This window comes from Xenopus tropicalis, chromosome 8 (assembly GCF_000004195.4).
Source record: "Xenopus tropicalis strain Nigerian chromosome 8, UCB_Xtro_10.0, whole genome shotgun sequence".
In the NCBI taxonomy this organism is placed as follows: domain Eukaryota; kingdom Metazoa; phylum Chordata; class Amphibia; order Anura; family Pipidae; genus Xenopus; species Xenopus tropicalis.
Genome location: NC_030684.2, coordinates 138,048,152 through 138,112,640, shown reverse-complemented (window position 1 = coordinate 138,112,640; position 64,489 = coordinate 138,048,152). Strand labels below are relative to the sequence as shown.

At 44.0% G+C, this 64,489-nt stretch overlaps 1 protein-coding gene across 1 annotated transcript; it reads right to left on the bottom strand.

Annotated features, from left to right (window-relative positions):
• Positions 1-3,777: 3,777 nt before the first annotated feature.
• Positions 3,778-55,369, bottom strand: casq1 (calsequestrin 1; the record flags this gene model as incomplete). Its single annotated transcript, NM_203563.1, is given in 9 exon segments — positions 3,778-3,824; positions 4,485-4,539; positions 7,551-7,596; positions 21,077-21,207; positions 22,652-22,725; positions 28,949-29,060; positions 31,293-31,393; positions 44,213-44,297; positions 54,954-55,369. Coding segments are annotated over 9 exon segments (894 nt in total), but the record flags the coding sequence as incomplete, so codon positions are not given.
• Positions 55,370-64,489: the final 9,120 nt, after the last annotated feature.

Genomic DNA, 64,489 nt, shown 5'->3' with positions numbered 1-64,489 from the left:
AAATCACTTATAGCTATCACTGATGGTTGCTATGGGTCACTGCCCATGGACGAGTTTGCCCAGTGTTGATAAATGAGCCCTATTACTTTAAGACAGGGGTCCCCAACCTTCCTTACTCGGGAGCCACAGTCAAATGTAAAAAGACTTGGAGAGCAACACAAGCACCATAAAAGTTCATGGAGGAGCCAAATAAGGGCTGTGATTGGCTATTAGGCAGCCTCTATGCACCCTATCAGCTTACAGGGGGCTTTATTTGGTAGGAAATCTTGTTTTTATTCAACCAAAACTTGCCCCCAAGTCAGGAATTCAAAAATAACTCCCTGGTTTGGGGGCACTGAGAGCAACGTCCAAGGGGTTGGGGAGCAACATGTTACCCCTGAGCCACTGGTTGGGGATCACTGCTTTAAGATATACTGTACATGGAGACAACCATTGTTGAATTTCCAATCTTTGAACGACTGACCTATATAAGCCCAAATCCATGGTGTCCTATCACTGTCTCTCCTTTCCAGAACTGGATGGCCAAATCAGGCCATTCACATATTTGGCAAAGAGTTAATACATAGAGCCACCATTGCACATTTGTGACCAAAGTGGAAATTCGCCTAAAGCCATGAGTTGATCATTGGCTTGACAACATTTATGGTAGGCCAAGGTATCCAATAACAACCTAGATCTGGTCTTTGGGCAGTTGACTGAATTACTAGGTCGGTGGTAGGGGGTGCATCCTCACTGGCCTCAGCCCCCTTGGGGAGACCCTAAGCCAATGGTTCTCAACCTCCCTAATGCCGCAACGCTTTAATACAGTTCCTCATGTTGTGGTGATCCCCAACCATAAAAGTATTCCTAAGACCGTAGGAAATATGTGTTTTCCCATGGTCTTAGGCGACCCCTGAGAAAGGGTCATTCGACCCCCAAAGGGGTCCTGACCCACAGGTTGAGAACCGCTGCCCTAAGCACTGTGGAAGAAAGTTTCTGGCATAGGAGACTCTGGAGCCCGCAACCCTCTATTTACACCACCATGCAGTCCAAACAATCATTAGTCTCCTCAGTAGAACTCCAGCATCACCACCTACTCTGGGTACGGTTGATAACTACTGATGGAATATTTTGATTTCATAGCCATGTTGGTTTCTCTTCCAGATATACTCACATCTGTGACATTCACAATGCCAATGTGGGGTCGGGACAGGTCAATGTCAAATGTCTCCTCCCAGTATGGAATCAGCTGAAAAGAATAAAGGTAGACAATGCTTAGCATTTGTATATTATATATATAATATTAACACATTTGCCCCTTAATAACCAAAAAATATTTTTTTTCATTCAAAATTCTAGGCAACCAAGAAAAAGAGACTTGATTTTCGATCAATCTGCCCCATGGTTACTCCCTCAAGCCAACATTTTTTTCCAACCCCCTCCAACCCATGCCAGGATCAACCAATTAAGGTCCCCATACACTGGCAGATCCGCTCGCTTGGTGATGTCGCCAAGTGAGCGGATCTTCTCCCGATATCTCCACCTACCGGTGGGCAATATCGGGAGAATCCAGGGTAATTCGATCGGATTACAACGACGGGCATAGGAGAAGTCGGTCCGGGGACCGCATCAACGAGCCGATGCGGTCCCCGATCCGACTAGATTTTCTAACCTGGCCGATCAATATCTGGCCAATTGTAGGCCAGATATCGGTCGGGCAGGCTCATCGGAAGTGCTCATACACGGGCCGATAAGCTGCTGAGTCGGTCCAAGGGACCCATATCAGCAGCTACAATCGGCCCGTGTATGGGGACCTTTAGAGCAGGGGAAATCTGTCAGGGACTCACAGCATGAGTGTGGTAATTACAAATGGAGGGGAAAGTTAGGTCGAGGAACACACATAAGCTGCTAAATGCATCAACAACCCGATATTGAAACAGGTCTATTAAACAATCACGCTGCCTGTTTCTAGCAACGGCAGTTTTATTAATACACGGTTTCCATTAAACCTAATACTCTTTGCTCGGAACACCGTGTTCTGCCCAACACTTGCATCATTCTGACACTCTGGATGGTCTCGGCTATTTTCCTAATGTTCATTATATATGTGCCTTGAACAATGGCAGCCATTATCTACTCTGTTGATGTAGCATAATAACCGAGCTGCTTCTAAAAGACAAAGTGCACGTGAAATAATGGAAGCTGGATTCTGTTGGTACTTTCTATGGTGGTGGGTGGGGGGGGAGATTGTTTTTCAGCTGTCGCTTTGACTTTCTTTGCCTTTTGTTCTTTTGTGTTTGGAGAAATGATCTACCCATCCGAGACGTAAGGGAAAACATATAATCTTTATATGGAGGCTTCTCCTGCATTATCCCTCTTAGTAAATAACACTGCATGCTCTTTCTTTTGTATATCTGTTTATACATGTAGTTGAAACCTGCATATATCGCCAGGGTTGGACTGGGCCGCCGGGAAAAGTCCCAGTGGGCCCCGGCGGCCCAGACCCGACCCTTACAGGTGCTCCCCCTGCCCAACCGCTCCTCCCCTGACACGTTCAATTTACGCACTCGAGGGAGGATGTCGGGTGGGGGGCCCTGTGAGGGGGGTTGGGGGGTGGGAGGTTTAGGGGACGTGGCCAGCGGGGGCACCTGCAGGGCCCTTGGGGCGGGAGCCCCGGTGGGCCCTTCACCGCCCAGTCCGACCCTGGGCATTGCATCCAGAAGTGGTTGTCAACTTGGTTTGTCCAACCGTGTCCAAATCTGATCTTAACTGACCCTCAAGTTAGGCTTTTAGATGTATATAGGAGAAAAAATAATCAACATTTTCCCTCAGTTCTCACCCTAACTGCCATTTAGACCAGTGCCATTGAGCCCCCAGGCCACCAAATCCGTTTGGGAAATACTGCAGTATATAATATGAGGCCATGGCTCACTGCATGCTCATAACATTGCTGCATTATGAGTGGTGGCCTCACTCTCCATAAAACCTATTCTTTTGGCCAAGTCCATGAATGGACTTGGATAGTGGATCCAAGTCCATTCATGGATAGTGGAATCTCCCACCTATATTTGGATGGATAGTGGTATCTCCCACCTATATTTGGATGGATAGTGGTATCTCCCGCCTATATTTGGATGGATAGTGGTATCTCCCGCCTATATTTGGATGGATAGTGGTATCTCCCGCCTATATTTGGATGGATAGTGGTATCTCCCGCCTATATTTGGATGGATAGTGGTATCTCCCGCCTATATTTGGATGAATAGTGGTATCTCCCGCCTATATTTGGATGGATAGTGGTATCTCCCACCTATATTTGGATGGATAGTGGTATCTCCCGCCTATATTTGGATGAATAGTGGTATCTCCCGCCTATATTTGGATGGATAGTGGTATCTCCCGCCTATATTTGGATGGATAGTGGTATCGCCCACCTATATTTGGATGGATAGTGGTATCTCCCGCCTATATTTGGATGGATAGTGGTATCTCCCGCCTATATTTGGATGGATAGGGGTATCTCCCGCTTATATTTGGATGGATAGTGGTATCTCCCGCCTATATTTGCATAGATAGTGGTATCTCCCACCTATATTTGGATGGATAGTGGTATCTCCCACCAATATTTCGATATTCCAATATGCAAAGGAGGGATGTAAGCTGTGACCTGCTGTGCTTCTATTGTGTCTTGATTTCAAGTCGCCTTTACATTCTGTTCATGGACAAATTCCTTAGCCTTCTTACCAATGGGAACTCCTCTGGGTCGATCCAGATGATGCTGAGGTCAGGGTTATCTGTGTTGTCTTCTGCAACTTCTTTGATGATTTCCAGGAACTCATAACCATCTGTATTTAGAAGAATGGGTGAATAACATCATACAAAATCATAAAGAATAGGTTAGTTCACTTCCACATCTGGCTAAGGGTAGAAGAACCTTGGTGATTCCTACAGGGAAGGCAAAGAGCTGCCCACCGGAGACATTACGCATTTCCTCTGTTCTAAGCTGAATGCTCTGCTTTCAATTTGTAGGAGGTGCTCTCTACCCTCACTGGAAGGATAATACCCTTGCTCCTCATTGGCCACTGGATGAATGAGCAAGTGTGAAGGGCAGTAGGTAAGTCCCCAGGTTTGAATAGCATAGGTTGGGCAGAATGGCTCAGATAACCCTTATGCATGGAATAATGCACAGAATCCATAATGTTGTGGGGACTCATCCAACCAGGGTTAGAGTTTTGCCATTAGACCAATGGTTTTGGTTGGTGGGATATGGTGGTTAATTGGGACTAAACTTGCTGACTTTGTTTTGTTTGGAAGCAGGTATTTAATTTGTATCAATGCTTGCTACACAAACAGAACAAGGAGGCTGCTTACTGGGATCAGAGGCTCTGGAATACTTCAGTCATATAAAACGAAATCCACCTAAATGCCTATTGTGCTACGCTGGGAGTTCATCGTGTTTAACGAATCAAAGCAAAACTGGAGGATAAAAGAAAAGGAATGATTACCGGGGTCATCCTCTTCAGCGAATGCAACAATGTGAATACCATCCAAATCATCTTCCTGTTAATGGACAGAGAGAACATTAATTAGACCTCATATCCTCACATAAAAACACAAAATAAGCTCGTTCAAAAGGGCAGAAATGCTAAAAGCTGCTTTTTTGGCAGGTTCTGGGCAGGACCCAGGATCCTCCGCATTCATGCTATTAATATTATCTCTGATACACTTCCCTGGCTTAATCCCTGCAGCCACATTATCATTTACATACTTGCCCCAGCCCCACAATGACTCTTCTGGAGACATCACAGATGGCCGGTTGGGGGTGGATATATAAGTAGGGATGCACCAAATCCATTATTTTTGGGTTCAGCCGAACCCTGAATCCTTTATGAAAGATTGAGCCAAATACCAAACTGAATCCAAATCCTTAATTGCATACGGAAATTAGGCTACGGAACGGTTACACATCAAACTTTGGATTAGTTTTGGCCAAATACTTGGATTAGGCCAAATCCTGCTGAAAAAGGCCGAATACCGAACTGATTTCTGGATTCGATACATCCCTATATATAAGTAATTGCATCGCTACTAGGGAAAGGTATAGAAATGTTACTGTTTGACCAGTCAAACCAGGACCGGTAACCATGGGGAACCATACCACTAACTTAGCAGGGCCCTACAAATAAGTACATGGGGCTCCAGTAGAAGAGAAAAAAATGGCCATGTCTAAGAGTCACTATGGCCATTCAAACCCCACCCACACCTCAGACCCTCAAATTGCATTTTTCCACCTTGGACCCCATTTACCCTGAGTCAAACCCTTTACTACAATAGGGCGTTATTAGCAACCTTGGAGTTCTAACGCCCTACTGAAATGAATGTGTTTGACTGCTCATACCATGGACAGACACGCTGATTGGTTTTCAAAAATAAGTCAGTTAGTTACTGATAGGAAAACATTAATAGATGGGGAACATATCAAACGGCAAGCAGCCTCCACCATCCCATGGAGGCTACGAAGCAAATTGCAAAAAGGGACATTTAATTCATGTAGCAGCTAAACATCGTGTTGCCTTGGAAACCCGGCATTGAAAACAATATCCCTCCATCGCGGCTTGGTTTCTTAGCTCCTTCGTACACTCTCCAATGACTCTTTGCTCCTTCATATTCCCACTGCCAATTATACAATGAGAATTTGTCTCCCTGCTCTCTGTTAGAATTGCACTGACAAGTATAATGAGCTGGATGAGAGAGCTCCCAACTAGGGTGCTCTAGTGCCATTAGGAGGATATCCCTAATTGAATACAAGTGGGTTAGTCAGTACATCAGCCAAATCTAATGGACAGTTTTATATTCTCATCTAGCGAGGGCCTTTGAAGATTAGCGTGGAAAGCTTAATCAGTAAGAGCTGAGCTTCAAGTAATTGCGGTGGCCCTGGGAAAGTGTGGGTGTGGGTTGTTATGATCTGAGCAGACTAAAAGACTCGCTCTTCACAAATGGCCGTAGGCACAAGATGTCTTCTCGTCAAATGTTGCTCTGCCCCGAGAGGTCATCGGGACAAGTAGATAGAACACTCAAGAGAGGCCACTGCATACAGAGATATCTGCTAAATAACTTCTCATCAAATGGAGCTATAGATAGAGCTAAGTTTGAAGAGCTAGAACAGTGGGTGACCTGTCTATATGGAGTTGGATGAAACGGCAAGCTATATTCTTTATATCAAGCAACAGTACCTAGAAACCTAAATGGCTGGTCTATATATAGATGCATCTGCAAGCTACATTCTTCATATAAAATATCACACTTTCCTGGGAGGTCATTAGTAAAAGTACCTAGAACCCTAAGTGACTTGTCTATATATAGATGCATCTGCAAGCTACATTCTTCATATAAAATATCACACTTTCCTGTGAGGTCATTAGGAAAAGTACCTAGAACCCTAAGTGACCTGTCTACATAAAGATGTCTGCAGGCTATATTGTTCATATGAAAAATTACACTGGCCTGAGAGGTCATCAAAAAAAGTACCTAGAACTCTGAGTAACCTGTCTGCACAGAGATGTCAGCAAGCTATATTCTTCATATGAAATATCACACTGGCCTGCAAAGTCATCAAAAAAAGTACCTAGAACCCTGAGTAACCTGTCTATATAGAGATGGATCTGTGAGCTATATTCTTTATATTAATAGAGTTCATCAGAAAAAGAACAGGGAACCCTAAGAAACATGTCAATGTAGAGATGGATCTGCAAGCTATTTACTTCTTATCAAATATCACACTGACCCGTGAAATCATCAGAACAAATAGCTAGAACCCTAAGTGACCTGTCTATGTAGAGATGGATGGTTCCACAAGTCCTGTTCTTGTGAAATAGCATACTTGCCTGTATGGTGACTGGAACAAGTAGCTAGAACCCTAAGTGACCTGTCTATGTAGAGATGGATGGTTCCACAAGTCCTGTTCTTGTGAAATAGCATACTTGCCTGTATGGTGACTTGAACAAGTAGCTTCAACCCTAAGTGCCCTGTCTATGTAGAGATGGATGGAACTGCAAGATATATTCTAGGTTACTAGAACTAGTAGCTAGAACCCTAGGTGATCTATGTAGCGATGGAAGGACCTGTATAGTTACTGTATGTTCTGGAACCCTAAGAAATGATGGTTCTATATTGAGAACCATACATCTGCAAGATATCTTCTTCATTTCAAATGTCCTACTAACCTTTGACATCCTTTTATTTTCTAAATCAAAAACAGTGTTTTATATGCTCCATCCTGATCTCAGTGTAGGAAAAGTAATAAGTAGGAGTTTCATGTATGGACAAAGGAAGGTATGTTTTTCATACACATACATCTTTCATGCTCATGCCTCCTTGAGGAATTGAATTTTTGCTTGTACGGTGGAACTCTGTGATTTGATGTAGATATGTTGGATATCAGAAAGAAATGAGAGGATGAAAAAGTACTGCCATAGGCTTCCATTTCATTATTTGATAGGACATCAGCGTTTATCATTCATAGGAAGGTCAAGGCCACATCTAGTCAAGGGGTTGTATATGAATGTACTTACCCAAGTTTCATACATACTGTCAGGCTTCAGCTTCCTCAGTGTTGGTCTACAAGAAACGAGGAAGGGTACGGTTAATGTTGGGTGCAAAAAAACGTTCAATATAAATTGAATACAAATGCACAGAAGAGGCCACACTGAGACATAAGGGCAAAGGAAATGTAGCCCCAAGATGCTTTGTGAGAGCTGTAACTCAGAGAGCACCTTGAGAATGCCACTGTAGTCACCAAGCTTGAGAGTGTTCCGAGCCAAAGACTGAGATCCCAATGTCACAAATAACAGTTGCTGTTAGTGTACAGGGGTTTCCCAAGTTGCATCTGTGTTTTATATTCAGGACTTTCCCACCGGGGCTTTCACACATAGCCTTCACAGTGTTACCAAGAGGGGGTTTTAGGGTTTCCATTCAAGGTATTTTCCAAGAGGTTTCAAGGTTGCCCACAACTTTCCCAAGGTGATTTGGTCAATTAATTCTCAGAGGTTCATCGAACCATTAAAGAACTTTAGTGTTTTCTAGGGTTTATTGGTTCGATGGACCTCTTTGGGTTAGATTACCCTTCTCCTGAAGGGTTTACTATAGATTTAATTTATAGGATTTAGGTCTAGATTTCATAGTTTTTCCAAAACATTTTGGGATAGTTTACAAGGTTTTCACAAAAGGTTAGCATTTTCACTAATTGTTGCTGGGTTAGTGCAGGGGTGGCCAGACTTTTCGGGGCGGCGATCGACTTTGGCTCCTCCCTGCGTATGTACGCGATGCAGCCTACGTACACATACCCCATAAAAGAGATGCACTTCCGAATTTTAAAGCTTCAACGCGGTCCACCAGAAGTCCACGGGGGATCGACTGGTGGACCGCGATCAACGTTTTGGCCACCCCTGGGTTAGTGGTAAGAACTTTTAAGGATTTAGGGCACTAATTGAATCTATTCAATGGCTACTGGCAGGGGTGGATTAATAGTGGCTTCAGCCCTGGGTTGAACATTCCAGGTGGGCCTTTCTACCCCATCTACCCCCAGTTTCGATGGAACATTGTTGAAGTAGGGCACTGAGCCCCCTAGGGACTATGGGTCCTCGGCAATGGCTACTGGCAGGGGTGGATTAATAGTGGCTTCAGCCCTGGGTTGAACATTCCACATGGGCCTTTCTACCACATATACCCCCAGTTTCGATGGAACATTGTTGAAGTAGGGCACTGAGCCCCCTAGGGACTATGGGTCCTCGGCAATGGCTACTGGGAGGGGTGGATTAATAGTGGCTTCAGCCCTGGGTTGAACATTCCACATGGGCCTGTCTGCCCCATCTACCCCCAGTTTTGATGGAACATTGTTGAAGTAGGGCACTGAGCCCCCTAGGGACTATGGGTCCTCGGCCAATGGCTACTGGCAGGGGTGGATTAATAGTGGCTTCAGCCCTGGGTTGAACATTCCACATGGGCCTTTCTACCCCATATACCCCCAGTTTCGATGGAACATGGTCGAAGTAGGGCACTGAGCCCCCTATCGCCAATGGCTACTGGATTTAGGAGACAACATTACGAATTGCTACCGTACCACCCATCCAGTCGTTCTTCCAAGGATATGCAGCTCAGAAAATAAGTCTTGACCCCAGATCTCACCCAAATTAACCTTAGGGCTGGGGTTAAGGGGTATCTAGGAAGGCAAATTGGAATTCCTAGACAATCTCACCCAAATTAACCTTAAGGCTGGGGTCAAGGGGTAGCTAGGAAGGCAAATTGGAATTCTTAGCCAATCTCACCATGAGTGACCCCATGAGTCCCCATCTATATTTCTGGGCTTCCCAGTTCCACAGTCAGAGAACCATCGACTGAGAATCTATAGAGGAATTTGTTAAAGGGCAGGATCTTAGTAATACTAATACTACTCGAGCGGGTATTTGTAGGAGCATCTTGGTGTAGGGAATGTACACACACAGTGTAAACTAACACAGCGAGGAGAGGGGTGGGGGTATGAAAGGAAAAAAAAAAAGCAATATAACAAAACAATCATAATATATTTGCTCTGCGCTCGGCATAAAGGCCCCGTTGCCGTAGCAACCTAAGGCTCCTATCTGCCAATATTTAAAATGTACATCTAAGCAGACAAGCTTTCATCTCAGAAAAAAAGCACAGAGCAAGAAAGTGCTTCCCTTTAACCCCTCTAGCCCTCACAGGGGGGTTTATTCAGCTTCTGCAACACAGTGGGGCTTTAAAATGATCCCTGCCTGAATCCCAGCATGCAGTCTTCTGGTCCTTTTAATTATCTCGTCCAAGGAAAAAAGAAAAACATCCAACTCTCTGACCTGAGACCGCACAGTTGGGGGAACTGAAGAGTGCAAAGGAAATCGATCCAGTCTAGAGACGGCGTGCTGGCTTCCAATGGAAACCCCGCCAGAGGCGGCGGATTTACGGATCAGTTACAAGAGCCCGAGCTGGGATCGCGGCTTTAGAAACCACAAACGGAAATGTCCCCAAGTCAACATTTTTGTAGCTATGGACAACTGGCTGAAATCCACAAACTCTCTTTAAAGGCAAACTTTGCTGTGATGTAAACCAAAAACTGTCAAACTTGAGGCCCGTGGGCCAGATGTGGCCCTTCCGGGGATTGGTATGGACCCCTGGAATGCCCAGACTCCATAGATTTCTATGTTAGACTGGACTCCACCCAGTCCACCTCCTCAAGGTGGCCCCACCAGGAGCCATCTCCTCAAGGCTCACTTCTCCAGCCTTGGAGGCCCTGCAACCCCAACCATGAAGGGCTCCCACCCTTGTGGTGAAACCCTCACACCTGACCCACCATCTAGGGCCTCTTGGCCCATCTGACACTAGTTGGTGATGCCCAAAGACTCCATAGGTTTCTATGTTAGACTGGACTCCACTCAGTCAACCTCCTCAAGGTGGCCCCACCAGGAGCCATCTCCTCAAGGCTCACTTCTCCAGCCTTGGAGGCCCTGCAACCCCAACCATGAAAGGCCCCCACCCTTGTAGTGAAACCCTCCCCCCTGACCCACCATCTAGGGCCCCTTGGCCCCTCTGACACTAGTTGGTGATGCCCAAAGACTCCATAGATTTCTATGTTAGACTGGACTCCACCCAGTCCACCTCCTCAAGGTGGCCCCACCAGGAGCCATCTCCTCAAGGCTCACTTCTCCAGCCTTGGAGGCCCTGCAACCCCAACCATGAAAGGCCCCCACCCTTGTAGTGAAACCCTCCCCCCTGACCCACCATCTAGGGCCTCTTGGCCCCTCTGACACTAGTTGGTGATGCCCAAAGACTCCATAGATTTCTATGTTAGACTGGACTCCACCCAGTCCACCTCTTCAAGGTGGCCCCACCAGGAGCCATCTCCTCAAGGCTCACTTCTCCAGCCTTGGAGGCCCTGCAACCCCAACCATGAAAGGCCCCCACCCTTGTAGTGAAACCCTCCCCCCTGACCCACCATCTAGGGCCTCTTGGCCCCTCTGACACTAGTTGGTGATGCCCAAAGACTCCATAGATTTCTATGTTAGACTGGACTCCACCCAGTCCACCTCCTCAAGGTGGCCCCACCAGGAGCCATCTCCTCAAGGCTCACTTCTCCAGCCTTGGAGGCCCTGCAACCCCAACCATGAAAGGCCCCCACCCTTGTAGTGAAACCCTCCCCCCTGACCCACCATCTAGGGCCTCTTGGCCCCTCTGACACTAGTTGGTGAAACCCATCAGGGCCAGTGCCCACCAGGTTTGCTTCAGGTGCGGTGGGCCTGCTGCATCCTGCCAGTAGGCTTATACACTTACATAGAATTCTCCATAGAGAGTTGAATAGCAGACCTTGCTATGAGATTTGTAGTGAAGGAGAATGTAATGTTAAGTTCCCCTTTAAAAATGTGACATTGCAATATCTGTCTGTGCATCAAACAGGTTAAATAGGAGGAAAACAAGCTCATGATTCTGCATGAAAACAAGCCAAACCGTGTGCTAATGACAAAATAACAGGGGAAAGATTTCCCAGGAGTGAGACCATTGTTAGTGAAATAGAGAATAATCGCAGGGAAGTCAGTAAAAGAGAAAGACGCCGTTCTGCTGTTTCCCAGCCAAACCCCGCGTGCTTATTGGCTGGCTCATTCAGCTCTCCGCGTCATACCGTGAGTAAAGTCATATTCTACTGTCCCGGCCTTGGATGGGAAAAATAATCAATATTTCTAATTATCCGACCCAAGTGTATAGATGGAAGGAATGTTCTATGCATCAGACTGTTAGACATATGGCCGCTGTGGGCCGCTGTGGGCACAGCAAATAATTCCCTCTGCCATTTAACCTTTTATTCTTGAACCAACAAATGTATTTGTAGCTGTAATATTGGTGTGTAGGCGCCATCTCAGTGCCTTGTGCCTGAGTCTGAGCTTTCAGCCAGCGCTACACATTAGAACTGCTTTCAGCTAACCTATTGTTTCTCCTACTCCCATGTAACTGGAGGAGTCCCAAGCTGGACTTGGATTTCTTACTATTGAGTGCTATTCTGATACCTACTGGGAGCTGCTATCTTGCTCCCTTCCCATTGTTCTGCTGATCGGCTGCTGGGGGTGAGGGGGGGGGATATCACTCCAACTTGCAGCGCAGCAGTAAAGTGTGACTGAGTCTGAGCTTTCAGCCAGCGCTACACATTAGAACTGCTTTCAGCTAACCTATTGTTTCTCCTACTCCCATGTAACTGGAGGAGTCCCAAGCCGGACTTGGATTTCTTACTATTGAGTGCTATTCTGATACCTACTGGGAGCTGCTATCTTGCTATTTTTTTTTTCTTTTCAAGATTTGTAATTTTTTGCACAAAAATACAATTTTTTTCAGTAAACGTCATTCTTTTCACCATTTATTATATGTCAAAGCTTAATTCCGAAAGTAAAAATACGCCATTGAAAAGCTGCTGAGTTCATGTAGAAGTCAATGGCAGCTGTCTCTTTTCAATTGGCTTAAAAAAATGGTGTTTCTCTTATTTTTCCTGCATTTTCTTTTTAAAAAAAATAAACCTGTTTTAATAAATCACTTGGCATTCTTAGTGTTAAAATAAATTCATTTATTCGTGGTTTCAAAATAAGAATGTTGATAAATGGGTCTCCCCTTATATCAGAACTGATAGATTTTTTGGCCACAAACCCAGAATCTTCTAAGAACCCAGATGTTTCAGGGGAAAGTGTTAAAGCAGGTCTGGTAATCAGCCAAGTGATAATGAGACACTTTATATAATAATTACAGTAATGAGATTTGTTTTATAATATACAGGTATGGGACCTGTTATCCAGAATGCTCGGGACAGTACAGGTACTGTTTTATTATTAAAGAGAAAAGGGAATCATTTAACCATTAAATAAACCCAATAGGGCTGTTCTGCCCCAATAAGGGGTAATTATATCTTAGTTGGGATCAATTACAGGTACTGTTTTATTATTACAGAGAAAAGGGAATCATTTAACCATTAAATAAACCCAATAGGGCTGTTCTGCCCCCAATAAGGGGTAATTATATCTTAGTTGGGATCAAGTACAGGTACTGTTTTATTATTACAGAGAAAAGGGAATCATTTAACCATGAAATAAACCCAATAGGGCTGTTCTGCCCCCAATAAGGGGTAATTATATCTTAGTTGGGATCAAGTACAGGTACTGTTTTATTATTACAGAGAAAAGGGAATCATTTAACCATGAAATAAACCCAATAGGGCTGTTCTGCCCCAATAAGGGGTAATTATATCTTAGTTGGGATCAAGTACAGGTACTGTTTTATTATTACAGAGAAAAGGGAATCATTTAACCATTAATTAAACCCAATAGGGCTGTTCTGCCCCCAATAAGGGGTAATTATATCTTAGTTGGGATCAAGTACAGGTACTGTTTTATTATTACAGAGAAAAGGGAATCATTTAACCATTAAATAAACCCAATAGGGCTGTTCTGCCCCAATAAGGGGTAATTATATCTTAGTTGGGATCAAGTACAGGTACTGTTTTATTATTACAGAGAAAAGGGAATCATTTAACCATTAAATAAACCCAATAGGGCTGTTCTGCCCCCAATAAGGGGTAATTATATCTTAGTTGGGATCAAGTACAGGTACTGTTTTATTATTACAGAGAAAAGGGAATCAATTAACCATTAAATAAACCCAATAGGGCTGTTCTGCCCCAATAAGGGGTAATTATATCTTAGTTGGGATCAAGTACAGGTACTGTTTTATTATTACAGAGAAAAGGGAATCATTAACCATTAATTAAACCCAATAGGGCTGTTCTGCCCCCAATAAGGGGTAATTATATCTTAGTTGGGATCAAGTACAGGTACTGTTTTATTATTACAGAGAAAAGGGAATCATTTAACCATTAAATAAACCCAATAGGGCTGTTCTGCCCCCAATAAGGGGTAATTATATCTTAGTTGGGATCAAGTACAGGTACTGTTTTATTATTACAGAGAAAAGGGAATCATTTAACCATTAATTAAACCCAATAGGGCTGTTCTGCCCCCAATAAGGGGTAATTATATCTTAGTTGGGATCAAGTACAGGTACTGTTTTATTATTACAGAGAAAAGGGAATCATTTAACCATTAAATAAACCCAATAGGGCTGTTCTGCCCCAATAAGGGGTAATTATATCTTAGTTGGGATCAAGTACAGGTACTGTTTTATTATTACAGAGAAAAGGGAATCATTTAACCATTAAATAAACCCAATAGGGCTGTTCTGCCCCAATAAGGGGTAATTATATCTTAGTTGGGATCAAGTACAGGTACTGTTTTATTATTACAGAGAAAAGGGAATCAATTAACCATTAAATAAACCCAATAGGGCTGTTCTGCCCCAATAAGGGGTAATTATATCTTAGTTGGGATCAAGTACAGGTACTGTTTTATTATTACAGAGAAAAGGGAATCATTTAACCATTAAATAAACCCAATAGGGCTGTTCTGCCCCCAATAAGGGGTAATTATATCTTAGTTGGGATCAAGTACAGGTACTGTTTTATTATTACAGAGAAAAGGGAATCATTTAACCATGAAATAAACCCAATAGGGCTGTTCTGCCCCAATAAGGGGTAATTATATCTTAGTTGGGATCAAGTACAGGTACTGTTTTATTATTACAGAGAAAAGGGAATCATTTAACCATGAAATAAACCCAATAGGGCTGTTCTGCCCCAATAAGGGGTAATTATATCTTAGTTGGGATCAAGTACAGGTACTGTTTTATTATTACAGAGAAAAGGGAATCATTTAACCATTAAATAAACCCAATAGGGCTGTTCTGCCCCCAATAAGGGGTAATTATATCTTAGTTGGGATCAAGTACAGGTACTGTTTTATTATTACAGAGAAAAGGGAATCATTTAACCATGAAATAAACCCAATAGGGCTGTTCTGCCCCCAATAAGGGGTAATTATATCTTAGTTGGGATCAAGTACAGGTACTGTTTTATTATTACAGAGAAAAGGGAATCATTTAACCATTAAATAAACCCAATAGGGCTGTTCTGCCCCAATAAGGGGTAATTATATCTTAGTTGGGATCAAGTACAGGTACTGTTTTATTATTACAGAGAAAGGGAATCATTTAACCATGAAATAAACCCAATAGGGCTGTTCTGCCCCAATAAGGGGTAATTATATCTTAGTTGGGATCAAGTACAGGTACTGTTTTATTATTACAGAGAAAAGGGAATCATTTAACCATTAAATAAACCCAATAGGGCTGTTCTGCCCCAATAAGGGGTAATTATATCTTAGTTGGGATCAAGTACAGGTACTGTTTTATTATTACAGAGAAAAGGGAATCATTTAACCATGAAATAAACCCAATAGGGCTGTTCTGCCCCAATAAGGGGTAATTATATCTTAGTTGGGATCAAGTACAGGTACTGTTTTATTATTACAGAGAAAAGGGAATCATTTAACCATTAAATAAACCCAATAGGGCTGTTCTGCCCCCAATAAGGGGTAATTATATCTTAGTTGGGATCAAGTACAGGTACTGTTTTATTATTACAGAGAAAAGGGAATCATTTAACCATTAAATAAACCCAATAGGGCTGTTCTGCCCCAATAAGGGGTAATTATATCTTAGTTGGATCAAGTACAGGTACTGTTTTATTATTACAGAGAAAAGGGAATCATTTAACCATTAAATAAACCCAATAGGGCTGTTCTGCCCCAATAAGGGGTAATTATATCTTAGTTGGGATCAAGTACAGGTACTGTTTTATTATTACAGAGAAAAGGGAATCATTTAACCATGAAATAAACCCAATAGGGCTGTTCTGCCCCAATAAGGGGTAATTATATCTTAGTTGGGATCAAGTACAGGTACTGTTTTATTATTACAGAGAAAAGGGAATCATTTAACCATTAAATAAACCCAATAGGGCTGTTCTGCCCCAATAAGGGTAATTATATCTTAGTTGGGATCAAGTACAGGTACTGTTTTATTATTACAGAGAAAAGGGAATCATTTAACCATGAAATAAACCCAATAGGGCTGTTCTGCCCCAATAAGGGGTAATTATATCTTAGTTGGGATCAAGTACAGGTACTGTTTTATTATTACAGAGAAAAGGGAATCATTTAACCATTAAATAAACCCAATAGGGCTGTTCTGCCCCCAATAAGGGGTAATTATATCTTAGTTGGGATCAAGTACAGGTACTGTTTTATTATTACAGAGAAAAGGGAATCATTTAACCATGAAATAAACCCAATAGGGCTGTTCTGCCCCCAATAAGGGGTAATTATATCTTAGTTGGGATCAAGTACAGGTACTGTTTTATTATTACAGAGAAAAGGGAATCATTTAACCATGAAATAAACCCAATAGGGCTGTTCTGCCCCAATAAGGGGTAATTATATCTTAGTTGGGATCAAGTACAGGTACTGTTTTATTATTACAGAGAAAAGGGAATCATTTAACCATGAAATAAACCCAATAGGGCTGTTCTGCCCCAATAAGGGGTAATTATATCTTAGTTGGGATCAAGTACAGGTACTGTTTTATTATTATAGGGAAAGAAAAATCATTTTTAAAATTTAGAATTATTTGCTTATAATGGAGTCTATGGGAGATGGCCTTTCCGTAATTTGGAACTTTCTGGATAACAGTTTTCTGGATAAAGTATCCCTTCCCTGTATATATATAATTTTAGATTAGGGAAGATTAAAAAAAAAAAAAAAATTCTATTACCATGGTAATTAGAGAGATTCTAAAATCAAGAATTAGTGGCTTTTAAAGGAATGTTAAATACTGGAAAAAAATTCAAATATAATTTTTTTGTATTTATTATTTTTTTGTAATAAAAAAAAAAATCCGCCCTCCGGTTTTGGACAGTAAAACAGAAAAAAACGAACTTCTCAGTAAATCCTAAAATAATGTGTTATTTTAAAACTGGAAATGAGAGAGAGAAAATAAATTTGGCATTGGCTCCCGCAGTTCCCGATTCAGAGATTTAATTTCCCAGTTTTAAAGGGTAAGTTCACATTTCAATAACGTTATAGAGGTGCCTATTTTTTTAACCGTTCATCCAATCATCTTTTATGGTTTTTGAATGATTTGCCCTCCTATTCTGCCTTTATCCATGTTGCAGTTTAAGAACCCTATCTGGAGTGGGTGGGTCACTGACCCCGGCAACCACTGATGCTCTGTAAAGTGCTATTTTCATTTGATGTACAGGTATAGGACCCATTATCCAGAATGCTCGGGACCAAGGGTATTCCAGATAAGGGGTATTTCCATAATTTGGATCTCCATACCTTAAGTCTACGAAAAAATCAATAAAACATTAATTAAACCCAATACGATTGTTTTGCATCTAACAAGGGGTAATTATATCTTACTTGGAATCAATTACAAGGTTCTGTTTTATTATTACAGAGAAAAGGGAATCATTTAACCATGAAATAAACCCAATAGGGCTGTTCTGCCCCAATAAGGGGTAATTATATCTTAGTTGGGATCAAGTACAGGTACTGTTTTATTATTACAGAGAAAAGGGAATCATTTAACCATGAAATAAACCCAATAGGGCTGTTCTGCCCCAATAAGGGGTAATTATATCTTAGTTGGGATCAAGTACAGGTACTGTTTTATTATTACAGAGAAAAGGGAATCATTTAACCATTAAATAAACCCAATAGGGCTGTTCTGCCCCAATAAGGGGTAATTATATCTTAGTTGGGATCAAGTACAGGTACTGTTTTATTATTACAGAGAAAAGGGAATCATTTAACCATTAAATAAACCCAATAGGGCTGTTCTGCCCCCAATAAGGGGTAATTATATCTTAGTTGGGATCAAGTACAGGTACTGTTTTATTATTACAGAGAAAAGGGAATCATTTAACCATGAAATAAACCCAATAGGGCTGTTCTGCCCCCAATAAGGGGTAATTATATCTTAGTTGGGATCAATTACAAGGTTCTGTTTTGTTTCTACAGAGAAAAAGGAAATCAGTTTTAAAATTCTGAATTATTTGATTATAATGGAGTCTATGGGAGACGGGCTTTCCGTAATTCGGAGCTTTCTGGATAACGGGTTTCCGGATAAGGGGTCCGATACCTGTATTTATTATTTATTTCATGTGTTTGTTTATTGTTACTTGTATGCAATCTATATTTTTCAGTCACGTTGGTGCTGCGCCTTGCAAGCCATCAAGCAATTCCACTTCACAGCGTGCAAACAAACCAGGGAGGTACCAAGTGTGGAAACGGCTCATACAGCGATGGGCAGGTGTTAGAGCTTGATACGATGGGCAAACAAGGGGTTAAAGCAGCTGCATTTGAAAACACGGAGAAGAAAAAAAGGGTGAAAATTGTCCCGTTTTTTTCCCGACTGAATGTTTCTATGGCAGCTAAATTGTTTTTCTACGACTCCATGGCAACTAAGCCAATCAGGACTTGTGCCTTGTATAAAGCCGGCCTGATTTTTTTTTTTTATATAAATCTTCCAGCGCTCTCCGGCGTGTAATTAGAGCCAAAAACAAGAGGGAATAGGGGCTACTTTAAAAAGTTAGGACTAACGGCTTAACCCGTGTACCCCCAAATGTGTAATCCTTCCATTCAGTGCGCTGGGGGCACGTTAGTTGGCACAGCAGGTTGCGCAGAGCAGCGATAAAGGCGGCCAAATGAGCTGCGTAAGTAGCCACTTCATGTGCTTTGTGCCATAATCACCTGCATTTTCCTGTTTGGTTATTGTTGTATTTTATGGGGATGTTTGAGTTAACTTTTTGTATGATGTAGAGAGTAATATTCTCAGACAATATGCAGTTGGTCTTCGTTATTTGTAGTTTTTTAGTTATTTCATTCTCAGTGCAGCAGCTCTCCCGTTTGAAGTTTAAGCAGCTATTTTGTTGCTAAGGTCTAAGTTATCTTAGCAACCAGGGAGTGGTTTGGATATGGGATATGAATAGGAGAGGGGCTGAATAGAAAAGAAAGTTACAAAAAGTAACAATAACAATAGAACTGGAGCCTCACAGAGAAATAGTTGTTAGGCTGCCGGGGTCAGTTGGACAAAAAAGGCAAATAGTTGAAAAACTATAACAAGACCAATTGAAAAGTTGCTTAGAATTAGCCATTCTGTAACATACTAAAAGTTAACTTAAAAGGGAACTGCCCCTTTAACAATGAATATGTTGTTCTGAAGTGAAGTTTGAGATTGGGTTCAGTGCAGAGAGTAGCTTGGTTGGTGTTGGAGCTGTTCTACCCAACGCCGGATTTACAATTCAGTGCCCAGAGGCCGTCCCCATTTGCCGCCCCTAAAAATCCAGGCAGGGACCCGGATTGGGGGGTGCAGGATCCAGGCAGGGACCCGGATTGGGGGGTGCAGGATCCAGGCAGGGACCCGGATTGGGGGGTGCAGGATCCAGGCAGGGACCCGGATTGGGGGGTGCAGGGCCCACCCAGTGCACGGCCCACCAGGGATGCTTCCTCTGGGGCCCCGCACCCCCCAAGGTGCCCCTGCCTGCCGCATCCCCCACAGGGGCCCCCGACATGCCCCCCTAACCCCCTGCAGGGGCCCCCGTCCCACGTCTTTGCATCAGGAGAGGACATCGGCGGCAACAGGGATTCAGTCCAACCCTGTATCCGGGCCTGGTTCTACCTGGCAACTGGTTCAGAAAAGCAGCAAACAGCCTCTGGAGTTTTATTTTTCAACACTTGGGGGCAGATTTACTAAAACTCCATAATTCCATGGCCTAAATAAGGCCCCCGCTGACCCCCAAGTCCTGAAGGGCCCCACTGCTGGCATCATATGCTGAGCTAATATGAATGGTGGGGGCCCCACAAACTCTAGTTATGCCCCTGCCATCATTTCTCATGTTTTTTTTACTTTCAAATTCGGCTAAATTCATTTTCCCGAATGTCTAATATGTACTAAAAAAAAGTCGCAAGGAAAAGTCGCTGCAACAAAAGTCGTGACTTTTTCAAATTGTCAAAAAATCCGACTTTATCGAATGGACGTTGCGACAATTAAAAAAATGTCAAGTTTTTAGAAAAAAAAACAGTGAAATCTCTAAAGTTTTGAAACAAAAGAAAGAAGTTTAAGGAAAGGGAAGGGACCTCTGCCATTGGCTTCTACATGATCTCGGCAAGTTTAATCTGGCGAATTGTCGGATTCGGATTTTAGGCGTTTAGGGGCATGCTTACTAAGATTGGAGGTAAATATCACCAGTGATGTTGCCCGTAGCAACCAATCAGATCTTTCCTTTTGGTTTCTAACTAGTAGGTGACTGTTCAAATCTAATTACTGATTGGTTGCTATAAGCAACATCACCGGTGATATTTATCTCCAATCTTAGTAAACACCCTTAGACTTGCAGCGTTTTTTGCACAAAAAAAAATCCAAATCGAGTTTAAAATAAAAAAATCGATGGTTAGTAAATGAGCCCCTTGGTGTTTTTTTTTACCAAATGTTAGCGTTAGTTAACAATTTGTTGGACTGCTCAGAGTAAGTGAACACCCCCAGAGGTGCGGAGGAGTCATCAGCAGGTTGCTATGGGCAGTGGATAGGGCTTTGTGAATCATATACAGGGTATAATGAGCATAATGAGGAGTTGTAGGGGTGCATTAGGGGCATGACAATGTGTGTGTGGGGTGTTTTATTCTCATGGGCCCACCCCAGGGTGCACCAATTATTAGCCCCCTTGGAGGGGGAAGGCCCTATGGCAGTGATCCCCAACCAGTGGCTCAGGGGCAATATGTTCCTCACCAAACCCCTTAGATGTTGCTCCCAGTGAGCTCAGAACAGGGGCAAATCTTTGTGAACCTGGTATTATGCCAAACAGGACCTTCTATAGGCTGCCAGTCCACATAGGGACTAGCAAATAGCCAATTATAGCTCTTATTTGGCACCCCCATAACTTTTTATCATGCTTGTGTTGTTGCCCAACACTTTCATTATAGGGTGTGATAGTGCTCGGTGCTGCTCACCAGAAGCACTGAGCTCTATCACCCTTCCAAATCCCATCGGCCAGATGAGTTTCTGCGGCCCTTGTTACCCAATGTCTGAATGGAAATGGAGTGCTCACCTCTTGTGTAAGTGCATGAAGTCTACAATTTCTTCTTCACTGTTGGGCTTGTTGGGGATTGTGACGGGCTCATCATGGAAAGGTTCATAGTAGTCAATTTCATTGATCTTGAGGTCCAGTTTCTTAGCAACCTTAAATGAAAAAAAGTCAAAAATTGAACTTGATGGCCATGTCAGTTTATCAGCCTCGGCTACACGTAACTAGCAACCAATAGGTGCTGAGTGGGTGTATCCAAAACCCAACAGAAGTGCAGTTAGGGCACAAAGGAATAATGCTGTCATGGGTTTGGGCAAATGGTAGATAGTTTCTGCTATTGCAGGGGTGGGCAAACTACGGCCCGCGGGCCACATCCGGCCCGTTTACCTTTTTAATCCAGCCCGCCGACTCCTGATTGGTTGCGCCCCGTGCGTGCGTGTGACGTCAGAACGCATGGGGCGCAACCGTATAAAACTATAAAAGCCAAATGAAGCTGTAGGTCGCTGGGGGGGGGGGGGGGAGCTGGTTGGAGGAGGATGATGGGAAGAACGCTGGGGGGAGCTGCAGGATGCTGAGTAGGATGCTGAGGGGGGGAGCTGAAGGATGTTGGGGCGGAGCTGAAGGATGCTGGGGGGAACTGCAGGATGCTGGGGAGTGGAGCTTGAGGATGCTGGGTGGGATGCTGAGGGGTGAGCTGAAGGATGCTGGGGTGGGGAGCTGCAGGATGCTGGGTGGGAGCTGAGAGGCCCCGTGATTTCTAATGGCGGCCCTGGGCATAACGCTGGTCCGGCCCGGCCCGTCTGTAAGTCAATGTGGCCCCTGAGCCAAAAAGTTTGCCCACCCCTGCGCTATTGCTAGACCTGCCACCATTAACCTCTGGGTCTGCCCTTCACTAAAAATGTAGATTTCCATTTCTTGGCCCCAATGTTTACGAATAAGGATAATCTTTAACCATGGGACGTACAGAATGGCAAGTCTGACACATCAGCAAAGAGCACACTTCTTTGCATTATGTGGAATATATAGGGGCAGTAAAGCCGAAGACAAATCTTTCCCTAGCAAAGAGAATATCATTTTCGGCACCTTTGAAATATACAATCATCTGAAAAATGCTCTTCATTTTATAGTTATTTGTACACATTATTGCAACTGGCAGTTGTATCCGTGTCCCTTTATGTTCGGTAGAGCCCTGAAACAATGGGAATAGCTGGCATTGTTGCAGAAACTGAACCAACAGTGCGGAGAATAAAACAGACACTGCTTTCCACATTTACAATTCATTTTAAAACTGACTGAGGGTTTATTTCCCCTTTAATACAAGGAATGCATTTCTATACTCAGATAATTATCGTTTTGTTTTTAAACTGTCACGTTAGTCATCTTGCTATTCAGACAACTGCCTGGTTACTACGGCAACTGACCCCAGCCTCTAGATAGCAGTTTCCATCACCAACTCAAAGAGATGAAAAACAACAACAAAAAGCTTATTTCATAAAAAAAAGAAAACTGCCTTTTCTTTACAAGCCTTCTGTCCATGTCATATGAAAAGTTTCGCTGTCAAGTGACCAAAACTTTTTTCACTGGGCAGTCGGAACTCACCTTGCTGTCGAAAGTAGCGAAGAATGGGATGTAGGGGTGAAACTCCTCCGCTGCGTCTACGAAGGCCTTGTAATCTGAAAAAGCGAGAGGCAGAAGAGACATCTTATCATTCGTCCCCTCCTTTCTGGGCAGGAGCTTCCGTAAAGGATTACGTTCCTACAAATGAAATATTTATGGCGATGCCTCATTGTCCAAAGGCTTAATGGGCCGGAGGAACAAAGATGGTTCCACCAATTACACTGATGGAGAAGCCATTGAAGAGGTTCTGCTTAAAAACAAGTGACAGACAATAGACATCTACTGATATCAAATTAATGGCTGTTTGGTGAGCCTGGAGGCTTGGTTACAATCTCCATGACCCAATGTCCAGTCTCTTTATTACGTTCAAGCAAGGCCACCAAAGTGTCCCATGATGATGGAAGCAACAAACGTCAGTAAAGGATTGCGTTCCTCCAAATGAAATATTTATTGTGAGGCCTCATTGTCCAAAGGCTTAATGGGCTGGAGGAACAAAGATGGTTCCACCAATTACACTGATGGAGAAGCCATTGAAGAGGTTCTGCTTAAAAACAAGAGCTGGACAATAGACAGAGGTGGATCCAATGGTATCAATTAATGGTTTTTTGGTTACAGTCTCCATGACCCAATGTCCAGTTTGTTTATTACTCAAGTCCAAGTGACTAGCAAGGCCACCAAAGCTCCCCATGATGAAGCAAATGTCACTGGTAAAACATAGTTACATGCAAAGTTACGTTGAAAAATCCATTAAGTTCAACATTGTATGCTTGTATAACCTGCCTAACCGCTAGTTGATCCAGAGGAAGGCAAAACCCCATCTGAAGCCTCTCTAATTTGCCCCAGAGCAGAAAAAATTGCTTCCTGACTCCAAGATGGCATGGGACCAGTCCCTGGGGCAACTTGTACTAAGAGCTATCTCCCATAACCCTGTATTCCCCCACTTGCTAAATACCCACCCAGCCCCTTCTTGTACCTATATAATGTATCAGCCAGCACGACTGATTCGGGGAGGGAATTCCACAACTTCACAGCTCTCACAGTAACAAACCCTTTCCCAATATTTATATGGAACCTCCCTTCTTCTAAACGGAGTGGGTGCCCTCGTGCCCGTTGGAAGGACCTACTGGTAAATAAAGCATTAGAGAGGTCATTATATGATCCCCTTATATATTTATACATAGTTATCATATCCCCCCCTTAAGCGCCTCTTCCCCAGTGTAAACAGAGCCAACTGGGCCAGTCTTTCCCCATAACTGAGACTTCCCATACCCTTTACCAGCTTAGTTGCCCTTCTCTGGACCCTCTCTAACTCAATAATGTCCCGTTTGAGCACTGGAGACCAAAACTGAACAGCATATTCTAGATGGGGCCTTACCAGCGCTCTGTAAAGGGGAAGAATAACCCCCTCCTCCCGTGAATCTATACCCCTTTTAATACAAAACCTTGTTTGCCCTTGCAGCTGCTGCCTGGCATTGCTTGCTACAGCCAAGTTTATTATCTACAGGGACTCCAAGCTCCTTCTCCATTATGGATTTGCCTAGTGCAGTCCCATTAAGGGTATAAGTGACTGCATATTGTTACATCCCAGGTGCATGACCTTACATTTATCCACATTAAATCTCATCTGCCACTTAGCCGCCCAGATTGCCAGTTTGCCCAGACCCTGCTGCAAGGTGCCACATCCTGGATAGAATTGACTGGTCTGCAGAGTTTTGTGTCATCTGCAAACACTGATACATTGCTTGTAATACCCTCCCCTAAGTCATTTATGAACAACTAAGACCAATAGACCTTAGTTTAGAAAGTAGTCGATTGTGGGGCATGGTATCAAATGCTTTGGCTGAACTTAGCTCTCTCAATACCTGAGGGTGTATTCCATCTGGCCCTGGTGGCTTGGCTTCTAATATCTTGGCTTCTACATCACCACCTCTGCTGAACTACGACTCCAATGGACTAGAAATGGAGGTGTAAATGGGAGATGCCACCATCTCCCACAAAGACTGGGTCAACGCACTGGTTTTGAGGGTATTATACTATAATGACCCCCTTGCTTATGGGCTATAATCGATCTTTTAAAGTTGGACCTTTTCATTTACTGTTAGAAAAGAGAATGCTGATGTTAAGTTCTAGATGGATCGAGGTCTAATCTTTCATATTTTATGAAACTTGGCGTCTGATTTTGGGCAAGTCCCCAGCCAGCTCTCCACATTAACGTCACAGATAGTGCTGTTGTTGGTCGTCCAATTTTAGAACTGGACTATAAATTTAGCCGTGTGACATGGGGATTGCTGCATTATTAAAGGCCCTGAGAGCGTCGGCGCTGGCCCTCTTGCTCCTTATCGTTCAGCTGCACAAGTCGGAACATTACGACATATAATTTATATCTAGAGTCCTCAGACTCCCAGATAAAAGCTCTGTGTGTGTGTGTGGAATTACTCTCCTAACCAGGAGCTTCTGACAACACTGAAATGACTCCAAGGGTGGGGGGGCCTTTACTAACCAGGAGCTTCTGACAACACTGAAATGACTCCAAGGGTGGGGGGGGCTTTTACTAACCAGAAGCTTCTGAGAACACTGAAATGACTCCAAGTGTGGGGGGGCCTTTACTAACCAGGAGCTTCTGAGAACACTGAAATGACTCCAAGGGTGGGGGGGCCTTTACTAACCAGGAGCTTCTGCCAAAACTAAAATGACTCCAAGGGTGGGGGGGCTTTACTAACCAGGAGCTTCTGAGAACACTGAAATGACTCCAAGGGTGGGGGGGCCTTTACTAACCAGGAGCTTCTGCCAAAACTAAAATGACTCCAATTGTGGGGGGCCTTTACCAACCAGAAGCTTCTGAGAACACTGAAATGACTCCAAGGGTGGGGGGGGCTTTACTAACCAGGAGCTTCTGAGAACACTGAAATGACTCCAAGGGTGGGGGGGCTTTACTAACCAGGAGCTTCTGAGAACACTGAAATGACTCCAAGGGTGGGGGGGCCTTTACTAACCAGGAGCTTCTGCCAAAACTAAAATGACTCCAAGGGTGGGGGGGCCTTTACTAACCAGGAGCTTCTGCCAAAACTAAAATGACTCCAAGGGTGGGGGGGCCTTTACTAACCAGGAGCTTCTGCCAAAACTAAAATGACTCCAAGGGTGGGGGGGCCTTTACTAACCAGGAGCTTCTGCCAAAACTAAAATGACTCCAAGGGTGGGGGGGCCTTTACTAACCAGGAGCTTCTGCCAAAACTGAAATGACTCCAAGGGTGGGGGGGGCTTTACTTCTGAATGGAAATAGTTAAGGTAGCCAGATAGGCAAACAATTTTTTCCCATAATCCCTCATGGCTGTGTTAATTCCATATAAGATCTAAATATTGCTGTGTGCCATATTATCGATGAATCCCCCTCCCTGGCGTGGAATCTTTAAACCACATATCTGTGAATGTCACAACGTGGCCTTGTTTTTAGGAATTGCCTGCACAGGCCGGTGGTTACGAGCAGGACTAGCTGAAATGACGAGCATGATATTTATTCTGAAGGCCCCCTGGTTGGTGACATTTCTGCTCGTGCTGAGCTGGAGGTTGAAGCATCGGAGGAAGCCAATGAGAGGGAGTGATTTTGTCATGGTGCCAGTTTAGTCGTGCTGCGAGAAGCAGGTTTTTCCTCCCTGTATTTTTGCTAAAGTCTCTGTGTATCATGCAATACAAAAGGGAGCGGAAGGGCAGAGCTTGCTCACTCTGTTAGTATCTAGAACATGTGCTCGATCACTTAGCACTTTGCCCTGTGTTGCTTGTTCTACCACAATCCCATTTGTAGCTCCTATAAACCAGATCTGTTCAGTTACTCTTGGAGTAGGATGGAATGGTGAGAGTAACGGAACAGAACTGGTTTATAGGAGCTACAAATGGGATTCCAGTAGAGTAGGATGGAATGGTGGCAGGGTAGTGCCCTCAAACTTGGTGGAATAGGGTGGAATGGTGGCAGGGAAGTGTCCTCAGACTTGGTGGAGTAGGATGGAATGGTGGCAGGGTAGTGTCCTCAGACTTGGTGGAGTAGGATGGAATGGTGGCAGGGTAGTGTCCTCAAACTTAGTGGAGTATGATGGAATGGTGGCAGGGTAGTGTCCTCAGACTTGGTGGAGTAGGATGGAATGGTGGCAGGGTAGTGTCCTCAAACTTGGTGGAGTAGGATTGAATGGTGGCAGGGTAGTGTCCTCAGACTTAGTGGAGTAGGATGGAATGGTGGCAGGGTAGTGTCCTCAGACTTGGTGGAGTAGGATGGAATGGTGGCAGGGTAGTGTCCTCAGACTTGGTGGAGTAGGATGGAATGGTGGCAGGAAAGGGTCCTCAGACTTGGTGGAGTAGGATGGAATGGTGGCATGGTAGTGCTCTGAAACTTGGTGGAGTAGGATGGAATGGTGGCAGGGTAGTGCCCTCAAACTTGGTGGAATAGGGTGGAATGGTGGCAGGGAAGTATCCTCAGACTTGGTGGAGTAGGATGGAATGGTGGCAGGGTAGTTTCCTCAGACTTGGTGGAGTAGGATGGAATGGTGGCAGGGTAGTGTCCTCAGACTTGGTGGAGTAGGATGGAATGGTGGCAGGGTAGTGTCCTCAGACTTGGTGGAGTAGGATGGAATGGTGGCAGGAAAGGGTCCTCAAACTTGGTGGAGTAGGATGGAATGGTGGCAGGGTAGTGCTCTGAAACTTGGTGGAGTAGGATGGAATGGTGGCAGGGTAGTGCCCTCAAACTTGGTGGAATAGGGTGGAATGGTGGCAGGGAAGTGTCCTCAGACTTGGTGGAGTATGATGGAATGGTGGCAGGGTAGTGTCCTCAGACTTGGTGGAGTAGGATGGAATGGTGGCAGGGTAGTGTCCTCAGACTTGGTGGAGTAGGATGGAATGGTGGCAGGAAAGGGTCCTCAAACTTGGTGGAGTAGGATGGAATGGTGGCAGGAAAGGGTCCTCAAACTTGGTGGAGTAGGATGGAATGGTGGCAGGGAAGGGTCCTCAAACTTGGTGGAGTAGGATGGAATGGTGGCAGGAAAGGGTCCTCAAACTTGGTGGAGTAGGATGGAATGGTGGCAGGGAAGGGTCCTCAAACTTGGTGGAGTAGGATGGAATGGTGGCAGGAAAGGGTCCTCAAACTTGGTGGAGTAGGATGGAATGGTGGCAGGGAAGGGTCCTCAAACTTGGTGGAGTAGGATGGAATGGTGGCAGGAAAGGGTCCTCAAACTTGGTGGAGTAGGATGGAATGGTGGCAGGAAAGGGTCCTCAAACTTGGTGGAGTAGGATGGAGTGGTGGCAGGGTAGTGTCCTCAAACTTGGTGAAGTAGGGTGGAATGGTGGCAGGGAAGTGCCCTCAGACTTGGTGGAGTAGGATGGAATGGTGGCAGGGTAGTGCCCTCAAACTTGGTGGAGTAGGATGGAATGGTGGCAGGGTAGTGTCCTCAGACTTGGTGGAGTAGGATGGAATGGTGGCAGGGTAGTGCCCTCAAACTTGGTGAAGTAGGGTGGAATGGTGGCAGGGAAGTGCCCTCAGACTTGGTGGAGTAGGATGGAATGGTGGCAGGGTAGTGCCCTCAAACTTGGTGAAGTAGGGTGGAATGGTGGCAGGGAAGTGCCCTCAGACTTGGTGGAGTAGGATGGAATGGTGGCAGGGTAGTGCCCTCAATCTTAAGTCGGCTAGGTGTTTGGCCAGGTTGCTGACTGAAGAGATTTTTAACACGTGGTGGGCTGATCTGCATGTTAAGCTCTTGGGCCTGTTGGGACACTTATTCATCAGGTCCAACAGGCACGAAACGCATTAGGCTTCTCGTTGTCCTAAATAAATGAGCTTTTAACTTTATATTATTATTCTCTACTTTGTTTTTTCTCTACTCTTTTTGAGTGCGATACAATACAACCATATTCTGGGGTGCCTGGTGGGTATTTTACCCTTGGTATAAGTATATTTTATTTACAAGTACTATGTAATTCCTTTTGGAGTATTGGTTACTGCTGTTTGATTTTAGAATGTACACTAAACCCCCACACTGTCCCTGCTGGGCCCTCCCTACTTTGGCCAAATCCCCCATTACTGTGAATCTGCTGAGTGCCCAACTTTGAGCTCAGTTTCTCTGATACCCTGGGCCAGTGTGTGACATTAGAAGGTTCAACACAAACAGTATAGTATAGTACAAAGCGGATTTTCTTTCATTGAAAAAAAAGGGACCTGCTACCTAAACAATGATGCGCCTACGAGTGACAGCTGGATCCTGGAGTTGAGTTTCTATTGATTAGGATGCAAGTTGCACTTACGTTCAGAGTCTTCATTTTTGAAGTATCCAATGAGCTTTTGATCCTCTTCGATGTTTTCGAATGCGGCAAGTTCGTGACTTCCCTCAATAAACTCTACAGGGTCTTCAAGCACCTGGAAAACAGTATTGACAAAGGTGTTGACCCCCTATAATTGATCTGACCTCGGTGTGATGAGTGTTACAGACCATAACGATATTAGGAGACCTCTGAACAAACACTTGTGATAGAGGATACAGAACATTTCCATAAAGTCTGTTGAAACCTATGAATATCACTGATTGGACCTTTTAGGTGGCCCTTGCGCTACCTACATGAGGGACCTTTTTATTATCAGCTTCAGAGCTGATGGCAATATAGATCTACATAGACTGCTGGGCTATAAAGACAAGACTGTGGGGTTACTGTGAGTTCTTCCTACATAATTTCAGGTGCTCATAAAAGGAAAATGGTGGAAAAATGTAGAAAGAACAGGGCCATTTATCTGTTTGAAAATATAGACATGGATTGTTTTGTACCACATCTTATTTTAGTTTCCTTTAGTTCCCCAAAATTTTGAACAGAAGGGTCAGGTAGAAGTAAGGAGGAGGTGGAACCAGGTCCAGGCTATGGATATAAGGGAGGTGTAACCAGATGGGTCAGGTAGAAGTAAGGAGGATTTGGAACAAGGTCCAGGCTATGGATATAAGGGAGCTGTGACCAGAAGGGTCAGGTAGAAGTAATGAGGAGGTGGAACAAGGTTCAGGCTATGGATATAAGGGAGCTGTGACCAGAAGTTTCAGGTAGAAGTAAGGAGGAGGTGGAACAAGGTCCAGGCTATGGATATAAGGGAGCTGTGACCAGAAGTGTCATGTAGAAGTAAGGAGGAGGTGGAACGAGGTCCAGGCTATGGATATAAGGGAGCTGTGACCAGAAGGGTCAGGTAGAAGTAAGGAGGAGGTGGAATGAGGTTCAGGCTATGGATATAAAGGAGCTGTGACCAGAAGGGTCAGGTAGAAGTAAGGAGGAGGTGGAACAAGGTCCAGGCTATGGATATAAAGGAGCTGTGACCAGAAGGGTCAGGTAGAAGTAAGGAGTCAGGTAAAAGTCAGGACAGCTTGGTAGAGGTCCTGGCCATGGGTATAAGGGAGCTGTGACCAGAAGGGTTAGGTAGAAGTAAGGAGGAGGTGGAACAAGGTCCAGGCCATGGGTATAAGGGAGCTGTGACCAGAAGGGTTAGGTAGAAGTAAGGAGGAGGTGGAACGAGGTTCAGGCTATGGATATAAGGGAGCTGTGACCAGAAGGGTCAGGTAGAAGTAAGGAGTCAGGTAAAGGTCAGGACAACTTGGTAGAGGTCCCGGCCATGGGTATAAGGGAGCTGTGTAAGTAAAAAGCACACGGGTGCTGATGCTGTTTAGTGGTCTCCTAGGTCAGAGGGCTCCGAGTGAATTGTGTTTTATTTGGTTGCCTGTCTTTACTTGCCTACTATATGCAGCTGCAGAAGATGGCTGGCAAGGCAGGTAGCCCATTGGGGTGGTGCTTGCAATTAAACAGAGTTAGGGGGTGTGGGCCTACTCCTTGGCTCTGCCCTAGGCTAGGGATTTTGGAAGGGAAGTTCTTCACAGTCAGAAATTGACTTCTAGTTTGTGTTTTATTAAGGTCTGTCACTAAAAGCTTAGCCAATCAATATGCCCGTTCCCTTTCACTTGTATAAAATCCTCTGCACAAACTATTCCTTGTCTGTTCCTCTCTGTCAGCTGCTGCATGGATCCCAGACAAATCAATGGTAAAATGGCTACGAACTGTCATGTTTTGCCAGCCAAACTGCCAGTCATATATATTTATTATCCACCCAGCCTTTACACTGGCCAGAAGGGTTGGATTCATACCCTGCCTGGGTAATAGGGCAAATCTCAATCTTGAACTGAAATGGAAATTCATTTGCTCTGTAGGCTGCGGCCAGCAAGCTCTCCGCTTTGGCTATAATTGGGGTGAGCGGGGAATCCATTGTATAAACACTACCCAAATGTAATGCCCAGGGCCCAGAGGCACTAGCTGGCAGAACTCCCCTTCTCTATCATATTTATAAAAGATTCCAATTGGCCACTGGCCAATGACAAAGGGCTTCTAGATGCTCTGATTAGGCCTTGCCATTCTCCATATTAGGGATGCGGGTCAGCCAAGAGTGTGGATTCGGCCAAATCCAATCCTGCGGAAACAGCCTGAATCTTGGGCGAATCCCGAATCAAATCCTGGATTTGGTGCATCCCTACTCGATATAGAGTCCATTTTTAGAATAAATTTCCTTTTTTTCCTTGTTTGATCCCAACCCAAATGTGTTTTTGCCATACAGAGAGCCGTGACTTACATCCAGCAGGAATTCCACCAGAGTATCTGCAGAAAATTCCCCATCATATTCGATAACCTCGTCATCTTTGAATACGTAGATACTGTCTTCTTCATCCAGTCCTGAGGGGCAGAAAGTGAGAGCGTCAGTGCCCCAGACCCACCATAATGCAATATACAGTAGGCAGGTATATATACATGGCGGGTATATATGGCCCCCTGGGAGGGGCTCCCCAATGCAGGAAGTGATGTCACAATGGTAGCCTTGAGCGCCCATGTAAAACCTTTATTCTTCACCATCATTTATGAACAGGTTATTATAGTATTATAATAAAGGGGTCAGCAAAGCGTCCCATACGATGTATAAGTAGTGCACTGCTGCAGTGAGTGACTGTGCATGATGGGTAATAGGGGGGCGCCTCAACCTCAGGAGAAGCACAATGGACAGGAATTGGCCATTTCTCTCAGCAGCGCAGATTGTTCTATGAACAGAGCCCTGACTGGTGAATAGAATGAGTGAGAGTCACGCGGCCCAGTTTCCTGCACTTCCTTCCTATTATATTGTTCCCACCTGTTAATGGGGGATTTGCACAGCTGTCTGCGGCTTCCCCCCCCCCAGCCACCCCCCCCACCCCAGGGCAGATCTGGGCCTGTGTGGGAATAGAAGGGATATAGGCTGGCCTGGGGCAATATCAACTGCTGTCTGTCCGCTTAGCTGTGTGTCTGTCTTTCTTACTGTATCTATCTATGTATCTACAGTATCTGCCATCTATCTATCTTTCTATCTATCTATCTATCTATCTATCTATCTATCATCTATCTGTCTATCTATCTATCTATCTATCTATCTATCATCTATCTACAGTATCTGTCATCTATCTATCTATCTATCTATCTATGTATCTACAGTATCTGGCATCTATCTATCTATCTATCTATCTATCTATCTATCTATCTATCTATCTATGTATCTACAGTATCTGGCATCTATCTATCTATCTATCTATCTATCTATCTATCTATCTATCTATCTATCTATCATCTATCTGTCTATCTATCTATCTATCTATCTATCATCTTTCTGTCTATCTATCTATCTATCTATCTATGTATCTACAGTATCTGGCATCTATCTATCTATCTATCTATCTATCTATGTATCTACAGTATCTGGCATCTATCTATCTATCTATCTATCATCTATCTGTCTATCTATCTATCTATCTATCTATCTATCTATCTATCTATCTATCTATCTATCATCTTTCTGTCTATCTATCTATCTATCTATCTATCTATGTATCTACAGTATCTGGCATCTATCTATCTATCATCTATCTATCTATCTATCTATCTATCTATCTATCATCTATCTGTCGATCTATCTATCTATCTATCTATCTATGTATCTACAGTATCTGGCATCTATCTATCTATCTATCTATCATCTATCTGTCTATCTATCTATCTATCTATCTATCTATCTATGTATCTACAGTATCTGGCATCTATCTATCTATCTATCTATCATCTATCTATCTATCTACAGTATCTGTCATCTATCTATCTATGTATCTACAGTATCTGGCATCTATCTATCTATCTATCTATCTATCATCTATCTGTCTATCTATCTATCTATCTATCATCTATCTGTCTATCTATCTATCTATCTATCTATCTATCTATCTATCTATCTATCTATCATCTATCTGTCTATCTATCTATCTATCTATCTATCAATCATCTATCTGTCTATCTATCTATCTATCTACAGTATCTGGCATCTATCTATCATCTATCTATCTATCTATCTATCTATGTATCTACAGTATCTGGCATCTATCTTTCTATCTATCTATCTATCTATCTATCTATCTATCTATCTATCTATAATCATCTATCTGTCAGGCCCTGGGATGTGTGGGTAAGAGAATGAGGGAAAGGTGCCTGAATATCATGCATGACCCATTCTCCAATAGTTCTGAATGGCTGAAGGGGATCCAAGTGACAGTCAGATATAGACTGGCAGCTATTGATCTGCTGTGTCATTGCTTGTTGGGACGGAATGTGAGCAGTCAGAACTGGGCAGCATAAATGGAAAAGAACCCTTACTACACATAATTACCCTTTCGTAGGTGCAAGCTCCTGGGACAAGAATATTCGGAATGACTAAAATTAGCCTATGAAGCCCAAATGCAAGCAGATTTTGTTAATTCCGCCAGCTGGGCAGATTGTGTCTCCAGGAGATCTGTTGGCAGGCCAGCCCAAAATCACTCATCAAGTAAAAATATTTGATCAGATGGGTAATTTATACTTGGATAAATAAAAGCTTTGCACAAGCTGCCGCAGGCATACTGGAATCAATAGAGGCCTGAAGCCAAGCATAGGTGCTTACTGAGCCTCCATTAGCCAACTCTTATCTCTAAGGGAAACATTAACGAGTGAATTATTTTCCCTTTGCATTCTATGCCCCCCCCCCCCACCATAATGTTGGTATTAGTCCCCATTTAGTACCATTCAGCAGGAACAGCCCTTATGTTTGCTCAGAGCCTGTATAGGGAACATCACTCATGTATTATAAGGGATAATGTGCCCCCTACTGTAAATGATAAGGATATTAGCAGTCACTGAGGGGTTCTGTGCCCATATAAAGGCACAAGGCTGCAGGCTGAGTTATACAGGGAACTCTGAGTATCACTCATGTATTATAAGGGATAATGTACCCCCTACTGTAAATGATAAGGATATTAGCAGTCACTGAGGGGTTCTGTGCCCATATAAAGGCACAAGGCTGCAGGCTGAGTTATACAGGGAACTCTGAGTATCACTCATGTATTATAAGGGATACTGTACCCCCTACTGTAAATGATAAGGATATTAGCAGTCACTGAGGGGTTCTGTGCCCATATAAAGGCACAAGGCTGCAGGCTGAGTTATACAGGGAACTCTGAGTATCACTCATGTATTATAAGGGATAATGTACCCCCTACTGTAAATGATAAGGATATTAGCAGTCACTGAGGGGTTCTGTGCCCATATAAAGGCACAAGGCTGCAGGCTGAGTTATACAGGGAACTCTGAGTATCACTCATGTATTATAAGGGATAATGTACCCCCTACTGTAAATGATAAGGATATTAGAAGTCAATTGACATAACTGAACATTAATTATAACTAATGACATCACTAAGTACATTTATATAAATAGATTTTACAGGTTATTAAACACTCTTGTATATAAGCCAGTAATATGTACATATGGATCATTTAGCGTTAAAATGCACTCACTCGGCAAAAGAAACTTGTGTTACAGTAACTGTCCCTTTATTAGTCAGACACACAAAGTCTCCTGTGAATACACTTTATTCACCCACCTCTCATTACCCCCTTAGTAAAAACACAGGCAGAAACAAACAGCGTCTGCCCACAGACACACAGACGGAATGGCTCTCCCACGCACTGTTTATCAGAACGCCAGTCGGCTCACCTCTCTAATTACTATCCAGTACGGGAAATCATTACTTTAGTCACTGAGCCAGGTGCATATTAATAAATAAATAAAAATTATGTTTTTTTTCCCCAAATGTATTTGATTCCCCCTTCCGGGTAAAGAACTCGGTACGCGGTAGGATGGTACAAGGTGCCAGCTTACAAAAGACACTAAACACTTAGGCCTGATTCTCTAAATGATACATATGTCAGTGTGTGTATAAAGTTACACACAGTAGGGCAAGATGGAGACAGTAGGACAAGATGGAGACAGTAGGGCAAGATGGCGACAGTAGGGCAAGATGGAGACAGTAGGACAAGATGGAGACAGTAGGGCAAAATAGGGACAGTAGGGCAAGATGGAGACAGTAGGGCAAGATGGAGACAGTAGGGCAAGATGGACACAGTAGGGCAAGATGGAGACAGTAGGGTAAGATGGGGACAGTAGGGCAAGATGGAGACAGTAGAACAAGATGGAGACAGTAGGGCAAGATGGAGACAGTAGGACAAGATGGAGACAGTAGGGCAAGATGGAGACAGTAGGGTAAGATGGAGACAGTAGGACAAGATGGAGACAGTAGGACAAGGTGGAGACAGTAGGACAAGGTGGAGACAGTAGGACAAGATGGGGACAGTAGGGCAAGATGGAGACAGTAGGACAAGATGGAGACAGTAGGGCAAGATGGAGACAGTAGAACAAGATGGAGACAGTAGGGTAAGATGGAGACAGTAGAACAAGATGGAGACAGTAGGACAAGGTGGAGACAGTAGGACAAGATGGGGACAGTAGGGCAAGATGGAGACAGTAGGACAAGATGGAGACAGTAGGACAAGATGGGGACAGTAGGGCAAGATGGAGACAGTAGGACAGGATGGAGACAGTAGGACGACATGGGAACAAGGTGGAGACAGTAGGGAAAGGTGGAGATAATAGCGTAAGATGGGGACAGTAGGGCAAGATGGATACAGTAGGACAAGATGGAGACAGTAGGGCAAGATGGGGACAGTAGGACAGGATGGAGACAGTAGGACAACATGGGAACAGTAGGACAGGATGGAGACAGTAGGACAAGGTGGAGACAGTAGGTCAAGATGGAGACAGTAGGACAAGATGGAGACAGCAGGGCAAGATGGAAACAGTAGGAAAAGGTGGAGACAGTAGGACAAGATGGAGAGAGTAGGGCAAGATGGGAACATAGGACAAAACGGAAACAGTAGGACAAGGTGGAGACAGTAGGGCAAGGTGGAGACAGTAGGACAAGATGGAGACAGCAGGGCAAGATGGAAACAGTAGGAAAAGGTGGAGATAGTATGACAAGATGGAGAGAGTAGGGCAAGATGGAGACAGTAGGGCAAGATGGAGACAGTAGAACAAGATGGAGACAGTAGGACAAGATGGAGACAGTAGGGCAAGATGGAGACAGTAGGGCAAGATGGAGACAGTAGAACAAGATGGAGACAGCAGGGCAAGATGGAAACAGTAGGAAAAGGTGGAGGTAGTAGGGCAAGATGGAAACAGTAGGAAAAGGTGGAGATAGTAGGGCAACATGGGGACAGTAGGGCAAGATGGCAACAGACGTGAAAGATTGGAAGTTGGTGAAAGTAGGGTAAGGTGGCAACAGTAGGGCTAAACAGAGACAATAGGTAATGAAAGTAAGGACATGATGGAGACAGTAGGGCAAGATGGAGACAGTAGGACAAGATGGAGACAGTAGGGCAAGATGGAGACAGTAGGGCAAGATGGAGACAGTAGGCCAAGATGGAGACAGTAGGGCAAGATAGTGACAGAAGTGGAAGATAAAGACAGCAAAGTAATGTGGCAACAGTAGGGCTAGGGGGAGACAGTAGGACAAGATGGTGACAGTAGTGGAAGATGGAAGCAGCAGGCCAAGACTGCTGCAGTAACACAAGATGGAGACACTAAAATAAGATGGCTCCAGTAGTGGAAGTTGGACACAGTAGGAAAAGATGGGGATAAATGGAAAAGGGCACAATAGCAAAAGTAAGGTGAGATTACGGCAGGTACATTTCATCTAAGTGTTGTCTAACTTGTGGCAATTCAGAGAGGTCGGTTATCAGACCAAAGCATCTCCTTCCCTCTGTTAGTTACAGTCTGAAGAACCAAACTTGCCAGAGAAGAGGAGATATGAGAGAGGGGCTAATAGAGAGAAGAGAGTGAGAGAGAATGGGGCTGATAAAAGGAGAAACACTGCCAGAGAGAGATAGACAGGATCGTATATAGATGAAGTGAGTCTGATAAATAGGAAGACATGGTTGGTAGAAGGAGTGAGATTACCCGAGAGGGTCAAAGAAGGGTTCATAAATGCTAGAAAAGAGAAGAGAGAGGCTACTGTATATATAGGAAGAGATTGCTGGAAAGGGGGATAGAGGGGCTAAATATGGGAAGAGAGTGCTGGAAAGGGGGATAGAAGGGCTAAATATGGGAAGAGACTGCTGGAAAGGGGGATAGAGGGGCTAAATATGGGAAGAGACTGCTGGAAAGGGGGATAGAGGGGCTATATATGGGAAGAGACTGCTGGAAAGTGGGATCGAGGGGCTATATATGGGAAGAGACTGCTAGTAAGGCTGAGAGGGGCAGATATATGGGAAGAGGCTGCTAGTAAGGCTGAGAGGGGCAGATATATGGGAGAGACTGCTAGTAAGGCTGAGAGGGGCAGATATATGGGAGAGACTGCTAGTAAGGCTGAGAGGGGGCAAATATAGGGGAAGAGGCTGCTAGTAAGGCTGAGAGGGGGCAGATATATGGGAAGAGGCTGCTAGTAAGGCTGAGAGGGGGCAGATATATGGGAGAGGCTGCTAGTAAGGCTGAGAGGGGGCAGATATATGGGAGAGGCTGCTAGTAAGGCTGAGAGGGGGCAGATATATGGGAGAGGCTGCTAGTAAGGCTGAGAGGGGGCAGATATATGGGAGAGGCTGCTAGTAAGGCTGAGAGGGGGCAGATATATGGGAAGAGGCTGCTAGTAAGGCTGAGAGGGGCAGATATATGGGAGAGGCTGCTAGTAAGGCTGAGAGGGGCAGATATATGGGAAGAGGCTGCTAGTAAGGCTGAGAGGGGCAGATATATGGGAGAGACTGCTAGTAAGGCTGAGAGGGGCAGATATATGGGAGAGACTGCTAGTAAGGCTGAGAGGGGGCAGATATATGGGAAGAGGCTGTTAGTAAGGCTGAGAGGGGCAGATATATGGGAGAGACTGCTAGTAAGGCTGAGAGGGGGCAGATATATGGGAAGAGGCTGCTAGTAAGGCTGAGAGGGGCAGATATATGGGAGAGACTGCTAGTAAGGCTGAGAGGGGCAGATATATGGGAAGAGACTGCTAGTAAGGCTGAGAGGGGCAGATATATGGGAAGAGACTGCTAGTAAGGCTGAGAGGGGCAGATATATGGGAAGAGGCTGCTAGTAAGGCTGAGAGGGGCAGATATATGGGAAGAGGCTGCTAGTAAGGCTGAGAGGGGCAGATATATGGGAGAGACTGCTAGTAAGGCTGAGAGGGGCAGATATATGGGAAGAGGCTGCTAGTAAGGCTGAGAGGGGCAGATATATGGGAAGAGGCTGCTAGTAAGGCTGAGAGGGGCAGATATATGGGAGAGACTGCTAGTAAGGCTGAGAGGGGCAGATATATGGGAGAGACTGCTAGTAAGGGTGAGAGGGGGCAGATATATAGAAAGAGACTGCTAGTAAGGCTGAGAGGGGGCAGATATATTGGAAGAGACTGCTAGTAAGGCTGAGAGGGGGCAGATATATGGGAAGAGACTGTTGGATCTGACAGGGAATGTGCGGGGACACCAGAGGCAGGAGATGTGCTGCTGGGAGGAGTATCACTGCAGGTGAAGTGGCCGCTATCGCTATTATTCTGGCTAATGAGCCTGTTCCAGTATATTTAAGGCTGACAGGAATTTCTGGGCCACTTAGGGACGTGACGGCTGGAGTGGCTGCTGTCTCTGCTAATCACTCTCTGGCGCTGCCCTGTCAGCCACTGATGATAATGACCCCTATAGAACGGATATCAGACCTGTCAGGATCCCATTTATGTCACTGTCAGCGCTAATTGCTCAGCCTCTTAATTATGCTAACGAGAAGCGGCCACTCAGGCTGGGAAGGGGAGGTGTGGCGGGAACAGGGAGGGGAGAGACACGGCCTCAGGGACATATACACTGGCAGGGGGCACTGTAATACCCAGAGGGGTAACTAGCAGCAAGCAGAGCCCAACACTAGGGTGGGGGGCACCTACAGACAGAGCAGCCCACTATATATTTATATATCTGGCAGGTTAGAAAATCCAGTCAGACAAGGACCAAATCTGTATGCTGTCAAAATGTCCCTCCTTGGTTGGCCCAATTGGGCACAGATCTTCCATTTGGCCGCCTCAGCCATGGGAAGATTAGATTAGATTCCATTTTGGGGCCTATTTGGTGAAAGTAAGGAGCAGATATGGAAGCTGTCTTGGACGGCCTAATTAGATAGCTGAAGCAGAGTAATCTTGGGGCACAGAAAAGAAGCCATTTTGGGATAATTTTGGAACAGGAAGGGAAGCCATCTTGGTGCACACTATTTGACTAGCCAGAATGGAGACAGCTTGGGGCACACAAAGTCTTCGGCAAAAATGGAAGCTATCTTAAGGCACTTAGACATGCCCCTGATCTACCCAAACGTTCCAGTGAAGTCTCACTTGAGGTACACACTAAGGGTGTAACAGGAAAGGAAGCCATCTTGGAGTACACTAGGTATGCTTATCTCCCAGTGGTCCCATTTTTGAACAGTTTCAAATGGTGGACCAGAAAAGGACTGGGGCTCCATGGGAAACTGAAGGGGAGTTTGGCCAGACTGAGGAAGTGTCCAGGTATGAGTTAGTAGGTATGGGTGTACAGTGTGAAATTAAGTTATCTTAGAGCTCAGTAACTGGGTAGTTGGAAAGGAGCCATCTTGGGGCACGCTAGATACTCAGCAGGAAAGGAAGCCATCCTCTAGCATATTAAGGATATCCATTTTGGGGCATCTTTGGGGTACACCAAGTACAAAGCTGGTAAAGATGTAATTTTGTTCATTTTTGGTCTTAGTGTCACCACCTTGTGCTACTTTCTTCACCTAGTCCTACTAGCTCCATCTTATCCTACTATCTCCATCTTGCCATACTATCTCAATCTTCTTCTACTTTCACCATCTTGCCCTTCTGTTTTATCTTGTCCCACAATCTTCACCATATCCTACCTTCTTCATCTTGTCCTGTTGATACTATCTTTTTGGAATGTCTCAGCCCTGTCCTAGTTTCTCCACCTTGTCCTACTTTTTCCTCTATTTTCCTAATGTCTCCATCTTGTCCTTCTGTCTCTGTCTTATTCTACTGTCTCCATCTTTGTCTACTGTCCCAATATTGCCCTACTGTTGACATCTTTCCAAAATGTCTCTTGCCCTACTGTCAACGTTTTACCCAACTGTCTCCATCTTGACCCACTGTTGATATACAGTTTTGTTCAACCTACAAAGTAGTGGAAAAAGCTATTGGGAAATAGCAGGAAAGGCCACCATCTTTGGACCTACTCAAAGTGGATTAGGAAAATGCATATGTAGATATCATGGCCCCCCTTAGTGTGTGGCAGGAACTGAAGCAATCTCTAGGTGCCCCAGGATTAATAACATGTGGGTATCATGATCAGAGTCACAAAGTTTGACACCATTGTCCGGATCCAGTTGCAGTGCCCATACTAAGGCTGACCACTAGTGATCCCACAAAGAAGGAACGGGGAGAAAGAACCATCTGCTCCCACTCTAATTGGCTCCCTTTGTTTTCGATGCTTTCCTAACAAACAGACTTTCCATCAACTAGCCCATGTGTGGGCACTTAAAGAATAAAGGTCCCCATACACCATAAGATCCGCTCGTTTGGCGATGTCGCCAAGGGAGCGGACCTTCTCCCGATATCCCCACCTACGGGTGGGCGATATCGGGGGAATTTAGGGTCATTCGATCGTTTTGGCCCTGTGAAAAGTCGGTCCAGGGACCACATCAACAAGCCGAGGCGGTCCCTGATCCGACGAGATTTTCTAACCTGGAAGAGATCTGGACGATTTCAGGCCAGATATCGGTCGGGCAGGCCCGTTGGGAGTGCCCATACACAGGACGATTAGCTGCCGAATCGTTCCAAGGGACCCATATCAGCAGCTACTATCGGCCCGTGTATGGGGACCTTTAGGCTGGCCATACGCTATTGTTGTATTGTTGCCAGATGAGCTGATTCCTACTCAGCTGGGCCATCAACACACTGGGCAAAAATGAGGATCATCCAATCTTTTGATTAGATCATAAGAGTAACCTAAGGAGACCCATCCAGGGGAGGAGAGTGAAAATGTTATTTGCTGAGGCTACCAATAAAATACTGTATATATCAGTAGGTCTCCTTTTGGGTAGGCTAAGCTTCCATACATCTTCATTATTCTCTGCCTATTGAAGCCATTAAGAAGCCAACACGGTCCTTGTCTGATGGGATTTGCCGATATATACTTGGTTGATTTTTTGTTTAGATATTGATCAAGATCCCATTGGCAGGGTCCCCATATACGGGCCTATAAGCTGCCAAGTCTGTAGGGGAGGGGCTAGTAACTTTTATAGTTCCACATATGGACACCTTATGGGTAGATAAAAGTATCTCTCAATCTTTTCATATAACTGATGCTGATCACGGCACAGCAGTATTGTTATGATGGGTGCGTGCCATGGTGTCCTTGCCACAAATTACCCACAGTGCCCCAGTAATGAAGCCATATTTGCATGGCAGGGCTCAGCACAACCTGCACTGTTAGTACCTCTATTTCTATCTCCCTCTGACAAAACACTGTGGTCCCCTATGCACATCACTCAGTCCTGGCAGCCCCCACCCCTGTTAGTAGAATAGAAGTCGCCATGGAAACCGGTCGCTTCTCTTTTAACTTTAATTGCTTTTAGCGTTTAATGTCTTTAACCTATTCGAGCAGTTACATTGTTCGTGCACTTGATTTAAAAAAAGAAAATCACCGTACATGGTTTTCTGGGAGTCAATAATAACAATTAATCTTTGTATCTCCAGCATTTTACATGTTGGGGGCAGCATTGGAGCAAAAGAAACTCTATTGGTTGTTCTAAGCTGCCCAAAGTGAACCCTTCTCCCATTGTTATCAATTATAATTAAGCAATAGTTTATGTGACCTCACTGTCTCCTTCTTGCTCTAGTGTCTCTATCTTCCCTACTGTCTCCATCCTCTCCTACTGTCACCATCTTGCCCTACTGTCTCCATCTTGCCCTACTGTCTCCATCCTCTCCTACTGTCTCCATCTTGCCCTACTGTCTCCATCTTGCCCTACTGTCTCCATCCTCTCCTACTGTCACCATCTTGTCCTACTGTCTCCATCTTGCCCTACTGTCTCCATCCTCTCCTACTGTCTCCATCTTGCCCTACTGTCTCCATCTTGCCCTACTGTCTCCATCCTCTCCTACTGTCTCCATCTTGCCCTACTGTCACCATCTTGCCCTACCGTCTCCATCCTCTCCTACTGTCTCCATCTTGCCCTACTGTCTCCATCCTCTCCTACTGTCTCCATCTTGCCCTACTGTCTCCATCCTCTCCTACTGTCACCATCTTGCCCTACTGTCACCATCTTGCCCTACTGTCTCCATCCTCTCCTACTGTCACCATCTTGCCCTACTGTCTCCATCTTGCCCTACTGTCACCATCTTGCCCTACTGTCTCCATCTTGCCCTACTGTCTCCATCTTGCCCTACTGTCTCCATCCTCTCCTACTGTCACCATCTTGCCCTACTGTCTCCATCTTGCCCTACTGTCTCCATCCTCTCCTACTGTCACCATCTTGCCCTACTGTCTCCATCTTGCCCTACTGTCACCATCTTGCCCTACTGTTGACATCTTATCCATATGTCTCCATCTTGTCTTAGTGTCTTTACCTTGTCCAACTTTCTCCGTCATGTCCTACTGTCGCCATCCTGTTCTACTGTCTCCATCTTGCCTTCTGTCTCCATCTTGTCCTACTGTCGCCATCTTGTTCTACTGTCTCCATCTTTTCCTATTGTTACCATGTCACTCTACTGTCTCCATCTTTTCTTACCTCCACCTTGATGTAACCTCTCTATCTTGCCCTACTGTCTCTATCACATCTTACTGTCTCCATCATGTCCTACTCTCTCTGTATTTTCTTGCTGTTCCCATCTTGCCCTACTGTTGAAATCTTAGCCAACTGTCTCCACCTTGTCTTAGCGTCACCACCTTGTGCTACTTTCTTCACCTTGTCCTACTATTTCATCTTATCCTACTATCTATGTCTTGCCATACTGTCTCCATCTTGCCAAACTGTCTCAATCTTCTCCTACTTTCACCATCTTGCCCTTCTGTTTTTATCTTGTCCCACAATCTTCACCATATCCTACCTTCTCCATCTTGTCTTATTGTTCTATCTTATTGTAGTGTCTCCGCCCTGTCCTAGTTTCTCCACCTTGTCCTACTTTTTCCTCTATTTTCTCATCTTGTCCTTCAGTGTCTGTCTTATCCTACTCCGTCTCCATCTTCGTCTACAGTCCCAATATTGCCCTACTGTTGACATCTTTCCGAAATGCCTCTTGCCCTACTGTCAATGTCTTACCCAACTGTCTCCATCTTGACCTACTGTTGATATCTTATCCACCTTGCCTTACAACTGAAGTCTTACCCCACTGTCTCCATCTAGCTTTCTTGTGTAGCCCTGTGTTTGCTGCCACCTGAGGTCCAAACTATGTGTGAAGCCCTGGGGAGTAACCAATATTTACACCCTGCTATAGACAGCTCTAAGTTTGGTAATGCGTACATTTGATCATGGAATTTGTAGTTAAACAACAAATGGAATGTTGCTGAATACATAGTCCCTACCACCTCTGCTGGTTACAGACACCATGTACCTACCCTGTATGGGTTACTACTGCGGGCAGTGTTACTTCCCAAGCTGAATATTTGTGTTGTTGTGGGCCAATTTAAGCAAACGAATAAATACACAAAAAAATGATAATTCCCTTCAGCCCCCTTTGGTTGTGAGAATCCCCTGCACTCATCCCATAACAATCCCTCAAACCTGGCAGAGTTTATAGTAAATGGCACTTTGGGGATGTGAAAAATCGCTCATAGAAGAGAGATCAAACAAATAGAGAAAACAACAGAAAATTGCCCCAATAGATCTTTATGAGCCATCGCTCCTTTGACAAGTAGCTGACTCATTTACAGGAGATTCAATGAGACTGTGGCACCCCCTAGCGGAGACAAAATGAACTTTTACATTTAAATATAGTTTAATAATATACACTAAGTTTGTAAAACTATAAATGGCTGCTTCTCACATCTACTCATGTATAATGAGATAAGCACTGGGGTAGCATTCACTGGTATACTGTATAACCCCAGCCCATAGTGGCCACTCACCTAATTTTTTGGCCACAGCGGCATCTTTTTCAGAGTCGACTAAGCCAAATCCCACACCTTTATCTTCCAGGACTTGGGCAGCTAACTAGGAAAAAAGACGAGAAAGGGAGAGATAGAGAGGAAAGAGGGAGAGAGAACAGGAGAATGTTTCAGGACTGGAAGGAAAGTAGAAAACAGAGACATGCGAGAACACAGCAGAGATATACTCAGGGGGGAAGCATTTCCCGTTGCACCCCATGCAGTTTATCCATACTTAAAGCCATTGCTTCTTTCATTCTCTTCAGAGAATGAAAGGACGAATAATGTGATTTGCAGCCATTAAGGTAAGTACCTCACCTGGGTTGACGTTACCTAAGCTATAAAACTAAAGGGCAACTTTATCTGCAAGTGAGAATGCTATTCCTCTCACTCATACCAGCGATGTGATAAAATGGACTTGGTGATGTCATGAAATTGCCCTGTGATGTCACACCCCATATGACATCACTAAATATAGGTATGGGCACAGACTTGCCTTAGTACCAAGCCCAGTGGAGCTGGCCCAAAGCAGTGGAAAGAGTGGGGCAAGCTGAAGGCCAACTAGGATGAAATCTAAGGGTTAAATTCATATCCACTTTCTATTCCTTGCTTAAGCCGAGAGGGAGCCGTAGCTTTCTCTTTCCCCTATGCCACACTGCCACACTGCCCCATGCAGTACAGCAAGACCAAAGAGTCGTGGCACTGAAAGGGTAAAAAGAGGAGAGTCCTTAAACACTCACAGCTAGTGCCCAGCCAGCATCTCCTCCCTGAAAACCACAGAAATGCAGAGTTTTAGCCTAAATCAAGGGATTATGGGTAACTGTATGAAATTTCATCTTTATTTTTGCCCGATCACCAGATCACCAATAGGGCTGTTCTGCCCCCAATAAGGAGTAATTATATCTTAGTTGGGATCAAGTACAGGTACTGTTTTATTATTACAGAGAAAAGGGAATCATTTAACCATTAAATAAACCCAATAGGGCTGTTCTGCCCCAATAAGGGGTAATTATATCTTAGTTGGGATCAAGTACAGGTACTGTTTTATTATTACAGAGAAAAGGGAATCATTTAACCATTAAATAAACCCAATAGGGCTGTTCTGCCCCAATAAGGGGTAATTATATCTTAGTTGGGATCAAGTACAGGTACTGTTTTATTATTACAGAGAAAAGGGAATCATTTAACCATTAAATAAACCCAATAGGGCTGTTCTGCCCCCAATAAGGGGTAATTATATCTTAGTTGGGATCAAGTACAGGTACTGTTTTATTATTACAGAGAAAAGGGAATCATTTAACCATTAAATAAACCCAATAGGGCTGTTCTGCCCCAATAAGGAGTAATTATATCTTAGTTGGGATCAAGTACAGGTACTGTTTTATTATTACAGAGAAAAGGGAATCATTTAACCATTAAATAAACCCAATAGGGCTGTTCTGCCCCCAATAAGGGGTAATTATATCTTAGTTGGGATCAAGTACAGGTACTGTTTTATTATTACAGAGAAAAGGGAATCATTTAACCATTAAATAAACCCAATAGGGCTGTTCTGCCCCCAATAAGGGGTAATTATATCTTAGTTGGGATCAAGTACAGGTACTGTTTTATTATTACAGAGAAAAGGGAATCATTTAACCATGAAATAAACCCAATAGGGCTGTTCTGCCCCAATAAGGGGTAATTATATCTTAGTTGGGATCAAGTACAGGTACTGTTTTATTATTACAGAGAAAAGGGAATCATTTAACCATTAAATAAACCCAATAGGGCTGTTCTGCCCCAATAAGGGGTAATTATATCTTAGTTGGGATCAAGTACAGGTACTGTTTTATTATTACAGAGAAAAGGGAATCATTTAACCATTAAATAAACCCAATAGGACTGTTCTGCCCCCAATAAGGGGTAATTATATCTTAGTTGGGATCAAGTCTAATGTTCTATTTTATTATTACAAGGAAAAAGGGAATCATTTTTAAAAATTTGAATTATTTGCTTATAATGGAGTCTATGGGAGATGGCCTTTCCGTAATTCGGAACTTTCTGGATAAGGGGTTTCCGGATAAGGGATCCCATACCTGCATATAAGTATAGACCAGGGGTGTCAAACTCAATCACATAAGGGGGCCAAAATCTAAAACACAGGCTAAGTCGCGGGCCAAATTTTTTATTAATATACTTAGTAAGATACTAAGGGGTATATTTATCACAATGTGTAAAAAGTGGAGTAAGACATTCCCAGTGATGTTGCTCATAGCAGCCAATAGATGCTTTGCTACTATTGAAATCTGATTACTGATTGGATGCCTTGGGCAACATTACTGGTAATGCTTCACTCCACTTTTTACACAGCATGATAAATATACCCCTTAGTCTTAGTTACTATGTGAGGAAAATGATCAGGCTGGATGGTCAGACACAGTCACCAAGGGCCACATAAAACAGCCAGGGGGGCCGGATTTGGCCCCCGGGCCTTGTGTTTGACATATATGGTATAGACTGTACATCCTGCCACTAGGGGGAGCATGCATTTAGCAGCAATGCTAACATCCTCAGAAAATGGCATTGCTGCAAAGGCTCCAGACATTACTTCGCAGCATTCTTATCACTCCCTCCTAGATCAACAACAGGATAAAGGAGAAGATTGTCTTCAACATTAGACTTCTGAACTGGAAGGGTTAAAAATTTACACCCCCCCCCCCCAACTCCCCACCCTAATCCAACCAGAAAACACTCCTCAGTATATCTTATACTTATACAAAGGCCACCCCCCCCCCCCCCCAGGCATTAAAGGGTTAACTCGTGCCTTGTTTTCTACAAAGTGAACATTTGCTGTTGTTTTTTTTCGATGAAAATGAAAAAAAGAATCCTATGTAAATTGAGCAGTGACACAAACAAGGGAACATTTTGATCTCTGTATTCCTTCTGCCTCTCGCGGAACCTTCCTGTCACTTTCCCAAATGTGCCGCCCCCGGCAGGCAGCGCCAGATATTTGGAAGGAATCTGTAATAGAGAAACAGCAGCTGCCGGGAGTAAAGAGGCTTCTGAGCCTTTACCAACAAGAACTCGGATCCAAAGGGCTGCTAATTGGATCCATCCCACAGTAAAATGGATTCCTCGCTAGCCGCCATGTTCCTTGCCTCGGCCGAGGCACTTCCCATAGCGCAGGGTATGTATAAATAACACCAAATAGCGCCTCTAGTGGTCATACTTAGGTCATGGCCTAAGCAACTCTATGCCCCTCCTACTTGTGTAAATGTAGTTATTCAGGAATGTTCTAGTCGCACAATAAAGCTGGCCATGTATGGGCCAATAATAGATGCCAAGGTGGCCCTTCCAAGGGCCAATTAATACCCCAGAGTGGGTCCAACAGCTACAGGTGCCCAAGGCAAGGTAGCCCATCTATTAAAGACACCAAACCCTATAATGGGCAGGGCCACAGTTACAGAAGACAGTAGAGGTACGTGCCTATGGGCCTAGCACCAAGTTCCAACCTTGATACTATCATCTTTTATCAGGTCTTCTTAGGTTCCCATTAGGTTCCAATCATTGGCTTGAAGGGCCAAACGATCAGATTGTGATCCACTGTGTTGGCAGCCAAATTGAATGGTGCCCTCAGCACACGATGGGACCTTACCAAGTATGCCCAGTAGAAGGCCTATCCTTTGGTCAGGGCCCCCCTAAGATCATGAAATGAGTATAGTTATAGGAAAGTATCACTCTAAATGGCCTTGAAGCTGGGCTTTCAGGTATATCTAGGAGGACAAGTGCATAAATGGCATTCAGGTTGCCACTGCCCCAAGCTCACCTCCGAGGGGCCAACCCCGCAGTTTGGGAACCACTGGTCTAAAGGTGGCCATACACGGTAAGATGGGCCAACCCCACAGTTTGGGAACCACTGGTCTAAAGGTGGCCATACACGGTAAGATGGGCCAACCCCACAGTTTGGGAACCACTGGTCTAAAGGTGGCCATACACGGTAAGATGGGCCAACCCCACAGTTTGGGAACCACTGGTCTAAAGGTGGCCATACACGGTAAGATGGGCCAACCCCACAGTTTGGGAACCACTGGTCTAAAGGTGGCCATACACAGTAAGATGGGCCAACCCCACAGTTTGGGAACCACTGGTCTAAGATGGGCCAACCCCACAGTTTGGGCACCACTGGTCCAAAGGTGGCCATACACGGTAAGATGGGCCAACCCCACAGTTTGGGAACCACTGGTCTAAAGGTGGCCATACACGGTAAGATGGGCCAACCCCACAGTTTGGGAACCACTGGTCTAAAGGTGGCCATACACGGTAAGATGGGCCAACCCCACAGTTTGGGCACCACTGGTCCAAAGGTGGCCATACACGGTAAGATGGGCCAACCCCACAGTTTGGGAACCACTGGTCTAAAGGTGGCCGTACACGGTAAGATGGGCCAACCCCACAGTTTGGGCACCACTGGTCCAAAGGTGGCCATACACGGTAAGATGGGCCAACCCCACAGTTTGGGCACCACTGGTCCAAAGGTGGCCATACACGGTAAGATGGGCCAACCCCACAGTTTGGGAACCACTGGTCTAAAGGTGGCCATACACAGTAAGATGGGCCAACCCCACAGTTTGGGAACCACTGGTCTAAAGGTGGCCGTACACGGTAAGATGGGCCAACCCCACAGTTTGGGAACCACTGGTCCAAAGGTGGCCATACACGGTAAGATGGGTCAACCCCACAGTTTGGGAACCACTGGTCTAAAGGTGGCCATACACGGTAAGATGGGCCAACCCCACAGTTTGGAAACCACTTGTCTAAAGGTGATCATACCTCAATGTGCCCACCTTGGGTGGGTGATATTGTGCCAATGTGATCATTTGGCCCTAGAGCCAAAAGAATGCTTACAATAAAGAACCTCATCAACAAGCCAACACGGTCCTTGATCCAACAAAAAAAATCAAGACTGTGCTGATATTGTTTGAGGGGGCAGTCGGAGGGCCCCATACACAGGCAAATGAGCTGCCAAATTGTTCTGAAGCAACCGAATAGGCAGCTTAAATCTGCATGTGTATGGCCACCTTAAGGGAAACATTATCTTTATACAAATGTACAGAAAAGGAATGTTCTATGCATCAAGGCACTGTACATGTGTATATAGATATCTAGCTAGATAGACAGTCAGATCATAGATAGATAGATAGATAGATAGATAGATAGATAGATAGATAGATAGACAAACAGACAGACAGACAGATAGATACAGAGATAGATAGATACAGAGATAGATGATAGATACATAGATAGATAGATAGATAGATAGATAGATAGATACAGAGATAGATAGATAGATAGATAGATAGATAGATAGATAGATACAGAGATAGATAGATGATAGATAGATAGATAGATAGATAGATAGATAGATAGATACAGAGATACAGAGATACAGAGATAGATAGATGATAGATAGATAGATAGATAGATAGATAGATACAGAGATAGATAGATAGATACAGAGATAGATAGATAGATACAAAGATAGATAGATAGATAGATAGATAGATAGATAGATAGATAGATAGATAGATAGATAGATACAGAGATAGCAAGATAGAGATAGATGATAGATAGATAGATAGATAGATACAGAGATAGATAGATGATAGATAGATAGATAGACAGATAGATAGATACAGAGATAGATAGATAGAGACAGATGATAGATAGATAGATAGATAGATAGATAGATATAGATACAGAGATAGATAGATAGATAGATAGATAGATAGATAGACCTGGACCTTGGTGAGACTATAGGGATGTCTAATGTCCCAATTACCACCAAACCCACCATCATTTATGCATGTAACCCATAATTATATCTAAAGGGGGACGCCACGCCAGCCCTGGTTTGGTTACAACAAATAAAACACATCTCTCCGGTTCTTCTGAATTGTAACTATTTGGTGAGCAACGGCTGTTGACTGATCCCATGAAAAGGCAAATCCACCCCTGTCGGTTCTAAGCTGAGACTTGGGAGACCTCACGATATCAGGTAGCTCAGGCCGTGCTGCCTAAAAGGGTGAGGCTGCGCTTCTCTGAAACCCTATAAAGGCTCTATTTTGGATGTTCCGGGAAGGTACTGTAAGTTCAGGCTGAGGAGAAAGCCTAATACCAGTTGGAGGCCATCTGGAGCCGGCAGAAGTTTGTCTCCAAATCAGCACTCCAGCCTGTAACCTAAGGAGTGGAGAGACGGAGCGGGGGGTGTTAATGTGAGGTGCAGCTCCTATTCCACCCCTGCCTGGCCTGCCCAACATCTCGGCCCTTTCTTGGCTGCCAATCTCCGGACCTCCCCCAACTGGTTGGCCACGGCGGCAGAAGGGAGGGTAACCTTATAAAGGTACAGGGACAGAATTAGGGAGAAGAGGTAAAGTTAGTCTGGGTTTTATTCCAAGTATGGGCTCTCCCTCTTACATATATCAGCTTTGGAAGCTCCACCAACCAATCATGTGTCTTCTTTCTCTCAAAGGGGATATAAACCCAAATAGAATATTTTGTTCAATGAAAAAAATCAATAGTTCTATAGTGATAGAATTGCTATAGAAAGCAGTGTCCCTATTTGAAACAACTTTTGAAACAATGTAACAGAAGCAGCTGATTAACAAAGGGTTAACTTCTGGTACATTGTATCAAGAGACAAAAATGGCTGCACACACACTGCGTTCGATGGAATTTACATTGACAAACAACTTTCAAACCATTGAACATTTGTAATAAATGTATATTGGAAAGTTGCTTAGAGAGAGGTCTTTTCTCTTTAGACAACATTTTATTTTGTGGCTTATGTTCCCTTTAAATTTTTATATGGTTGTATAACGTGACTGTGGTGTGACTGTACTATTTCTCTTTAATATGCAACCTCCACTAAACAGGCTTCCCAAGTTAAATGTAAAAGTAGCTCAGTGCAGATCGTACAGTCAACCACTAGGGGCAGTGGAAGAGGAATAGCTTGACTTCTGCAGTGCAATTTTCAAAATGAGGATAATGTAAATGGGTTGGGTGTTATAGTGGCCTGGGTGGGGCACAAAGGCAACTTCCCTTGCTAGTTAGTAGACCAGTAGCAGTAGAGGCCACGTAGTGTTCCAGGTATATTTATAGTGTGAGCCAACATTCTAGATCTAAAACAGGTGGTAATGGGATAGATCCTATCCCTATCAGTAGAGTCAGGGATGGTAAAAGTCATAGTTTATTGTGAAATGTGGGTGGTTCTATAAAACATTCCAGGACACAAATATATATAAACAAGAGCCAATGGATGGAGTGCCAACGGGGAAGAGGAAATGTATTATCATTGATGATGACCACTGATAACAGATGACCTCCCTTACATCTAGGTGGCATCTCACCTACGTAGGCTTTGAGATACTCCGACATTTATTATGTGCCTGACGGGGGGGGGGATTATATTTATAGAAATGCTGGATATTATCGAGGATCATTGTTAGATAAACGCTTCACTACCGTTAGGGCAGGTCTCTAGACATCTCAAGAAATTCTGATATGTCTATAAAGGTTGAACTTTTCCACCCCTGATTCTACAGCTAGTTTGTGATTAGATGCCAATGACTGACTAGTGAATGAAGACTGAATGAAGTGGTGGAGGATCCACACAAGGAACATTTCACCACTCCCACAGGCAGATGAATGCCAACAATAGGGCAGGTAGGGCCACAGTCGGGGTCCAGGACCAAACAGAAAGACACCAATACATTCAACTGGATTTTATGGTTATCCCACTATTTATAAGGCTGGAGAATTGGGTCAGATACCTGATAAATGTGTCACCCTTGAACTTACCCATGGCCCTTGTCATAGACTGTCCTTTACCTCCATTTATAAACTGGGTTTATCCCCATAATCCAGGGTACCATTACCCTGATGGTGGGCATCATCAGAAGGTAAGTAGGGGCTGCTCTGTTGGCTATTTTTGTATGACATAAGACAGAAGGCCATTCGAAGAAGCACAATGGGACAGACCACAAGATGAATTATAATACTCCATCTTTTCTGGTGGTAGATGCTAGCTCCTTCAGCTTCCTAGCAGTGTGGGTGGAGCAACATACTAAGGGATTGTGTAATATTTATGATGGATTTTGTCATAGACCTCAATGATGTATTATGCATGGGTGTGATATGTTTGAGTGCACTACATTGTGTCCTTTTATGATCCATGTAAGCTTTGCACAATGATTTACCTTGCACAGTCACGTGAGCACTATTTATAGAGAGATTTAATGTCCTTAAGCATGGAATGATAGCTAAATGTAGAGTGGTGGCAAGGCATCAAAGCCAGAGGTAGTTTTACATGAAGGAACGTAATGACAGCTAGATGCCACGATTCAGCAAAGTTCTCTGGCACCCTAAGTACGAATAAATATCAGCGGCTTGTCAAAGACCCCACACCAAATCCCACAAAAAGTTCATTGTTCATTAACTGGCACTGTCCATTCACCTACAGCCCTGTGTGGTGTTCTGATAAGCCTTAAACTGCCCAACAGGGCAAAGAACTGACCTTCTGCCAATATGGAGATAATGGTTCACTCTGGGCATATCTGAAACCTTATTTCATGTTCCTATTTATAGTGAAGGGGAATTAAACTTTATGAAATACAGGACTGGATCTATATGACCCTGATGACAAGGGGTTAGTTGGCATCGCTGGTGCAGCTAGTTGGGTCACACCATTGGGTGGGGAGCAAGGTGTGATACTAATATCTACAGTTAGTATTAGGGGTTGTATATATAGTTTATGTATGTGAGTGGATAGATAGGTAAGTATAGGTTGTGGGTGCTGGGTTTACTTGGAAGGGTTGAACTTGATGGACTCTGGCCTTTTTTCAACCCTATGTAACTACCATGTAGGTTAGTGAGTGGGGGGATCCCAGGGTAAGGGACAACCTGGATAAAGATATTTATGGGGAGAGCATTGTGCTAAATGGACCATGTTTTTAGATATCGGTACTCAGGGCCTGACCAAATGCTAAGTCAAATGGTGGGCAGAAACCAGATGCTAGTCCTTTCCTACTGATGGCTTTTAAAAGATACTGTGGCCCCCTGACTGAATGGGTTACCTGCCAACTGCCCCGATTTAGGCAGGAGATCCTTGATTTGCTGATTCAAAAATGGGCAGGGCTTACCTAAAACTGGGAGGGGGGTCGGGCAGATTAGGAAGTGGCTTGATGCAGCCTACAACATGCCGATTTTTTTACCCTTTAGAAATTTCGGCATATTTGAGAATGCTGACCAGTGATACCACCCCTTGCATAATGGTGATGTTCTAGGTTACTCTATGCACAGAACAATCCTCCCCTGCATTCTTCACTAATACAGGAGCAGCCACATTGCTTTAATTGGTGTAGGCCTTTGCCATGGACCGCATTACACCTTTTATTTTTGACCACTAGATGTTGGAGTCTAGGAGAACACTTGTGCTGAGCCAAGCAAAGTAACATCTCCTACTTACATATGTGCCAATAGAAAGAGAAGAAAACTAGTGTACATGCAATGAACTAAAATGGCCTCTATTTTCCCTTTATAGAGTCAATATCACTCAACTATTTTGACTTGAACCCCTCCCCTCCTCCTACTGCTGCCTGTGTCCAAACCTTCCAGATAAGGAGGAGTTGATCATGGAAAACGTTGAACCAGGAGAAAGAATCTCATTAAATGTCTTCTCTACCTCAGAACAACCATAAAGGTGGATTCTAGAGTATAATATTTGGTATATTCAAACATTAGACATAATACATTCCCAACAGCTCATTTTTGAGGGCTTGGGTGTATATTATCTCTACATGAAGTCACACCCCTCCACACACACACACCTATTTAGCCTTTCTGTAGGGAAATAGGTGTTTTATTACGCTGACTGTTCAAAATTATGCTGACAAAGCAAATTTCCGCTGATAGTATTAATTAAAACATGGCAAACAAGGCAACATGCACCCATGTCCAGTGTGTTGGTCATGTCCCCTTTGTTACATTTATAATAGGACACATAGGTACTGTACAGTGCTGGTGCATGGTTACCAGTGCCTAGCTATCTATTTCTGAGACACAGCTCCCAGCATTCCCAGCTGGCCAATGGATTCTGGGAGTTGTAGTTCAGCAACAGCTAGCCAATGCCGAGCCCTCTGTGCTTAGCCTCAATGAGATGTTATATCCACGCACACATCCTTACATACATACCTAGGATGAACACATCATCCATATTATTCCTATTTAGGTTGATCCAGAAGAAGACAAAGATCCCACAAACTGAGAGCCAAAGTGGTTAGAAATAGTCCCCAAACTGGCCTTATTCCTGGATCAAAACCCTACAATTTGGTTATAATGGTCCCAGAGGTCCTGTCCTTTTTTGATTTGCTGAAAAGGGCGTCCAAACCCTTCCTTCAAGCTATCTATTGTATCTGCCAACATGGCTTCTCCTGGGAGCGAGTTCCTCGTTCCATTCTCACCAGTGTAAGTGCATTCAGCTAAAAGGTGCATTGGGCTATAGCTTATTTTAATATAATGATGTCTGCAAGAGCATTGGCCAGACCTAGGACAGGTGCCCCAGCCCATGTTTCCAAGAGGTTAAAGGACATGGTTTCCAGTTTGCTCCCTAATAGGGCTTTTTCCTATATTTAGAACAAGACGATGGGCTAGGAGACACTGAACACCTGCATGCATGGCTTTGTACCTCAAAGATCAGCTCTTCCATCTCAAATTGCCTTTGGGAAGCCTTGTCATCCTCAATTGGTTCATGGTACAGCAAGGCTAACACTTCGTACTTTTTCAGGGCGGCCTTGTAGTTTTTGAGGTTGATGTTGATTACTCGGTCCTCTCCATCATACTCGGGAAAATCTAGCCCTTCCTCTGCCCGGGCACCCAGGTTTGCCAGGGCGAGGCACAGAGCTGCCAGAACCAGCCACGGCCCCTTCATCCTCTCGCACGTTCCAAGTCAACAGGTCCCCCTGAGAAGTCCAATTTAAATCAAAATCAAAGGGGGTGGGAAGATAAAAGAAAAAAAAATCCCTTCTCCACCCTTTTAGGTAGAGGTCCCTGGTTCTTGGTGGGTCAGCTCCTCTCTCACTGGGGACTTGGGGTGCAGCTGCCGGAGCTGGATGAGTTGGAAGCGAGAGTCTGGGGAATAGTGGTGGTTACAGTCCCAGTGTTGAGACACTGAAAAGCAAAGGCAGAACCTGACACCAAGGCCATAAAAGAGGATGAGGGGGTTGGAGCAGAAGCCGTCTACCCTATCCTGATGGTTTGGCACTCTGAATATTCGTCACTCACACCCCCTCCCTTGGGTTCCTCTCTATATATGTCTATATGAGATCGTTGTCCTAATATACACGGTAGTCTTCTTCATTTCCCCTATCAGCAGACACAGCAAAAGCAGCTCAGAGACAGGCAGTGACAACAGTGTCAGCAGCCTGCAGGCACCTAGAGGGACATTGAGCCCAGAGACACCACAAAGTGAACCCAGAGTCTCTTTGGGCTTCTATCACACTTCAGGGGCAATAAAGTCGACCCCACTTTGAGAGGAAGTCATGTTTTGACCTGTTGATATGTAAAATTCCGTGTCCCTTTTTATCAACAGTGAAGAAAGGGAATCTTGCTGTCTCAGGGCTTCTATGGAGTTCTAAGAATGTCACCAAAGGGACTTGCAAGGGGTTTTTTTTTGGTTTTTTTTTAAAGCAACTGTCGGGTTTTGTCAACTGACCAACCTGATCTCCCAAGGCAACAGCGTCAGTCTGTTGTAGCCCAAACACTGGGGAGTGTAAACTAGCAAAAAGGATAGGGTTAAAGCAGAAAATGAATAAATGTTGTGCCCTAAAAGTTATATAGAGTTATAAAGAGTTATATAGAGTTATAAATAGAGTTATATAGAGTTATAAATAGAGTTATATAGAGTTTTTATTACTATGCTGTGGGTGTAAAAATACTATTTTAAGTAGAAGTCCTGGTTTTTTTAATTGCTGCCAGTTCTGCAGTGTTCGGCCATCTTGCATCTGTTATCTAATCAAAGCCCCGCCCACTCTATTGTGTTCACTGAAGCCTTATTTAATACGTTTATAAGCCCCTCCCCAAAGCTTTCTAGAACATGTGCCGAGCCTCTGACAATGCACATTGAGTTGATATATTCACTAAGGGGCACATTTACTAACCCACGAACGGGCCGAATGCGTCCGATTGCGTTTTTTTCGTAATGATCGGTAATTTTGCAATTTTTTCGTATTTTTTTCGATTTTTCGGCGTCTTTACGATTTTTGCGAAAAAACGCAAGTTTTTCGTAGCCATTACGAAAGTTGCGCAGTCGCGATTTTTTCGTAGCGTAAAAACTTGCGCGAAACGTCGCGCCTTTTAAGTTTTAACGCTACGAAAAAGGCGCGACTTTGCGCGCAAGTGTTAACGCTACGAAAAAATCACGACTTTGCGCAACTTTCGTAATGGCTACGAAAAACTCGCGTTTTTCGCAAAAATCGTAAAGACGCCGAAAAAAATCGCAAAACATACGAAAAAATCGCAAAATTACCGAAAAAGTCGCAAAAGGTTCGTTTCCAATCGGAATTTTTCCAATTCGGATTCGAAATCGTGTCTTAGTAAATCAGCCCCTTAGAGCAGTGTTTTTCAACCTTTTTTGGGCAAAGGCACACTTGTTTCATGAAAAAAATCACGAGGCACACCACCATTAGAAAATGTTAAAAAATGTAACTCTGTGCCCAGCAGCAGTGCCCCCCTAGTACATTGGTGCCAAGAGCAGTGCCCCCCTAGTACATTGGTGCCAAGAGCAGTGCCCCCCTAGTACATTGGTGCCCAGCAGCAGTGCCCCCCTAGTACATTGGTGCCAAGAGCAGTGCCCCCCTAGTACATTGGTGCCAAGAGCAGTGCCCCCCTAGTACATTGGTGCCCAGCAGCAGTGCCCCCCTAGTACATTGGTGCCAAGAGCAGTGCCCCCCTAGTACATTGGTGCCAAGAGCAGTGCCCCCCTAGTACATTGGTGCCCAGCAGCAGTGCCCCCCTAGTACATTGGTGCCAAGAGCAGTGCCCCCCCAGTACATTGGTGCCGAGCAGCAGTGCCCCCCTAGTACATTGGTGCCAAGAGCAGTGCCCCCCTAGTACATTGGTGCCAAGAGCAGTGCCCCCCTAGTACATTGGTGCCCAGCAGCAGTGCCCCCCTAGTACATTGGTGCCAAGAGCAGTGCCCCCCTAGTACATTGGTGCCCAGCAGCAGTGCCCCCCAGTACATTGTTGCCAAGAGCAGTGCCCCCCTAGTACATTGGTGCCCAGCAGCAGTGCCCCCATAAGTCAGTGTGCCCCGTGGCCCCCCCTAATACATTGGTGCCCAGCAGCATTTTACTTCTGCTCTTCGGCGGCTTCAGCAGCATCTTCCCCTCACGCGCGCCGCCTCTGCACTTCTGCCTACACGCGACCGCACACAGGCCCTTTTATAACGTTGCGCCCCGTGCGTACTGACGTCACCCGTACACACGGGGCGCAACCAATGACAGGGCCCGGATTTTATTAAAGTACTTTGAAACTTTGAAAGTAAAAATTGCGGCCCTGCCTACGGCACACCAGGCAACATCTCGGAACAGTGGTTGAAAAACGCTGCCTTAGAGTATACTAAGTAGCCATTTTTGTAGCCATTTTCATCAACAGCAAGGGGCAAATAGTTATATCTAACTATATTATATATATATTTGCCATTAAATTTGAGTTGTATTGGGATAGCTATTTACTTTCTCAATTGCTAGCATATTTACATGAGAACCAGAATCGGCACGGAAAAGAGACTTGATCGCAATACCGAACCGAATCTTGGATTCGGTGCATCCCTAGTCGCGACAAAATAGGCGCGGTCGCGTAAAAAAAGATTGGGGCAACCAAAACAAAAAGACGCGGGTGACAAAAAAGTTGTGCAACAAATGCACAACTTTTGCCATTTGGCTAATTTTTCTGTTGTTTTTGCGAATTTTACAGAGAAGCGAAACGGTACAGATTCGCTCATCGCTAAAAATCACGTTCATTTTTAAAATAAAATAGTTTAAAGTATCAAATATATCTCCCTGGCCAAATTGGAATCATTTTGAAAATTTACATTCGGAAAAAATGAATTCTTTTTCTTAATTTCTCCGTTCTTTTCAGCTTTCTTCAACGGGGGGTTGTGGGGGCGCATGTGGGGACACCTTGGGGGGTCTGGGGCCAGGTGGGCCCTGCACCCCCCAGTCTGACCCTGATTTTGGCCATTTGTCCTGGTTCAAAAATGACTGATTCAGTGCATCCACTGGTGTTTGTGCAGTCGTGGCTGTGGGGAACTATGAAGCACTTTGATAGAGTTTACTTTCCCTTGAAATAACTGAAATTAGAGACGTCTATTGCATTCGCCATTCATTAAAAATGTTTTTGTCTAATTTTGAGTGTGGGGGGCGGGTTTAAGAGCAGTTTGGTGACAGTGAAAAAGTGCTGAATGGAAAGTGAAAGTAATTGATGGCCCCGCCTCTCTGTCTGAGGCATAGAGGCGTAGCAACCAATATATGGTTGAAAACTCAGATTGGGTTTTTATGTTTAATTTGAAAAGGACAGATTTTTATGTCTGGGCGACAAGTCCCTTTCAGCTGTAGATTTTATTCGGCTATTTTCGAGCCTAACCTTTTCATTTTCCCACCATTTGCTAATTCACTTTGCAATATCCTTAAGGCTAAATGTGTTCAACTGCCATTGTACCCTTTCATCTGAGCACAGTTGGCATTTTTACAGCATTTTAGTCTTCCATTTTTTTTAAAAAAAAAATCAACTTTTTAAAAAAAGCTTTAATGATAAAATAGCTTTAACATTGAATGAGTTTTTTCATTAGAATTTTCAATACAGTTTTTGATTGCTAAAAAACTCTAAATCAAAAGTACTTGAATTGGCATTTTTTTGCAGCAGCTTCTGAAATTGAGATTTTTTTTTTAACAAATCTGCCATTTATTTAAGAGGTATCTAGGTATATACAAATCCATGGAAAAATCTTCTGATGGGGCCTGGTGCAACCAGTCTCTCCTCCCAGCCCGAGCGCGCCGCAATATTTAAAGGTAGGAGGGGTGAATAAAGTACAGCAGAACCCGCGGTCTGGGCCCCCTTGTTGCCCAGGGCCCCCCACAAACATAGAGTTTTGCTGTATATATAGTTATGTCACTGATTTCTGGAGGTTCCCATAGTGTGTATGCACCTTTTCTACATAAGCCAACCAATCAGCTTGTGTCGAAAAGGGGTATATAATACCTTTAAGCTATTTTGGGTACGTAGGTATCTCATAAGGTAGAATAAAAATTGAATTCTGCAAGGGAACCTGTGTGGCTGCCATTAATTTGATGGTTTGGATGATGATGATGTTGATCTCTCAGTCGGACAATGATCCCAAAGATAAGGCAAAGTAACAGTGGAGGTTTGAGAACAGAAAGTTGAGTGTCCTGCAATGGCCCAGTCATGACCTGACCTCAAACTAAAAATCTATGGCTACTGAAAACTCAGGTTGCACAAGTGTCACCTGTCCAAACTGGAACAAATCACCTCCAAGAATGTGTCAAAATCCCACCCAAAAATCCCTCCGAAACAGTTTTCCAAGATGGATCCTATGTATCCCAACTGGCTTACATAGTAACATAGTAAGTTGGGTTGAAAAAAGACGTACGTCCATCACGTTCAACCATAATGCCTATATATAACCTGCCTAACTACTAGTTGATCCAGAGGAAGGCAAAAAACCCCATCTGAAGCCTCTCTAATTTGCCCCAGAGGGGAAACATTCCTTCCTGGCCCCAAGATGGCAATCGGACCAGTCCCTGGGGCAACTTGTACTAAGAGCTATCTCCCATAACCCTGTATTCCCTCACTTGCTAAATACCCACCCAACCCCTTCTTGTACCTATATAATGTATCAGCCAGCACGACTGATTCGGGGAGGGAATCCCACAACCTCACAGCTCTCACAGTAACAAATCCTTTCCCAATATTTAAATGGAACCTCCCTTCTTCTAAACGGAGTGGGTGCCCTCGTGCCCGTTGGAAGGACCTACTGGTAAATAAAACATTAGAAAGGTTATTATATGATCCCCTTATATATTTATACATAGTTATCATGTCACCTCTTAAGCGCCTCTTCTCCAGTGTAAACAGAGCCAACTTGGCCAGTCTTTCCCCATAACTGAGACTTCCCATACCCTTTACCAGCTTAGTTGCCCTTTTCTGGACCCTCTCTAACTCAATAATGTCCCGTTTGAGCACTGGAGACCAAAACTGAACAGCATATTCTAGATGGGGCCTTACCAGCGCTCTGTAAAGGGGAAGAATAACAGAGGTTTTTGCTGCAGAGGGTGGTTCTACCCTATGTTATAGAGTGGGGAACTAATTCTTGGTGTCAATGCTTTGTAATAAAAATATGAGAGAAGGAAGGAAGGCAAGACACGCTGTCTGCCACTGGCCTTGGTATGGAATTGTGGATTTATGGGTGTCCAGTTGTAAAGGGATAATGGCAGCTGTAAGTTACTTTAAACCATGAAACCCTATCCCACACGTACTGCTTACACTTCCACACCATAACCCTTTAAGTGCCACATGTTATACAATCTACAGCTTCAGCATAAAAGTGCAATTGTTCCCGGCCTGTAGAAAGGAATGGATTCAGTGCCAATGCTACCAAAAGCAATAGGCTAGTCAAAAAAAGTAGCTTCAAATTGGGCCAAATTTGCCACTATAGCATACAGATGTTGCCCAAGTTGCCCCACTGTGGTGTCTTGGGATTTGCCAGATAATCATAACTGCTAATGTGCATTCCTCGTGGGATAACGGAGGCTTTCTCCAGACACACAAACATATAAAGGTTCCAAGCGCAGAGAGGGTGTATATTAGGTAAGACATTATATATGGTGAGTGCAAGTACCTAACATAGCATACCGGCGTGCAAGCCATTCCTCCAATGCCGGGGGAAAGCTGCAGGGCACATTCCTTAGCCACGTTGCTTAATCAGTTATTTTCAGAGGGGATGTATGTACAGTCCGTCTGTATTTGCTTTCCCGGTTCTCAGTAGCCCTCGGCAATAAACATAAATATACGCAGATTCAAACCGATAGCCATTTTGTTATTCTGACTGCCCAAGACTTGAGCAGTTGTCATTGGATAAATACCATCATTCTTTAGGCCAGAGATTGCCTCCTATAATTTTATTACCATTTCACTTGTCTCCAACTTCTACAGCCAACAAACTCCCCCCAATAAAGGAGACCATGCAGTTTTTTTGGACATGGTAAAAGCCTACCTAACCATAACCTTAGTCTATCCCACACTTTGTGTCTCAACCCTTTCTCGTTGTAGAGTGTAAGCTCTTTTGGGCAGGGCTCTCTTCCCCTCTTGTATCGGTTACTGATTGCTTTATATGTTACTCTGTATGCCCAATGTATGAAACCCACTTATTGTACAGCGCTGCGGGATATGTTGGCGCTTTATAAATAAATGTTAATAATAATATAGAGAAATAACCATGCAGCCATTTTGATTGTATCGCTCTGTCCAGGCATTGGGTATGGGTTGGGGGCTGTTCTTGCAGGATTGTGCTTAGTACTTGTAGATTGTAAGCTCTTTTGGGCAGGGCTCTCTTCCCCTCCTGTATCGGTTACTGATTGCTTTATATGTTACTCTGTATGCCCAATGTATGGAACCCACTTATTGTACAGCGCTGCGGGATATGTTGGCGCTTTATAAATAAATGTTAATAATAATAATGTAGAGTGTAAGCTCTTTTGGGCAGGGCTCCCTTCCCCTCCTGTATCGGTTACTGATTGCTTTATATGTTACTCTGTATGTCCAATGTATGGAACCCACTTATTGTACAGCGCTGCGGGATATGTTGGCGCTTTATAAATAAATGTTAATAATAATAATGTAGAGTGTAAGCTCTTTTGGGCAGGGCTCCCTTCCCCTCCTGTATCGGTTACTGATTGCTTTATATGTTACTCTGTATGCCCAATGTATGTAACCCACTTATTGTACAGCACTGCGGGATATGTTGGCGCTTTATAAATAAATGTTAATAATAATAATAATGTAGAGTGTAAGCTCTTTTGGGCAGGGCTCTCTTCCCCTCTTGTATCGGTTACTGATTGCTTTATATGTTACTCTGTATGCCCAATGTATGTAACCCACTTATTGTACAGCGCTGCGGGATATGTTGGCACTTTATAAATAAATGTTAATAATAATAATAATAATAATAATAATAATGTAGAGTGTAAGCTCTTTTGGGCAGGGCTCCCTTCCCCTCCTGTATCGGTTACTGATTGCTTTATATGTTACTCTGTATGCCCAATGTATGTAACCCACTTATTGTACAGTGCTGTGGAATATGTTGGCGCTTTATAAATAAATGTTAATAATAATAATGTAGAGTGTAAGCTCTTTTGGGCAGGGCTCTCTTCCCCTCTTGTATCGGTTACTGATTGCTTTATATGTTACTCTGTATGTCCAATGTATGTAACCCACTTATTGTACAGCGCTGCGGGATATGTTGGCGCTTTATAAATAAATGTTAATAATAATATAGAGAAATAACCATGCAGCCATTTTGATTGTATCGCTCTGTCCAGGCATTGGGTATGGGTTGGGGGCTGTTCTTGCAGGATTGTGCTTAGTACTTGTAGATTGTAAGCTCTTTTGGGCAGGGCTCTCTTCCCCTCCTGTATCGGTTACTGATTGCTTTATATGTTACTCTGTATGCCCAATGTATGGAACCCACTTATTGTACAGCGCTGCGGGATATGTTGGCACTTTATAAATAAATGTTAATAATAATAATAATGTAGAGTGTAAGCTCTTTTGGGCAGGGCTCTCTTCCCCTCCTGTATCGGTTACTGATTGCTTTATATGTTACTCTGTATGCACAATGTATGGAACCCACTTATTGTACAGCGCTGCGGGATATGTTGGCGCTTTATAAATAAATGTTAATAATAATAATAATAATAATAATGTAGAGTGTAAGCTCTTTTGGGCAGGGCTCTCTTCACCTCTTGTATCGGTTATTGATTGCTTTATATGTTACTCTGTATGCCCAATGTATGTAACCCACTTATTGTACAGTGCTGCGGGATATGTTGGCACTTTATAAATAAATGTTAATAATAATAATAATAATAATAATGTAGAGTGTAAGCTCTTTTGGGCAGGGCTCCCTTCCCCTCCTGTATCAGTTACTGATTGCTTTATATGTTACTCTGTATGTCCAATGTATGTAACCCACTTATTGTACAGTGCTGTGGAATATGTTGGCGCTTTATAAATAAATGTTAATAATAATAATAACCCAACCAAGCAAGTGGTTTTAGGATTAGAATCGTATTTTGAGATTTTATTTGATACATTTGTACCCCATATCTTTTTTTATTACGCCAATAACCCAACTCAACCCCCATACCCAAGTTGACCCACTCCACCCTATCCAACCAGCTATCCAAAGCTATAACACTTAACCACTACACTGCCTCTCAGAAACAAAGCCATGTGTATGTGGGGTACACAGGTATCAAATAAAATCTCAATGTACATTATTCTAATCCTAGGACCCTGGTGACCAATGTGCACCCTCACCTGACCTGTGCCCCCTCTCCCCTGTTCTCCCAACTGTACCCCCATGTAGGCCACCATGTAACTGGCAATCTGCCAGAGGTGCTTATGTAAGAAGGCACAGACAGTAACTATATTTTGGGCCTGTGTGGGGCTGTCTGGGCCTTTGTCTACTTGGCCTATTTAAAATCCCAATCCTGGCCCCAACCATCCACCATTAGGCTCTAGGGGGCTTCTAGAAATCCAAACCACCTGTCAACAAAAGTTGTTTTCAGTTGGCTGAAGCTTTAAAGTCACACATCTTTAATGGTACCAATTCATTTTGGGACAGGTAGTCAGTATTCAGGAGAATTCAAGTCTTACAAAACGAATCGAGACCTGGATTGGATGCCTCCCTACTGCAAACCAATCAACTAAAGAAGAAGGAAAGGTAAAATGTTAGGCACCACCCACCCAGTGATTGTAGTAGCAAAGCCATTTGTGTTAATGGTAACTACCTCTCTAAGAGAATCCATGGTGCTGCTACTCAAGCCAGTGCTACAGATAGGGCATAACCCTAACTATATATATATATATATATATATATATATACACTGTTCCTTTATTTATTGTTTTAAAAATCCCATATGAATT